This window comes from Ruditapes philippinarum, unplaced genomic scaffold (assembly GCF_026571515.1).
Source record: "Ruditapes philippinarum isolate M1 unplaced genomic scaffold, ASM2657151v2 ctg3741_1_1_1_1, whole genome shotgun sequence".
Taxonomy (NCBI): Eukaryota; Metazoa; Mollusca; class Bivalvia; order Venerida; family Veneridae; genus Ruditapes; species Ruditapes philippinarum.
In genome coordinates, this window is record NW_026853091.1 from 76,208 (window position 1) to 148,296 (window position 72,089).

The 72,089-nt window shown below is 32.2% G+C and overlaps 3 protein-coding genes and 1 long non-coding RNA gene across 4 annotated transcripts; all 4 read left to right on the forward strand.

Moving 5' to 3' along the window:
- The first annotated feature begins 6,292 nt into the window (after positions 1-6,292).
- LOC132733685 (uncharacterized) lies at positions 6,293-14,978 on the forward strand. The gene is made up of 11 exons (XM_060720349.1): positions 6,293-6,512; positions 6,872-7,105; positions 7,325-7,609; positions 8,203-8,439; positions 8,972-9,180; positions 9,439-9,612; positions 10,197-10,305; positions 11,872-12,102; positions 12,522-12,782; positions 13,388-13,598; positions 14,838-14,978. Exons 1-11 carry the CDS (start codon positions 6,343-6,345, stop codon positions 14,976-14,978), a joined length of 2,262 nt encoding a protein of 753 aa, XP_060576332.1. The 5' UTR covers positions 6,293-6,342.
- Positions 14,979-15,537: 559 nt separating this feature from the next.
- LOC132733626 (uncharacterized) lies at positions 15,538-16,594 on the forward strand. The gene is made up of 3 exons (XR_009626188.1): positions 15,538-15,579; positions 15,903-16,023; positions 16,361-16,594. It is a non-coding gene; the product is annotated as an uncharacterized LOC132733626 (long non-coding RNA).
- Positions 16,595-19,346: 2,752 nt separating this feature from the next.
- LOC132733695 (uncharacterized) lies at positions 19,347-31,515 on the forward strand. The gene is made up of 17 exons (XM_060720362.1): positions 19,347-19,549; positions 20,131-20,291; positions 20,991-21,182; positions 21,672-21,763; positions 22,256-22,400; positions 22,827-22,914; positions 23,381-23,599; positions 24,295-24,434; positions 25,015-25,143; positions 25,907-26,050; positions 26,599-26,727; positions 27,338-27,466; positions 28,423-28,557; positions 28,922-29,024; positions 29,180-29,428; positions 30,295-30,458; positions 31,268-31,515. Exons 1-17 carry the CDS (start codon positions 19,356-19,358, stop codon positions 31,513-31,515), a joined length of 2,661 nt encoding a protein of 886 aa, XP_060576345.1. The 5' UTR covers positions 19,347-19,355.
- Positions 31,516-31,877: 362 nt separating this feature from the next.
- Positions 31,878-58,993, forward strand: LOC132733703 (uncharacterized). Its single transcript, XM_060720374.1, has 36 exons — positions 31,878-31,964; positions 32,513-32,783; positions 33,230-33,335; positions 33,777-33,986; positions 35,732-36,013; positions 36,320-36,562; positions 36,854-37,869; positions 38,071-38,153; positions 38,794-38,926; positions 39,425-39,527; positions 39,770-40,006; positions 40,290-40,715; positions 41,725-41,871; positions 42,397-42,491; positions 43,097-43,223; positions 43,584-43,823; positions 44,192-44,358; positions 44,718-44,895; positions 45,455-45,715; positions 46,249-46,475; positions 47,108-47,257; positions 47,773-47,808; positions 48,236-48,353; positions 48,907-49,131; positions 50,038-50,219; positions 50,993-51,089; positions 51,377-51,619; positions 51,811-52,241; positions 52,561-52,729; positions 53,217-53,432; positions 54,480-54,618; positions 54,988-55,145; positions 56,232-56,519; positions 57,081-57,144; positions 58,210-58,418; positions 58,894-58,993. The coding sequence occupies exons 1-35, from the start codon at positions 31,917-31,919 to the stop codon at positions 58,357-58,359; spliced, it is 7,266 nt and encodes a 2,421-aa protein (XP_060576357.1). The 5' UTR covers positions 31,878-31,916; the 3' UTR covers positions 58,360-58,418; positions 58,894-58,993.
- Positions 58,994-72,089: the final 13,096 nt, after the last annotated feature.

Sequence of the window (72,089 nt, forward strand, 5' to 3'; positions counted from 1 at the left end):
TAGACAATAAAACTTTGCACTTTTCTTAAAGTCATGGTATTAATAGTTAGTTGCTTTATGTGACCGCAGGTCTTTTTTTCATCGTTCTATTTTACCCTTTTATGGTCCGTATGTCTAATGTTATTACAAATATCTAAACTGTAAACATTTTATTGGTAAGCACAGATAATAATCAAAGTTTTACGGCAATGTTTTGATAGTAGCGTAACCATGTATTTATTTTCATTGAGACTTGGTATTAAAATGTTACAAAAATCTAATCAACTTCTGACCTTATTTTGAAAAATCAACTAACGTTAATATTGCGTGTCTAAAATCAACGTTATTTTCTGCAATTAAGATGAATTCCTTACTGTACAAACATCTTGACCGTTTGGTTGCCTTTTTTATCAAAGACAATATTATTTTGAAGAATATGATATTTTGAAACTAAAAATAAAAAATGAATAAATAAAAAAAATAAAACTGTTTTTGTTAACTATTTACTATTTAATACGTTAGCTCTCAAGTAAGGTGCCGTGATATTTAAAGCAAAAAAAAATCAATACAAATGTGCATGCACTTTAATGTAAAGTATTTTTTGCTAACATTGTTGATATTATTTAAAGTTCAACGGTAAAATCTTATAACGCTCTGTCCGACAAAATGACCTCTAGATCAATTTTGGTAAAAAGGTAAATATTGAAATTTCTACCTTTTGTGAATTGTTTGATTTACAAGTGAACCGTAGATAAACTAATATATACTTTTAACAAACATAAATGGTCATATAAATGTTAGTCACAGTGAAACAGTTATATAAAGTAGTTAAACCACATTTTAACAACTTCCCTTTGAAAAGGTGAAAAATAAAAGTTCAAACTTGTTTTAGGCCGGCAGACTGTTGAACTTGCTGTCAAATCTTGACACGAATAATTAAATTTTGTTTAAACCTATAGGCACATTGTCATGCTTGACCGGTGATTTTGATTTTATAAACAGATTCTAGTCCTAAATCTGAAATTGTCTATTGCAAAATTTCATATATTTCAAGATCAAAATATTGAAACTTAATATTAGACAATAAAATGTATTATTATAAGGCACGCATGCGTGGTCATGTTTTTCTAAACCGGTGACTTGGATCCAAGCCACCCTTAGAATTATCCCTGTTTTCCGCAACCCATGCCAGTTTGGGTAGAGTAGAGTAGGGTATGTAAGTAGGTAAAAGCTATTCTATTGAAAGTAGTTTTTATCTATATAACTGAACTATATAATTTCAAAATATCTTGCTTATCATTTATGTAAAGTTTCTAAGTATTATTCAACATACACGATATATACCCCAGTTTGTATATTTAGATTACAAAAAAGAAGAAAAAAACATGTGACATGTGACAATGATATGATTTACATTGATAGACTTTGCTGCCATGTTAAGTAAAAAAGTCAACTTTTTTATTCAAATGACAATATTTTTATTTTTATTATTTTTGGGCGGGAGTGAGGGAATGGACCAGTACTTTTTTGAGGTCAGGTAGCGGGAGGGGAAACAATAATATTTTTTAGGCACCAGCAATATAAGTACTGTTTTGTTAACTTATGTTTTTTGTTGAATTAGAAACATGTTTCTTACTGGGCATACAACCCTACTGATAAAAAAAAAGTTTTAAAATTAACATATAAAACAACGAAACAGAAATATTTCTTAATATGTAAATTAAAAACCCCGTTAAAATCAATCTGTTATGAGTGAACGTGTAAATGTACATGCATAATCAAAATTGAATAAATACGCGTATGAGAAGAAAAAAAAACACTCAATGACTAACTTCACAAAATATATTCTCTATTACATCTAATTGGCCATTTCCTTTTCTAGGTAAAGGAGGTTTGTTTACTGAATAAACCTTTATTTTGTACTAATTGGATAAAAAAATAAAATGCTGAAATATTGCAAAGTACGCACTCAGATTAATGAGCTCATTTCTCTCTTAAATGTAACGTAAACATGTTTTCGACTCCATTTTAGGTGAAACGTGCCTTATTAAGACATGTGGTACAGAACGCCAGCATACGGTGGCATAAAAGTGACATTTGCAAATTTTATTGCTTTTTTTTCCATACATATTTTTTTCATACACATTTTTTGTAAATATTATATTACTTTTTCGTGCATACTTTATTTTCGTTTTTCGTAAATATTTTTAGCCAATCAAAACAGCCGTTACATCTCATAACAGCCCATAGATGAAAATAGGGGTTTAAAAAAATTACGCCATTTGTAAACATGACGCCATTTGCATAGCAGAGGTTTGGATAGTTATGCCATTTGTTAAACATAGTTTTAAAACACTTCGCCATTTGTAATGAAATAAAATATGTATGCAAAACTAAAATATAATATGTACGAAAAAAATAAAAAAAAATATGTATGCAAAACTAAAATAAAGTACATGTATGTATGCAAAACTAAAATAAAATATGTATGTAAAAACTAAAAATAAATATGTACGAAAAACAAAAACAAAACAAAAATATGTACGAAAAAAAAAAAAATACGTAAAAAAAAAAATAAGTATGAAAAACAAACAAAATTAAAAAAATTGCAAAAGTCACTTTTATGCCACCGTACCAGCAAGCATAATAATGAAAATAAACGACCGTTAAACAATTAAAAAAACAACAAGATATGTAATAGTTAGATGATATTGAGGGAAATGATTAAACAATTTAACCATCTCAAAGGATCGACGTAGAGGCGACACATAGCTGTTCTGTTCTTATAAGCGTCTCATTAATAGTTATTATTGTCGCCTCTGAGACGAGGCCACTTATAGTTGTTGACTTACTTTTAATAGGCGCGTGTAGTGTTTATGTAGACAAATGCGACATTTAAAGCAATAATGCTGATTAATATGAAAAAGAAATAAGTACATTAAAAACATTACAAAAATGAAATGTTAAATTTTACGTACACAATAATATGGTTTCTTCAAAAAATAAAGAGCCAATTGGAACAGGATTTATTTATCCAAGCACATTTAAAATTGGCGTACATTGTATCTCTTGCCTGTAGCTGGTTTCCGGTTGGAATCGTAATTCGCTAACTTGCATATAGACCCATACAAAGGTAAACCTCAATATTTCAGAAACAATTACAGATTGATTACAAGTATTAGCATTTTCAAAAATGCTAGGTATTGAAGTTCAGCCGGGTATTCGAAAATTTCTTTTGTCAAATAGATTCTATCTGAACGATCAAGCAAATGTTAAGAGAAATGCTCCGAATACTTTTTACCCCGCATGAGCCTTCACACTGGTTGTGAGCTTCGTACACTTCAATTCTACACACTGATAGAAAGACACAACTGTAACTGTATAGGTGTTGCCGGCGTGCCCCATAGTCGCCCCTTTTTTAAGGTATTTTTGGTCGTCCATTTTGTAATCATGTGGTATTAAAGTCGCCATTCTGATTGGCTTAGGGGGTAGAAATGGTCAAACATTGTAACTGTATAGGTGTTGCCGTTCCTGGACGGCGACAAAAAGACAGGATATACTGGTATAGGTACATGTACAATGAAATGGACTAATCCAGAAAAAGGGAGAACAGCTAAAGACGATATCAAATCTAACAAGTTAACTTCCTGTTTTCCGCATTGTTGTTACCGGAAATTACCGATTACATTGCATCCTTGTTCGCTACTTGGAACTGGTTTTAGACACGATAACGGAAATATTTGGGTTTTTTATTATTATTTTCTATTGACAACATATTCTATATAATTATGGTATTGATTGCAAATATTTAAACATATGCCTTATTTAAGATTCAACACGTACTAGAGGTTCAGTTGGTAAGTAAGGGTGTACATCTATAGACAACGCGTTCTTAGGCGAGGTACACGTTCCTTAATACATGTATTACGCTTCGAAACATTTTGTATGATTTATTTAGAGAAGTTTGGAGTTACTGCCCGGCGATATATAACTAAAATACCATTAAAAGGCGTATTTCAACCCAATAATAAGAAATATAAGAAGCAAAACACGAATTATCCATTTCTTTAGATCAACTCTGGTATTGTTTATACGTTGCAAAAAATAGAACGAGCTCCGTCTGAAACCGTTATTCTTTCAGTCATCCAAGTAAAATTTCATTTACTAATATTCTTTATATTTTACCTTGATTTTGATCAGCAATATCACTTTAGGTGAATGGTTAAATACACGCTTTTAAGGATAGTTTATGCGTAATAAAAATCTTTAGATATTCCTACTGGAAAATAAAGGCATATACTTAAATAAGTACATGTACTATCAATGTTGTTTTGTTACGTATTGAAAATCTTTTAATTTATTATTTTCAGAATCTGTATGCAATAAACATGAATGGCAACAGTGTCTTCAGAACTACGTGGATATCGCTTTCGAGGGTTCCGGTCCAAGTCATTGCAGGCAATAGGACTTTTTTTTTAGATAAATAACACAAGGAATCATTTTCAACACTAGACACACATTCACCATCGTCATTACCATAATACCGCAACCACGCCACCACCTTAACAACAACCCCAAAATTTGGCCAACACCACAATACACCACCAATTCGGCAATAAAATAATCTTTACCACCACCAACACCACCACACATCACAACTACAATAAAAAACTTAAGCTACCACCGTTACGTCATGACCTTCAGCATAAAATCATTACCAGCACCACCGTAACACCAACACCAACATCATAACACAATCACTATTAATGATCATACACGTAAAATGACATGGTTACGTATTTTTTTATTTATTTTAGTACTAAAATGACAGAAAATTGGAAATTAAAATATAACTTTGCTTTTCATTTTTGTCTTAACTATCGCAGAAAGAAACTGTTATTCTAGTATATAACTAACATTACATATATATTCATACATAAATGTATATTTTTTAATAAATATAAGATCAAAAACATTATGATATCCTGCTGCAAATTGTGTTTTAAGCTGACCAATCATGCAAATCTGTTATGTTCTTCTAGTTACAATAAGACTCGTTTGTTCATTAACGCTTGTACCTCAGAGTTTAAGCTAATTATGTATATACCAAAAGATACATGCCAAAACAGACGAAACTGCAAAATCAAAATTTGTTAGGTCCAGTTCTGGCGAGTAACACTTTTTTTTATAAATGATTTTTTTCCCTTTCTCTTTTAGCAATCTAACGTCGGAACATCCATGTATAACAGAACATGTGACCAGCTGCAAGGATCAGAGTGGATCTACCTTATCTTCTGTCATTAGTCCATACCTACCCCTTCTTGATAGAGTGCACGAGCTGTCTTGCAAGAACAGTAAGAATCAGTCGCCATTTGATGTTCTTAATTGTATGACGTTTAAAATATTACAAGTTGTTGTTTTGATATTTATATGATATTTTGAAATTCCTAAGTACATGTAGTTATGACAAAATAATGTCAATTTAAAACTCATTATGTCTTAGAAACAGACTCTGTTCAACAATACAATTTGCCGATATAACTTAAGATGAAAAAAGAGGTTCATGTATATAGCAAATGAGTTAGTTTTTGGAAACTGTAAAGATACCAAAATAAACAACTGTTTTTTGAAAATTAAATTAGAAATGCGTTTCTTAGGCATAATGGGCCTTTAATGTTATTGCTATATTTATTTTCTTTTATTATAGAAGGTGAACAACATACATGTGATATACACGAGGCTAAGTCATGTATCAAAGACTATATGACGGTGCTGACCACTGGCCATCTAGGAAGTATTTGTCGGTAAGGCTCATCAGCTTAATAGGCCGTAAAATAACCAAAAAAAACAAAACAAACTTTAATTAGCGCTTTGAACGGTATTAGAGTAATATTATATATCAAAGCCAACTGTAACTTGATTAGCGTAAGCAAAGACCGTGTTATATTGCAAAGCTTACACTTCTTGTGCATTTTAATATTAAAAGATAAGACATCTGAAAATTCATAAAACTACTGCAGCACGGTAGAAGTTAAGATAAATTACTTTGTAGGAAATTATTTGAGATTGAAATGACCCATTTTATGAAGAAGAAAAAAAAACCCGAACACATTTCTTGTCTTTTAATGCGAGTGAAAAAAACAACAAAAATATGTGTCAATTGGAAATACTTTCTCGTTTAATTATTATTTCATATGTTATTATTTTGAGGTCATGTCCAAGTGTTCGGGTTTTTTCGTCTCTTTTCTCCTTCGCAGAAACACTTAGAGCTCAAGTGGTCACGCGAACTTGTTTTTATTCCACTTCAGACAAACCTCTTTAGCACTTAGCTGTTTGTCTACAGTACTTAATCGTTGTACCGGGATGTCAAGATATTTGGTGGCCTTGATAGCAGACGAGATGCAATTGACCTCTGACCTTTGGTGTTCAGAAGTGTCATGTAGAATTAACCTCGCCAGTCAGTGTTTAGAGGACGGAATGCGTATCATTGATTATCCAGTTGCCATAGAAACGCAATCAAAATTAATTTGCAGGTATTTAGTTGTAATATTTATAATGATTCTTGGTTTTCATTGGAACTAGAGATAAAAAGTGCCAAAAAAATACATGTACCATTTTTATCTGAAAACCTTTTTCCAATAAACATGAATTTGTCTGTGAGCTAGGGTTCTAAATAATTAGTATTATACGTTTGAAATACTGTTAAGACAACAATTGAATCTAATGGTTGAATATTTGTTCTTACTGACCATATTTAGATAACCGAAACGTAATGAAGTTATTGTACAAATTAATTCATGTATGATTACTCACAGAACGGATATATGTTTTACTTCAAATTGTAAAACTTTGTCTCTACAAAATGTATTATCATTCTGAAATTACATTTTAGGGGTGTTAAGTCATCGTTAGCATGCATTACCAATAACACTGACCTTTGCGAGCTCGACACTATACCACAATATCTGTCAAATGGCTTTATGCAATTGTATCAGTTCTCGGCTGCTTTCTGTGCAAGCGAAACCGGAAATGGGGTGACTTCCGGTTTGCCACGTGACCTTATTGCGCCAGTATACCTGGCAGCTTTGACAGCTAGCGAATGGACATCAGTAAATGACATGTGCAGGTTTGGAAACAACTTAATATCAAATCAAATCTGTTATTTTTTTACATTTTTTCATATCTAATAAGGCTTCTTTATTTTTGTATTTATTGCTACTTAATAGTCACGAAATTTATTAAACGTTTGATGATAAGATATGTCTAAATCTAGTTTTTTTCTAATTTTCAAATAAATGAACATATAAAATATATTAATTAAAATGAAATGTTATACTTTTTAAAGTGTGTACAACGCGACATTAAGAATGGCTGCCACAGAGAGAATCTCCATGGCAACAAACATCGAGCATTTGTTGACATGGCAACAGGTAACAAGTATCAGTCTAGATAAATTGTCAGATATGTGTCTCAACAATCATTCTTACAACTGTCAGTGGGTCGAAGTATTAGCCAATCAGAATCCAGTATGTGATGTTGAAACAGCGAAACAATGTGTTGATATGGTCTTGCTGAGCAAATTAACAGTTGACGTCATTCTGATGAGGTCATCATGGCAGACAGTCTGCTCGTAAGGCAACTTTTTTAAAATTTAAAATATTGAATATCAATGTGTCACACCACGCAAATAAAACCACAGGCTTAACAACATAAAATTCCTTATTTATTATGAACAATTCTTCTTCTTTTTTGTCGTAAGGACTTTTTTAATGTCGTAATAATTAGCAACTCAACGCTAATATATTTGTCATGAAAATGATATGCTGAGAATAAAATTAATCATTTAAAAATATTAGATTTCCTTAAAATGTGTATTCTTAAAGTAAATGATTATGTGATATGGTAATAAGTTTTTTTGGCTTAGTTTATTTATTTATCATGGAATATTACATGCATGTGATTAAAACTACAAATAATATGTAAAAGATAAACCAAAACATGATAAAGGGCTCATAGCACAAGTTAAAAGCAATGGAAGTAAATTGACGTAAATTTATCGTATGTCGGTTTCACCCGTTATGTTTATTTCTGATTTACAATAATTCGCCTTAAAGAAAAGTTATTAAGTCAGAAAGTACTAGTAATACCCACAATAACCAATTTGTGTAATATACTTTATGTAAGACTTGCCAATGGGTACTGACATGCCCTGTTCACTTGCAGGGTTGCCTACGACATGCTGGCATGTGCACAGTATCATACTCGAGCTTGTGTCACATCTGACCTCTCAGAGATTCTTCAGGCAACACAAGAGGTCGAGAATCTTGTAGGTTATGAATGCAATCAGCTAGGAGCATCCGGGTCACAAGAGGTCTGTGATGTCGAGCACAAATTTTGTGACTCTGCCAATGCAGTACATGAGTGCATTATGGTGGCATATGGGTTAACAGATCGTTGCAAGTAAGTCCTGAAAATATAAATGTGAACAAGATACAATTCACAAAAAAGAGAGATATATTGTGTATTTACTAAAACAAGTAAATTAATATCCTGACTTTATGGTGTTGAATGAAAGCTTATTAATTTTTCTAGAATAAATATATGTTTCTTATTATGCTTTGATGGAGTGAATTTGTCGTGTATCTTAGTATGTCATGTATTTAGTGTCGGTACATAATTCAAAAAGCATTTCTATGTTTGGTTTATGCTGAAAGAGGAAAAGAACGATAAAAGAATGAATAAATAAGTGTCATACTATGCAACTGTTACACAGTAGACTTTAATGAATTCAAAACCGTCCATTGTATAATAATATTGTTATTTTAATACATATTTTATGGGACGTATCTGTACGTTTGCTTTTATTTCATTAATACGTAATAGCAATTGGACATTTGTAAAACATCTGAGCATAGTTTACTTAGTACTTTTGAAAATGTTGGCATACATCATTAAATAAAATTTTTAAATGACCTACTTTGAATGTTTTCAGAGAGCAAGAAAAAATATACAACTGTTTTAAGAATCATCTGCATGCCTGTAACTCTATTCAGAAAGTCCCAGCTCAGTTCACATTTGAGTGGTTGTTGAACAATTGCTCAACTAATCTGACATTGCTGGAGGAAGACATGTACGTTGGTGTCAGTCAGTGCAAATTACGTTATGGCTATAACATATTCAATGGTCTGCTGACCTATTCAGGTATGTATATAGTGTCGGTAAGTAATTAGTGAAGCATTTCTCTGTTGAGTTTCTGAAAATAAAATAGAAAAAGACCGATGCGCAAAATGTTAGCATGAACTTGATAAATATGCTTCTGCTACTAATCACGTTTGCGATTGTTTTCAAGGACGAATTTTGAAAGAACTTTGCAAGGAAGTCGATTTTAGGAGTATTTACTAAAGGATTCTTCCAAACATTAGTATATTCTTACTTTATATCTGTGTCGTCTGCTTCCAGATTTCAACTCTATGATTTGCGCTGTGACGTCATTGTACCGACAGTGTTTAGCCGACCAATCATTTCCAAGTTTGGCAACGCTCTACATGCAGGAAGTAGACGATTTCTTTTCATTCATGCAGCAGACGACATGTAATAACACACAATCCTCATCTGATATCTCTACAGTAGCAGGTACTGTGCTTGTGGTTCAACTGTTTAAAATAAAAAAATCAAGCAAGTTGTAAGAAAGGATCCGGATTTTGTATATATATTTCATTCAATTTGTTTGCTGTCCAAAGCCATTGCACCAAAATTTTTGCTAGAATTAGAGAAGCTGAATTTTCAGATATAAGATGTTATTTGGCTTGTCGGTTTTCCATTTATATACAGTACTTTATTAAGTTTACGATTAAAATCTTTTTATCAAAATTGTCCGTTTAAAATAAAGTACATAGAGCAAAAAAATGTTAATAGTTCTAGCAATTCCTGGAAATTTTTTTTATAGAGGAATGACAAAAAAGGTGAAAACTACACATACACTCTCATTATCATGAGATAAAAGAGATGAAATGGAATACATAAGATCACTTAAGCCCCTAGCACCGGCTGAAGCAGAAAATAGATAAAGAAACAACATAAATATGGCGTTTTAACTATCGCCTGGATGTAAAATGGTTTTGAATGAATTCAGGTGACGATCAATGTAATTTTGTCATTCTTGTATAAATTTATCTTTTTCCGAAATATTCTTTTTTTGTTGTTGATTATTTTTACAGAATCCAACGAGTGTAGTTTCGTTGAGACGGCCGGAACAGTCACTCTGAGTATAGAATTTTACAGTAACTTCCCTTTCATGAGTTTAAATGACCAGGAAGTTGTCTGCAGGTATCTTTTTGTTCTTTTTTTTTGCTAAACAATAAAAATATTTTATTTTGATACTCTGGTAATTTTGCTCAACAATGTTTTAGAGCAATGTTGAAGAAATTAAAGATGCATTTTTTGTATACATAAAAAGCATTTTTTAGTTCTATAGTACATTATATTAAATTACGCATTTTGTTTCGGAGTAAGAAGCTATGCATTGTCTAACTTGTCAAATGGTTTATTTCATTATGTATTGCGCGTAAAATAGTTTGCACATTATACTGAGATTTAAGCAGTACGCTATAATAATACACGTGCTTTGCGGGGATAAATACATTTCAAAATACGTTCGCAAAAAAAAAAGCGGACGTGCTCAATTTGATAAAAAGAAAAAAAAAATTTGTGTAAAACTGCGTCGCAGCTAGCGTTCAAGTGCTCTAGTGTATAAGCGCCCTCTACATTTAGTAATTGAGCACTTGAACTCTAAGCCTCATAACTGTGTCAGCTACATTTCTATTTTTTAAACACAATCTTTGCATGATTCAGTTATTGATATATTTTTTTAGTTTGTATATGAATGAGTGGTAGAGTGAGTGAGTGAGTGAGTTGGTGAGTAGGTGTGTGTGTGAGTGAGTGAGTGAGTGAATGAATGAGTGAGTTGGTGAGTATGTGAGTGAGTGAGTGAGTGAGTGAGTGAGTGAGTGAGTCAGTGAGTGAGTCAGTGAGTGAGTGAGTGGGTGAGTGAGTTGGTGAGTGAGTATGTGAGTGAGTATGTGAGTCAGTATGTGAGTGAGTATGTGAGTGAGTGAGTATGTGAGTGAGTATGTGAGTGAGTATGTGAGTGAGTATGTGAGTGAGTATGTGAGTGAGTGAGTATGTGAGTGAGTATGTGAGTGAGTATGTGAGTGAGTATGTGAGTGAGTATGTGAGTGAGTGAGTATGTGAGTGAGTATGTGAGTGAGTGAGTGAGTGAGTATGTGGTGGGGTGAGTGAGTGAGTGAGTATGTGAGTGAATAAGTGAGTGAGTGAGTATGTGAGTGAGTATGTGAGTGAGTATGTGAGTGAGTATGTGAGTGTGTGAGTGAGTGTGTGAGTGAGTATGTGAGTGAGTATGTGTGTGAGTGAGTATGTGAGTGAATGAATGAGTGAGTGAGTATGTGAGTGAGTATGTGAGTGAGTATGTGTGTGAGTGAGTATGTGAGTGAGTATGTGAGTGAGTATGTGAGTGAATGAATGAGTGAGTGAGTATGTGAGTGAGTATGTGAGTGAAGTGAGTGAGTGAGTATGTGAGTGAATGAGTGAGTGAGTGTGTGAGTGAGTGAGTATGTGAGTGAGTATGTGAATATGTGAGTGAATGAGTGAGTATGTGAGTTAGTGAGTATGTGAGTGAGTATGTGAGTGAGTGAGTGAGTATGTGAGTGAGTGAGTATGTGAGTGAGTATGTGAGTGAGTATGTGAGTGAGTATGTGAGTGAGTATGTGAGTGAGTATGTGAGTGAATGAGTGAGTATGTGAGTGAGTATGTGAGTGAGTGAATGAGTGAGTGTTTAGTTACCGACTATGTTATTTATATTTAAATTCATTTCAGAACATATCCATCTTTCAAAGACATCTGGGTTTCTAGGGCAACTTCTTGTACAGCCAGACGACAAAAACTCATATCAGACGCTATAGTCTATTTCAACACAATGCACGATTCGTTATGCTCTGTTTCACGTGCTGATGTTCCAAGATCTTGCGACGAAACAAGGGCCAACATTTGTTTAGAAGACTTTGGGTCTTTTACATACTTTGCAACAAAAAACTCTGATGTTTGCGGGTAAATATCAATATATCTTGTATTAAACGTATGAATTTAAAAATAAGATATATTTTGCATTTCTTTTTGTATTTAAAGATAACTTATTTTCTAAATAAGTTTAATGTAGTTGGATGTCGATTTTCAAAATTTTACAAATCTTTTGTATCTAATGGAATGGCGATTGAGAAAAATATAACACAAAAAAGTATATTCACGGTTTTAAGGCCAGTATTACAAAAGAATGAATTACAATCATAAGACACTGCAAAGGTAAATGATATTACATGTCCTATAAGTCAATTTCTTTTTGTGCTATAACAACAAATATGTTAATGTAATGCTAAAGGAACTCCAAAGGAAACGTACGCCAAAATGCCCTTCTATCTTTATCATTACTTGTTTAAATAAATTACACCTTAGCATACTTCTATTCACAGCAAGCTTGAAGATACGTATAACTGTCTAATGGAAAGCACAACCGGATGTGACGAGTCAACCCATAATGCATTACTGCAGGAAGTTAAGACAATGCATAGCATGTTGGGTAATGTGACGTGCCCAAAGATGCAATGGTGTACGACAGTAAACGCCACAGACTTATTTCCATGGCAACGAGAGATTTGTTCAGAATGGAACAAATGTCTAATATTTGATTGGATGTCATGCGTGGACCAATTCAACTTACAATTTAGTTGCCAGTATGCCTTTTAATCATTATTTAATTATTAAATGATGAAACAACATATGACTCTTTTAAGAACATTCAAATTGAAAAAAGTTTTAAACAAGAGTAAATATTTATATTATTGTATTAAAGGCCCATTAAGTCTCAGAAAATCTAATAATTATATTTTACAGAAGCTTTATATTTTGTCATGTAACAGTTTTCAAAAATGTGCTCAGTGACCAGAAAGCTGGCCTATTATTTGCTTCTTTTGCATTTCTGCAAATTTTAAGGTTTTAGTTATTATGCATTTTAAGTGTAGAGTCAAAATACTAATTTGTTTTAATTTTGTTTCATTCATCACGTTTTATTTCAAATATGATACTATTTTCTCCAGGTGATAAGCATCTTACATGTTCTAAATCCATTATTACAATAATCTTATGCTCACACATATTTGCTCTTTTCACCAGAAGGAAAAAAATCATTTCTGAGTCTCGATGTACCTTTAATTTTTATTTATAAATCGCAAAGGAAGCTATGCAATAGATATAAATACATTTAATACTTATCGATATTTCTTATAATTTAAAATATATAAATTATGCAATAAAAATAACTGTTTATTTACTTATTCAGATCTAGCACTGAAGGTATAGATTGTATAGAACAAAAGTTGTCATCTTGTGACCCGCTCCAGATCCTCTTAGCCAAGTCAGAGATATCTGCGTGGGTTCAACAGAATTCAGCGTGCAATGTTGTACCCAGTGACCCACCGGCTGTGACACAAGTGTACAGAAATATATATGAATGTTCATCATACATTTCCATGGCAACCGAAATATCAAAGGTATACAACTTGGCAAACATTAATTTGTTGTTGTTGTTGTTGTTATGTATATTCAACTTTGTACCATTTTTTAAATTCATAAGTTTTAAGCAAATTATACGATTTTGCTCTAGAAAATAGGACTGGTTGAATTCAAAGGTCATTGTTGCAAATTATGAAATATTAATTTTCACTTAATGACACTAAGTCTTGTACTTTTTAGAAAAATGGTCAGAAATTCGAATACACGTAACATTGTATTTAATAATAATAATAATTTCATTACAGAAGGTAACACATTAGAACATATAAAGATTTGTAACTCCTTTTAAACATCGTATCAATCAAGAAAATATATCATGTAAAAAAAATTGCAATCTCAATGTAAACATATATTTTAACACATATTCTGAACATTCATAAAATTTATTGTATCAGTAACTATCATTAAACATAATTACTGTCTTGAGTGCAACATTTCTATCTGAATTAATTAATTAGGTTTTTGCTGTTCAGGAGAGACAACTACTAATACAAATTGAATATAGTTCTTCACCATTTATTCATTATGTATGTAAATAATCTACTTGAAATATGCAGAAACTCTCAATATCAATTAATGTCATTCACGAACATTTTAGAAGGTATAAAGCTTAATCTTATGAAATATATCTTTATATATATATATATATATAATTATATAAACGGTACAAATTTGTTGTTCACATAGCCTAATGGTTGATTCTTGAAAGACTTGTTACATATAGTGTCCCTGTAATTCAAAGGTGACAGAAGGTGACACGTGGCAAAGTATCTAACAAGCTACACATAGAAAAAAACAGAATAAAATGTTCCGGAACAAAATATTCTTATTCTTTTCTAAATACGGTTAAAACCATACAAAAAATGGGTGTGTGCATATGCTATGCGCTGTCATTTTAAGCACATATACAAACATTCTTTCTTCATACAAGAATCTTGAAATTATTTCTTTTCAAATTCAAACAATAATTTTGTAAAGTAAAAGCATCAGATTTATAAGTTTTAAACACTATTTTAAAGCTGTCCTAAAGTTGTAGCAAATTATGTGTACTGTGATCAAAGAGTACATAAACGTATCTAGCTGTCCTAATGTTAAAGTAATTCCTGTGTACTTTGATCAAAGAATACATAAACATGTCTGGCTGTCCTAATGTTAAAGCAAGTCCTGTGTGTACTTTGATCAAAGAATACATCAACGTATATTTTTGCCTATTTTAGCAAGCGCTGTGTTTTATGATAAACCAATACATCAATTGCCTGGCCAGCTTGGATCAGTCCGAAGTACGACGTGTTTGGAAAAGGTTTCCCCTTGAGGGAAGGGCCAACTGTGGGGGAAAAGGGGCTGTAAAATGGACGTAAATTTCTAGGGGGTTTTTTCAAGTTATTTGTGAAAAAAACCCCGGGTTTGTAATAACCCATACATTTAAATGCAAATCCCGGTAAAAAATTCTTTTGGGATTTTAAAATTTTTAAATGTGAATCGCCTAAAGGGCGATTCGTTTTATAGTATGAAAATTAATGTTTTGACATTTTTTTTGAAAACTAAAATTTTGATACTTAATGAAATTTTTTTCATTTTAATTACTTTTTATAAAAATAACGTTAAACAGAGAATCATTTCACGTTTTAAAATGGTCAATAAAACCCGTGTTTTGTAAAAAAAGGGAAAATTTTTACAAAAAATTTTAATTTTGTTTTTTTCCCAAATAAGATAGCACTGTGTTAGCACATGATCACTTTTGTGTTTATTTATACACTGCATCTAAGACTTTAGAAATCGATCTGCGTACGTATTTGAGAAGAAACTGATGTTTAATTTAACGATTTTCACGAATTTTCATTGAGATAAAAGATAAATACTGATTCGTATTGTTTTGTGATAATAAGTGTATATATGAATTTCTTTTCTTTTTCTTAGGTTCTGACAACTTCATTGTCGGACAAGACTTTGACCTGGCCAGTAAGATCTCTTTTTGTTTTACTACATTTTATATAAAGATTTTAGCTTTGTGTCTTCAATACTTTCTTTTAGAACATGCATACGGAATATTTCAAACATAACATTGCCTTACTTCTTTTTGGTAATCCGTATGGTTCTTTTTCAGTAAGAATAAATTTAAACTATGTATTTAAATCTAGTTTGTTTCTGCCAAGATTTTCTTGCGTTTTAGATATTATCTTGTTTTCTTGTTACTTATATAAAATTATTGAGATACTTATATACATATTATATTATAAAAGCATAATTTAATTTATGTTAACATGACACAAAATATGTTACAGGCATAACGGGACAATTTTGTTTAGAAGAAAGTCAGTATTGCTTGCGCTCTTTCACAAGCTTAGCCTTGACCTACTTTCATATTGTGCCATTGAGTGAACGACAAGAAACAGTTTGTGAGAGGTATTGTTGATTTAGTTGTTGTTAGTTGTGTTTTATCACCGGTCTTAGAAATTGCCTAACCTGTATCTTTTGCAAGAACATTTTCTTAAGTTTTAATACAACATTAGTGTGCATAATGTAACATGCGTTTACACATGGTACAAAAAAGAGACGGAAGTGTCACAACTAAACTGTAAAATAAAACACATACAAAGTAAACATGAATTCGAGTTTAATACAACATTTGATGTAAATACTAGAGAGATATTATACCATATAAATCCATTGCATCCAGAAGCATTTTTTTTCCAAATAAATTTTTTTTTTACAAAACCATTATTCTATATTTTTAACCAAGAGCTAAGGCTCAATACGATTGTGTAATGGAACAAGCGGCAGGTTGCCTGGATCAAACGGACAGATATTTGATGACAAGTGCAGAATGGATACGGGAAGGACTGGATAATGTTGGGACTTGCTCTAGTAACAATAACGTTGCTAGAGAATGTAGTCCGGAGCTAGCAATGAAATGTATTGCCGACCTTGGCCAAATATTAATTGAAGATATGGAATCCACGTCGGTCGATGTAGTGTGTTCGTAAGTAAAATATAACATTTTCGCACTGCCTTTCCGTAATTATTATAATAGTTAATATTTATGTTAAAAATCAGAGGTGCATTAATTAGAGTTTTGGCTTGAACTGTGTCATCGAAAATAATTTGTAAATCCATTCAGGATACATGTATATGACTGCTTTTGATGAATCTAGAAATAAAAAGTTTTCTGCTGAAATTTATCGGATGTAAAATAGTGATTGAAACTTTCTTGAAACATTATAATTCACCTGGCATTTTATTTGATTGCGTTTGCAACTGATACGTTTCGATGTAATCTTGATATCTCAAGTTTGTATGTATATGCATGATAAGTTTATTTTTACCATATCTTGCCTTGTAGAAAATTGCACTTGACAACATTATGTGTTAACCAAAGAACAAGTAGCTGCGACTATTACATAAGAGCTGATGTGAGTAAAACTTTCAACCAGATATCCGCCATTATAAAGGATGTTTGTACCCCTTCACCGCCTACAGCGCCATCTACATCATGTCTTCCACAAGGGGAAATTATTCAGTGTGACTTGGAAGAAGCTCTGATATGCATGGTCCCTGTTCAAGCGATGTTGTTACATCCGAATTCGACATGGGAACAGGTTTGCAGGCAAGCTATTTATGTCATTAAAATTTTAAATATTTTGAAATATTGCTCAGGTTATCATAGATGCACAGACATTTACCTTTTCTCCTACTTCATTTGAAATTTGCAACTTAGACAAGAGGGCTTTATGAGAACTGCTTTTTATGCTCCCCGAAAAATTTCGGGGGAGCATATAGTCGGCGCCTTGTCCGTCTGTCCGTCCGTCCGTCTGTCCGTCCGTTTTCTTGTCCGGAGCATAACTTGAAAACCCTTGGAGATAATTTGTTTAAACTTCATACAGTGGTAGAGGGCATTGAGGGGGAGTGGCAGTGTTAAAGAAACCATAACTCTATTTTGCCCGGTTTTTGAATTATCTCCCCTTATAGAAAATCTTGTCCGGGCATAACTCTAAAACTATAAGAGATATCAACATGAAACTTTATAGGTGAATAGATCTCAATGGGTAGATGTGCAGTGCATAAGAGAAATAACTCTTTTGTTCCTAATTTTGGAGTTATTCCCCTTTGTTAATTTCAACACTTTGAACTTTGTCCGGAACATAACTCTAAAACCATAAGAGATATCAAGATGAAAACATTGTAGGTAGATAGATCTCATTGAGTAGAAGTGCAGTGCAAAAACCATAACTCAAGTTAAGCCTCATTTTTTGAATTATCTCCCTTATAGAAAAATCTTGTCCGGGGCATAACTCTAAAACTATAAGAGATATCAACATGAAACTTTGTAGGTGAATAGATCTCAATGGGTAGATGTGCAGTGCATAAGACAATAACTCTTTTTGTCCTAATTTTGGAGTTATTGCTCTTTGTTAATTTCAACACTTTGAACTTTGTCCGGAACATAACTCTTAAACTATAAGAGATATCAAGATGAAACATTGTAGGTAGATAGATCTCATTGAGTAGAAGTGCAGTGCAAAAACCATAACTCTGTTAAGCCTCATTTTTGAATTATCTCCCCTTATAGAAAAATCTTGTCCGGGGCATAACTCTAAAACTATAAGAGATATCAACATGAAACTCTGTAGGTGAATAGATCTCAATGTGTAGATGTGCAGTGCATAGAAACAATAACTCTTTTTGTCCTAATTTTGGAGTTATTGGCCTTTGTTAATTTCAACACTTTGAACTTTGTCCGGAACATAACTCTAAAACTATAAGAGATATCAAGATAAAACATTGTAGGTAGATAGATCTCATTGAGCAGAAGTGCAGTGCAAAAAAAACCCATAACTCTGTTAAGCCTCATTTTTGAATTATCTCCCCTTTTAGAAAAATCTTGTACTGGACATAGCTGTAAAACTATAAGAGATATCAACATGAAACTTTGTAGATAGATGTATCTCAATGGGTAGATGTGCAGTTTACAAGAATCATAACTCTGCCTTGCCTAATTCCTGAGTTATTGCCATTTGTTTATTTTTACTTTTTGAATTTGTCCGGAACATAACTCGAAAACCATAAGAGATATCAACAAGAAACTTTGTAAGTTGATAGATAACAGTGATTAGAAGTGCAGTGGAAAGAACAGTAACTCTGCCTTTCCTAATTTTGGAATTATTGCACTTTGAACTTTTTCCAGGGACATAACTCTGAAACTACAAGAGGTGTACTTTCCTGTGTCCAAAACCTATTCGGGGAGCATCACCCCGCTCAAACCGGGCTCTTGTTGTTCTTGTTCTCATCAATGCAACATACAAGGAAATGTGTGTACAGATAAAGATGTTGAGGAAGAATTTCATGTAATTAAGTTAATAAATCTAAGTGGCTGATTGTGCAATATCGCTTCATCATCAGACATACTAGTATTACTTTTCTGAAACACATGATCATTAATTTTGTTGTCCCAAATTATACAAAATATTTTTGACATTATTTGATACTTATGTATAGGCTAATACAAGTATTAGGATTTGGTCGATCGATGCAAATATAGAGATATCCAAACACTGTAAAAAGATATTTGCAGTCCTTTAAGGGTGACGACACGGTTGATCTTTTTATATTCAAAGTTGAGAAGGCAGCTGATACGACTAATGTTTGCAATTCAAGAAAATAAGTTTATGACTGTAAAATATTCGTATTTTTTAAGAACGGGGATGAATTTTGATTCTTTTCAAAGGGAAATACCAGAAATGAAAGCATGTGTACACAGAGCTACCAGTGGATGTGATCAGGTGACACTGGGCATAGTATCTAACAAGCTTCACAGATTGAGTCACAAACTGAATGACCAGTGTCCGCAGATATACTGTGAGGAATGTTTGGCCAGGTCATGTATTGTAAACCTTCAGAGGAGTCTTCAGTATGAAAATGCTAGTATATGTGGGTAGGTATTTATTATAAGAGCGTTCTGAGCTTTTCAAAAAAAAAAGGAAAAACAACAAAAATAAAGGCAATAATAAGGGCAAAAATAATGCAAACAAACTTTACAAGAAACCAACATACAAATACTTGCATTTTTTTCATTTTCAACTATTATTTTTTTCTAAAAAATATAATGTCAAATGTATTGGCATAGTCATCAAACACAATTGCCATTGGTCATTTACAAAAGCATGCATGTGAAGTTTGACCAAGACAAACTATACCATATAAGAATTCCAAATTATAATGATTTAGTAAATGATTTAATAAAATGATATGATTCATGAAACAACTACATTTTCACGAGAATGGTTGCGTATTTCTTTCTTTTTCTTTTATTTTGTATAATAACGGCAAATTTGATAGTTTACAGATTAATGAACATATAAGGGCATTAAAGCAATAAAAGAATATTGAGGGCCAAGAATTATGACGAATATACGAATGTGAGAACATTTAATACAGACAAGCAATAACATAATTTTTATAATAATACATAAGCAAGAGTATTTGCTTACATCATCATAAATATATTTCTTGCAGGTCCATAGCAGCAGCAAAGCAATGTATATATCAGCATGCAGGTTATTGCGACCCGTCCGTTGGTGAAAGTTTACTTCGGGAAATACCGCTGTTAATTGGGAATGACGCTTATCTTTGTGAAATAACCTTGCCTTCATGCCTACAAAACTTTATGATGACTGGTAAGAGCTTTAAATTAATATATATCCCAATCAATAACAGATCTACACAGTCATGGAGAGCACCGACATCGCGCTATGTTCTCTCACGTCCATAAAACGCGCAAAAAGAAATTGTCATAAATAAATTAAAGATAATTTTATCAATGAGATAATATTGATTCCTTTATTAATGATAATATTTGTGTCTTCCGTTGTGTTGGGGAAATGATTCGACTAATTGCTTCGGTTTTGATTTTATTTACTCATTATCAAGTAAATATGCTGAATGGCTTTTAAAGTTTCCATTAAATAACAAAAGCCATAAATCTAATTATGCTTATCAGACCGAATTTTCATAATGTATTTGCCTGTATCCAGCATGTTTATACTGGTTTTAGAAGTTTTTGTCAGTTATTTTTCCTTAAGATAAAAATATTTCAGTATTTCTTTAGATAATAAAGATTATTTTTTTCTTTAGATAAAAAATGATTATTTTTTTCTTTAGATAAAAAATGATTATAATTTCTTAATATAAAAATATTCATTTTTTTCTTTAGAATCAGTATGATTATTCTTTCTTGAGTTAAAAAACATGATTCATTTTATTCTTATTTACTCCCCGATTCAATACGTAATGTCTAAAATAAGGTTGAATATGCAATTTATTCCACACATACCTTTATTATTCTGTAACGAGTTCAACAATTTCTTATTTTTCAGCGTACCAAATCACTAACTATATGCCGATGACAAATATGTCAAATGATTATGTGTTAACACAAATGTGTAATGAGGCTACTGCAGCATTTTACTGTATCAATACACATATGACATCATTCGAAGGTCAAAGACTAGATGTCATGAATTCAACCCAACAGCAGATTGGCAAGATTGTGTACGGGAAATGCCAAGGTATTGTGAAATAATTTCGTTCACTGAAAAGAAGCCATGGCATAACTCATTAATTCACTATAATTAGTTTGATCTTTTAAACACCCTGAAATGTTGCTTATAGATTGTCTTCACATGTTTTTTTGTGGAAGATATTTATTTTAGAAGCCCCATTCCCCTAAATAATAACTTTAAAAATTTGCTGTCCGTTCAGTTCTTCATAAGTTTTTTTGTTCTTGTGTTTGTGTGTGTGTAAATATAAGATTTCAATACGTTTTTCTCATTTCTTAACACCGACTTGTTTTTTAGACCTGTCCTTTAGATTAAATTGATCTGAAACAGCATGGTTGATAATTTTTTGCAAATTTGTAAAAAATTGATGCTATACACCAACTTTCCAAAGCACGGTGAAAACAAATAGCAGCAATGTAATATAAATATTGCATACAACTACATGTATATTTTACAAAACTTTATTTTATAAAATTCATATATTTGCTATGCTTAAAGGTCCACAGTTACAGTGTTACAGTTGTGTTAATGCTACGTCAAACGAGGATTGTAATCAACAAAGAGTTCAAACTTGTTCCCCAGATATGCAGGTATAAAATTCAACTCGTTTGCTGTACTCAAAATATGATACATATGTTACTTACGAATGAAAGTGATTCATAAAAAAACAATTTTAAATTAAATGTTCGGTAAACATCGATTCTTTCCGACTAGAGTTCAGATCCACGGAGCGTTTATTAGACGAAGATCCATGGAGCGTTCATAAGGCGCTGATTTAAGTTTTGGATCGTTCTTATGTAATAATTATGATTTTTATTGTGAAATATATATTCATTCAACTACAGGAATATCAAAATAAATTCATCATTTCAATAAGGTGTCTTTATAGATTTTTTTGCAATTTTATTAAAACGTTCTCGCGTATCGTTTGTAAGGGGACACTTACCGATATGATATGATGTTACACGAAATTTTCAAATAAAAAAGTGAGCGCAACACCTAATTTTGTACGTTTCGCGTCTTTTCTTTTATTCTTTAATGATATGATAATTTATGTGTCTTTTTCTAAATTTTTTTCACAGATGTGCGGCACTGTTTTCACGGGAACTGTACTGAATAAAGGCTGTGTTAAACCGGACCTTTGTCAGAATGGATGCAATGGAGTATTGTGTTCCATGTGCTGTGGAACAAGTCTTTGCAATCAACCGTGGAATGACGTCATATTAGGTAATATATTTCATACGTTTAAATTGCCTTACTAAAATGTAGTTGGCAAGGAATTTTTAGAATGGGAATATTGCCAGAACAAGATTTTATGCTGTTTTAAAATTAATCATTTTTTTAATTAACACATCGCCTTATTGATACACCAAAGAAAATCACTTGTGTATGATAATTGTCATGGGAACCGCATTTTTTTCCAAACGAAGCAACGTTTTTTCCGAGAATTTATAAAAAAAAAACGCAGCAAAAGGAAAACAAATGTAATTTTTCTCATAAATTTAAACTAATGTAAGGTTTAGGATCTAAGTAATGACACCTGATATATGTAATATGTTATGATGAACAATGAAATATATGATTTATATCTTTACTTCCCTTAAAGATGAGACATTGTTATATTTTTATAATCATTATATTCTTTGTTTGCAGAGTCCCCTACTTGTCAACCGGAAGCAGCGATGTATTGTGGTTTTCAGATGATCTCTTCTTTAGTGCAAAATGAAACAATTAATTGTTTGTGAGTGTGACGCAGATTTTGACTTCGTTTTCATTTCATGTAGAAGAAACTTTGAACTAAACATCATGTCGAAGCCTGATTTACCGATTTATTGTGATACAAGCGTTTAGTGTAGTTGTCTTTCAAATGCTGATTAAAATGACTTCTTTGTTTTTTTTTTGTTCTTTTAAACCTGCATGGAGTTTTTGTTCATTGCTTTTTGTTAAAAAAAGTTTTAAACAAAACCAAATAAAAAACAAGCAAAAAACAAAAAAACACCACACCAACAGAAATTTTAATTTTGTATTGGTCTAGTCATTTTAAAGAAATAAAATAGATTGAAAGGAATCTCCGAATATGTGGGATATGGCGTAAATAAGTCGCCAGAGTTATTACATTTTAATTATATCTGCACTCAATTATTATATCATTGTTATTAACTCCTGCCTACTTTTATTTAATCATGATTACATACAAACAATTGCAGGCACCTTCAGGAGCATATTTCTTGTATGATACAGTCAACACAAGATTGCACGTCCTCTCAAAACATGGCTCTTGGTATTCATGCGCGTGACCTTCTTGCAAGAGATGTCATGTCCACGTGTCTGGAAAGTAGCCCAGTATGCGGATGTGGACAATGCAGTTCTATGCTCCTCCTGTCCGTGGTTGCAAGTCCTTTTGGAAATGTCGATGGATTTTGCAAGTACGAAGCGAAGTATTTTCTAGTGATGAACTTAACCGCTAAAATTAACTTGTATCTGTTTATGTAAATTGAAGCAAACATGTTATAGAATAGTCATCAAGTAATATTAACATCATTATGTCGAACACCTGATACATTATATATTTTAAATATTTTAAAAGACCAACACAAAGTGAAGAATTGATGAACTGATAGGTACATGTTATTTCATTCACCTTTCGGCATTTTTTATGAAAGAACACAAAATATCTTTTAAGGTTTCATGAATGTTGCTTTATTTACATATTTTTTGTTACCTTATCGTACAGTATTATGACTGAACACTTTGCCGTGAGTTTGTCATTAAAATAAATGGTTCATTTCTGCGGGATAGAAGGGTTTTGTTGACCAACATAAACCTGTAACGTTCACCCCTTTTCAAATTATGTTTTATTATTCAATCTTTTTATGTTTAATAGAAATATAATGCAGCATAAATGTTAAAATTGTATTGAGGACCGGCCCTTAAAATAAAGACAACTCTGTAAATAAAAGAAGCCTCTTTTCGACAACCCTTTATTGATTAAACAGATCAGAACAGAATGGCTTCAAAATAAAGAATTACAGTCTATAAAGGCCGTACACTGTCTCTCCTTTGTATACAGGTTTGACTGTATTGCTATATACTTAAAAATGCTATCAATAAAATTATTCAGGACAGTGTTAGAAATGTATGAGAGGACGCTGAAGGAGATGGACCTTACAAATTGTAGTACAGGCCATATACAGTCTACTGCTTATAACGTACAGATGGCAGCTTATATGATACAGGGAATTTGTTATTTAGATAACATCGGTATGGATGGTACCTTATTTTATTTATTGTACAGAAACGAGTGCAAAAAAAAAAACTGGTAAAAACCTGACGTTATGAAAGATGACACCATGCACTGGTTAAATCATTCGTTTAACAGTTATATAGTGAACTAGTTTAGAAAGCATATTGTCGAAGACGCTTTTGATCTTAAATTAAATAAAGATCTAGTGAAATTAATTGATACTTGACTCAACACAATGACTGTTATTATACATAAGCCTAATGTAAGCAGTTACCCTCGAGCTAGATCTATATTCCGATCTGTAGCGCAGCCGGTGTAAGATTCCTTAAGTCTAGGGTGAACATTTCGTTCTATCACAGTCGATGGGATATGATACTTATGAATACATTATAGGTCTATACGTGATAGGACTATATTCAGTACATATATTTACTACTAGTGCGTAATATTTTGAGTATTTTTTTAACCTTGTTAATGCCTGTTGTCACTTATTTTTATAGATGTCTATATAAATGTCCGTGTATGCCACACAATTATCCATGATATAACTGCTATTACAGTATACTCTAATATTTCGAATTTTATTATAAATTTCAGATAATAGAACTTGTAACCATGGTTATATGGTATATAGCCATGGAGAAACATTCATGGCGGATGATGGTTGTAATTATTGCACTTGTGACAGAGGAAATATTGGGTGCACACTTATGTACTGCCCACCAGGTATCCCACTTTATATGTACATAGTCCGTGCTCATTTATTACAACCTACTTGGCACTTTTTTCAAATAATGTGCTGTCAAATTTGTATTACTATAGACTTGAAATATGTACTCGTACATGTATACTTTTGAAATACTGTTATTGTAAAAAAAGGTGCATTTAAACAATGCGATGTTAAATATTACAATAAACATAGTAGGCAAAATCATTTCTTTATCGAAGAACACCAATATGGCTAAGAAAAATATATGTATACATGAACATGAACATTGTGAATGAAGTTTGCTACAACACTGCAATTGTTTACGTAAGCAAAACATGGTAAATCCATAACTATTTCTGAGTAAATTTTATAGACTTTTCATGTCATAAGAAAATCGTTCTCATGGTTATTTCATTGAGGTATCTGATCAAGAAATTTAGTGGTGTCTTTTGTTTTAAAATACATTGAAATTACACGTTTGTTATATAAATTGTCTTTAAGCAGTTAGTATTTACAATCTTTGCTTATATTTTGATATATCTTATGCATGGTAAATTTATATTTAGAAATTTGAGAAAATGACCTAAAAAAAAAAACAACAACACAACATCAACAAAAAAACAACACCAAATTGATTGATTTCATGTAAATCTTATAAACTAAAAAAGTCATTAGATCGTGACTTCAGCTAACAGTAAAGAAGTTACAACAAATATATTTTCAAAAGAATACCTTAGCTGAGCTATATTTACTCAATTTGATTTTTTAAATTCGCTTCAGACCATAATCAGCAATGCCCGGATATTGACCCAGATCAAGCCGGTGTTTGTATAGAAATGTGCCGTGCAGATAATGACTGCTACAACGGACAGATATGTTGTAGTAATGGGTGTGGTCATGTTTGTTCCGACCCAAAACCTCAAGGTAATGTAGCAGGGGTGAGACAATAAAAGGTCGAATAATACAACTTTTTTAAGTTCTAAAAAAAAGATATTATTTATACATGTTAAACTAATATGTTAAGTAGTCTGTAAATTATCATATATCCCTCGAATTAAATTAAAACAAAAAAACAAAAAAATAGTTGACAATTTCTGTCTGACTTATTACTGAGTCTGCGCAAGACAAATAATGGAAAGTGTAACATTTTTCAAGCCCCTAGCATTGGCGTAACGTAGTTTCAAAGATCCCAAAGGACAAGAAAATACAACAGCTCTGAAGTTGTTTTTTTTTTTGTTTTTGTTTTTTTTTTTTCAAAAAAAACAAAAAAACTATCATTGTTATTTCTAGTATAATTGTTTCTCAGAAAATATTCAAAACAGTATGCATGAATTCATAGCCATGAAAAAAACAATTACAATATCCCAAGATCTTATTGTTATAAATTCAAAGTTTACACAAACATTCTCGCGCGAATTCAAATAACCATACGTCCTTTCTCCCGGAAACATTTTGAACTTTTCTTATTTCAGGAACAGACAGTTGTAAGCATGGTAATAGTTCCTTCTCAACAGGCGACAGTTTTCCTGCATCAGATGGTTGTAATTTCTGTTATTGCTATAATGGAATGATCAGTTGCACGGAAATGTATTGTCCTTCAGGTACAAAACTATCACTTTAGAAACTAATTCTTGGTCTCAGTCCTTGTTTTTTGTTGTTTTTTTTTTGAGGGGGGGGGGATATATGCGCTGCTTCGAATATTTGAATTGTGATTACAATATCAAATTAAAATTCAAAATTAAAATCGAGTAGATACCAGACTGATACTTGATTACGGATGAGTAAAACCAAATATATGAACAACTATTTTATGACCATAGTTCAATGATATATAGGCATATTCTTTCTCGGGCAAATGTTTGGACAAAAAACCACCACAAAATGTGACCTGACAAATGAAATTCGAGACTTATCTGATCTCATATAAAAAGTTTTACATCCTTGTGGTTTACCTATCCGTTGAAAATATGTACATTATTGCTGATTGTTTTATTTGGGTTAAATGTTATTTGTTGACCTACTAAGCTCCATGCGGTGGTTGTATGTTGCTGGTCGCGCGGGAGTTGCGTTTATTGAACGCCGCCCTTTCTTGTTGATCTTGTTTTTCAAATTTCCCTCGTGATTTAGTGATTTATTTCAGACATCCTTTTATTTGTTATTTTTACATACGTAATTTTGTTATAATTTGCCATCACTTGTTTTCTTTTACAGTAAATGAAAGTTGCTGGTATAATGGCAGACGATATAACAATGGCGATTCCTTCCAAGCAGACGATGGCTGTAACTCATGTTTTTGTAGTAAAGGAAACGTTGCCTGTACATTGATGTTATGTCCCCCAGGTATGCTTCAAATTTCATGCATTTCACCGAAAATTTTTATTTATGAACATATGATAATTGTAAAGTATGTATCACTTATAAACTTAAGTGGAATTTCTGTGATATCATAGACAGCACAATCAGTTTAAGTAAGCTAGTTATTAATTGTATAATGATTGGTAGATACTTTATAATTATTTAGTCTGCAATAGTCTGTGACAATTTGCACTTGATTGGTGAGTATTCTAACATCCTGTTACTCAATTTTTTATGTTTTATATCATAAATATATGCTCAAATGAAGATTTATCAATATTGTAAGTTCCAAAAAAGCATCGTTTGTTAAGATATTACCGAATTTACATTTTCATGTTAATAAATTTATTTTCTATAAAGTCTAAGTAAATTTTTTTTCAATAAGAAATGAATGCATATGTTTTAATGATTACCTATAATGTGGACAAATATTTGCCGTACATAGTTTACATATCCTTCAATGTTTGAAAATTGTTTTATAAGCATAATTATATACATATAAAAAATTTCACTTAAGTGTGGTAACAACCTTAATTACAACATACAGGATCACTACATTTGCAATAAAAATGAACACATCAATACACATATTTAACCTCATTTTACATTTTTATTTTTCAAATTTTGTAATGTATAAATAAATAAAATTGTGTTGAAGGATTACAAAAACTAAGATTTTGTATAACGAGACAAATGTTTGATGTAGAATACATAAAGGTACATTAGAAAAATAGTTTTTCATATTATATCAATTGTCCACAAAATGTTTCTATACCAAACGACCCACAGGTGTTTAATTCTTTATTAATATACAAACATAAATTGGTATATTTTTCATCTTTTTGTTAATCGATAATTGTTATCTTAACCTTTGTCATTTGATGAAAATGGATACACACACTGGACATCGAGATATTAAAAGCACAAGGCTGTTTTTTTAGTTGCAGACGATAAGGACTGTTTGTATAACGGAGCCAAGTATTTTTCTGGAGACAATTTCCTTGCCGCAGACGGTTGCAACCATTGCTTTTGCAATAATGGGACGGTTAGCTGCACATTAATGTACTGTCCTAAAGGTATATTCGAAAGACAACCTTCTCTTTAGAATATTTAAGGTCTTGATTGCAAAAATTTCAAATAATTCCAAAAAAAAACTGCACGCTTGTAACGTCTTTTTTCAATGGATAATCGTGACGTTTATATAATCTATATACACGGGTGCAGTCGATTTATATATATAATTCTTTTTTTCTGCAATAAAGGACCTATAACTTGCAAAAAATCTTAATAACTAATAATATACAGTGTATTTCTTTTACACATTTATAAGAATTATATTATCGCGTAGGAACTATTCTAATGATTTTTTCATTCTTTTCTTTTCTGAATTCTGTATGTCATGTGCAAATTCTATTTTTAGTTTCATATTTCTCATTGCAGAAGATGTTTGCGATGTTTTGGGGGTACAGCAATGTATTAATGATGCGTCTCTTCCGTATCTTGTATCCATGGCAACGGGATCAAAGTCAAGACACGTATGTTTGTAAGTACACAAAGTTCTGCACATATAAGTTCATATTGCACTTTCTACATATTTGTAGTTTTTTTTATAATGAAAATTATTATAAAAGTAATTGTGTCAAATTTTATATATTAATTATGCAACAAAATATTTGCTAAAACAACTTCACTGTTTAGGTCGGCAGTAAATCTTCTAAAATGTGCGGATTCAAAAGTGAAAGGCTGCCCGACAACTGTGCTGGAAATCGCTCACAACGCTGTATGGTGGAATATACAATCTGTTCAATATATCTGTGACGTCAATGACCTTATATGGTCATTCCATAATGGCGGATGGCAAACGAATACGACAGAGCTCGACACAACCGGAAAATGTTCCATTCAAAACGCTGTGAAATGTTTTGTTAACATTGACGAAACCTGCGAGTAAGTTTTTCGAAAGAAGTCTGTCTGTTATCAGTTTGACTTCCTGTAAAATGAACAGGGAAGGATTGAATATGAGAAAAAAATTTAATGGTCATTTTAAAATTGAAAACTGAAGTCGGTGAATCTCATTGGTCATACTAGAATAAAATGTAAAGGACAGTTCCAACCATTCTAAAATAAAATGTAAAGGATAGTTCTTACCATTCTAAAAATAATAAATGATAGCTATAATATAAAATGTAAAGAATAGTTTTGCCACTATTAAATGAATTGAAAGGATAGTTATAAAATAAAATGTATAGGGATGAGTATAATTCTTTAACTTTTAGGTTAATTTGTAAATGATTACAAAATATATAAAGTCAAACGTGAAACCAGGGACATTTTAAATAGAAGTTGTCCTATTTTGAAAAATCATCAATATCAATATGCTTTATAATTTAATTTCAAAGTTTACAAAATTGGTATTTCCCTACAAAAAAATGATTATTACATCATTACTATGCAAGCATTGCTAACATTTCTTTTTTGTATTGAAAACTTAGAAATTACATAATTTTGCACGTTAACCAGTTTTACCTCGGCCGAGTATCTTCTTTAAAGGTACTTCTCGTTTTCATTCCATACAAGTGATAGTTTCTAACTTGTCCAAATGTTTGTATGTTTATCAAATAGTAAGTTGTTTGTAGATATGGTCATAGATAAGTACGATAGGCCCAAAAATGATTTTCAAACACTGATTTGGAGTTTGATGCCGTAAAGTCTATTTCAGGTTTTTTTCAAGTATGAAAAATAAACTGGCATGTATATTCTATTAAAGTTTATTTAATATTATACGATTTTATTTTCGTTTTATTTTCTTCTAGCTCTTATCAGACGATGGTAGACTGTGTCTATGATTTCTCGACTGGTTGTTTGTCGGTAGACATGGTACCAGTCTTGTTCGAACTTGAGCGCCATCTAGAAGAAAATATTGCAGACTGCGATCTTGTAATACCAGAACAAAATGTTGACCCTTTCCATCCCATTGGTAATGATGTACTCTTATTAAATGAAATATGTATGCAAAAAAAATTGAGCTATTTTGTTTTATTGTTGTGCAAATGTTCTTTGGTTTAAACAATATCTATAATTATAATATGTATAACACGATATTACAATACATATAAATTATAAATCAGGATTGGGAAGAGAGCTTCAATGCTATATAAATTATCTCCTGAAATTGTGTTTTAAAGGAACTCGACTGTGGTCAAAAATCCTAAAAACTAAAAAAATTAACCTAAACTAACATAGGTCATCTTTGGCACCTAAAACAGAAAGATATGCAACAGATAATTAAAAGATAAACTCATAAGTATATTGAAAATCTATGTGATATTCTTTTACCCGCCCGATTTGAATGAAAAGCGTTGCAACGCTTTTCAATTTTAGGTAATTTTTCACAATTTGAATAAATATTCTGAAACAAAATCGGAGTGAGCGAATGGTCTAAAATTTTGTACTCATTATAGTTTATTGGTGTTAACCTGCAACAAATGGAAATATTATCTAAAATAAGTCCCGCCATGCCAAAAAAAACAACAACAACAAAAAAAAAAACAAACAAACTTAAGAGACCCGTAAAGCATTAAAGTTTATGAAAAATATAAATCTATGAAGTGTCTTTATACCAATGCCTCAGAATATTTTAATGACATTTTTCGTTCAAACCATTTAGTGAATACAATCATATTAATCTGAGATATTTCAAATAAATAAAACATGAAAACTTGCGATAAAAATGTGATTAATAGCTCACTGATGGTTAATTTTCAAATATAATATCATATATTTCAGCTCAATGTTTGGCAGATTTTGGCAGCACTTTGAACAGCGAGCTGACCGTTGCATATTTACAAAGTGGGAAACTCGGACGTGTTTGCGATAGCATTGCTACACTAATTTACTGTGTTCACAACATAACATATACCCAACCTGACGGGAAACTCTTGACTCAAAACCTTATTGGAATGCTATCTAATATATTTAAGCAATGTAATGAATTGGAAGACCATATCATGGAAGGTATAGTTTCAAACTTGTAATTCTTAAAATCACTTTTAGTTATCTTGTGGTTCTTGATGTATTTCCCTTTAGGCAGGTACATGTCTGTTACTGGGTCTTCAGTGTTTTATTATAATAATTTATAATGTATTTTGTTGTAATATAGAATTTTTATACTGGCGTAATTAGTCTGATTTGTTTAACGGGGGTTTTGTCTGTGCATTTGAGTTAAATTACTTGTAGGTAAACATATATCGACCAAAAAAGTTTGGAAACAATATAAATTTAACTGTTGATACATTTTATAAAAAAAAAATACTTCTTCAGATATACCATTAGCTTTTATACCCTTTAAAACATAATTGCTTGCGTTTAAATTACAATAATAATTGTATTTATAAAAGATACAGTAAAGTGCCATCAATGCCACGGGTTAACTGACATGGACATGTGTGATTCAATGCCACTACAAGACTGCCATCACAATCAGGTTTCTATTTCTTTCATTCTTTAAATTTTCATTACAACATTTGTAAATAACTCGTTGTGGTAAATACAAGTTGCAACCTATATGTAATACATTTTCGAATTTATCTAATTAATGTAAGCAAAAAAGGAATACACTATTCATAATTTATATAAATGTTTGAGATGTATGTGACTTTAAACCACCTGCCGCTTACCGCTGTATATATAGGTTCGAGCTGCGCAAGCGTCTTTGGATTCTTTCAGGAGGGATAGCTATCCAGCTAGTTTACGGAACGTCGGTGGTTCTACTCAGGTGCCCGTTTGTGTCTGAAACAGAGGGTTCCAGATGTTTTCCTCCACCAGTAAAGTTGGAAAATCGCAATATGACTCATATTGTGTTGGTGCTTCATAAAACCCAGTCCAGAAAAAGATATTTAATATGTAATGTTTAAACAAAATTAAGCTTGTTAAGAATGAAGTATACGGTAAAATTGTTGTGCTTCAAGGAGTAAGATACTTATCCAAATTCTTGATATATTAAAATATGTAAAATATAAAATCTGATTAAAGGTATGTGCAACTTCATTACAACAAGACCCGTACACAGGCTTGACCATGGTAACTAAAGGTTGTGCTGATCAAGCATGGTGTCACGTGACCCATGGGTGTAACATACATTTTATGTCGTGTGTATCGTGTTGCCATGGCGATCTATGTAATACTGCTAACAACATGACGGCCAACGTGACAGAAGCCCCGAGGTCAAATAGTCCAACAACGCAGCAGCCGACACAACCTTGGAGGACTTCCGGTTCGACTCGTTCAACTACTACCAATAGCTGTAACTATGTATTTGAAATATCTGATACATAGGTTTTTATATCTTTTGTTTTCAAGTGATATTTTGAAGAAACCTTCAACATGTTTTTGAACAGTGTAGTTTTGAAATAGATGTATATACAAAGAATTAAAAAAAAACACACAAATTATTTACACAAATGCATTATACGATTTCACACCAGAAAAACGTGCACAAATGCAAACATATCAATTTTGTTAAAATGTACTTATTGAGGGACGTCTATGTATTCCTGTATATATTGCTTATTAAAACTAATTTGTTGAGACATCTTAAATTTTATTTTCAAGTCTTGTCAAATATAGATTTAAATACAAATAAACATAGTTGAAAATTAAACAGTTAATTGAATTTCGCTTCATATTCGTTTATCTAACTATTATTTTGTAAAATAAAAAAATGATCAAATAAAATTATTCATCATGCAGACGAGACGTGCCAGTTAGACTACATTTCTACTCCGCTGACATCCCACGTGCTAAGATTAATGACCTTCAACTTTTTACCAATCAATGATAGACGTTATATGTGCGAGTGAGTAACCACAATTAACATTCAAACTTTTATGATTATATAGGCAATACATTGCAGGTCTTTAATCGTTGTAATTTAAATGTATCATCCGTGATTATATCATAGAAGACGTATTTCTGAATGTTTGAAATCAATTATTCCAATATCTTTTATGCCGAAGTTTGAATTAGGCGATGGAAGATAAAACTTTGAACATACCCTTTTCGTTCATGAAATGTGCAATCTTGTTTATCAGCAGTTTGTCGGTTTCATGCCCACGAAATTGAAAACTCGTCTTTTAAAATCATTTGTCTTTTTGGTTGAATTTACTGCTATTTTTTAGTTAGCCTGTTTTCCTATTTTTTAATCTACATAAAGACTTTATGTATCCAGTTATGCAAAGATGTGTTATTCTCTATAGATAAAAAGACTCATGTGATCAATTTTATTTTATATAAAAAGGGGTTTTGAGGATGTATTTGCAATGGTATCTAGCCATTTGAATCCTAATTGTCCGGAAGTTGTCACTGAGCATGTGCGGAAGTTGTTAGAGTGGTTATCGCCACTGACTACAGAAGTTTGCAATGTAGAAAAGAATGATGAGAAGTGTTCAGAGGCTATAGTCTGTATCAGTGACATGGAGCATTTTACAGACAAAAATACAACTTGCAGGTAAAAAGAAAACAATTTACATATTAAAAAAATCAGTAGTCAGAAATGTTATTTCACTATACAAATCGTATATTACTCATTTTCCGTTATTAAAACCATTATTCATTTGCCGTTATTAAAACCATTAATCATATGAAATTGTTAAAACCATTATAATTGTAAATTGATGTAGCGTGAATAGATAATACTATATCACATATTTCATATTTGACTTTTATCTGTTGCCATGCAACTTAGTAAATACAAACGGTATCCCCAATCTCAATAATAATTTTTACTTTTAATGCTAAATTTAGAAAGATAATCAATTCTTACATTTTATTCCAATATTTAACGTCATTTTGCTTCAAAGTCATGTCGAAAATGAGCTATATTATAACTTGCATTGTTTAAAGTCATGTTATGCATTTAAAACTTTATTTTGACTACACCGTGACAGCCTCCTCATCCCAATCAGCATTGGTGTTATATTATTTATACCCCCGCACAACAAAGTTGTAAGGGGGGTATACTGGAATCAGCTTGTCCGTCCGGCTGATTAGTAGATGACCCCTATTGATTTTGAGGTCACCAGGTCAAAGGTCAAGGTCACAGGGGCCTTGACTTCAAAAAGCTTGTCCGCCCAATAACTTAAGATTCCTTTGACCTACAGTCGTCATATTTGACATGGACGTTAGTCATGATTAGTAGATGACCCCTATTGATTTTGAGGTCACCAGGTCAAAGGTCAAGGTCACAGGGGCCTTGACTTCAAAAAGCTTGTCCCCCCAATAACTTAAGATTCCTATGACCCATAGTCTTCATATTTGGCATGGACGTTAGTCATGATTAGTAGATGACCCCAATTGATTTTGAGGTCACTAGGTCAAAGGTCAAGGTCACAGGGGCCTTGACTTCAAAAAGCTTGTCCGCCCAATAACTTAAGATTCCTTTGACCCATAGTCTTCATATTTAGCATGGAGGTTAGTCATGATTTGTTGATGACTCCTATTGATTTTGAGGTCATCAGGTCAAAGGTCAAGGTCGCAGGGGCCTTGACTTCAAAAAGTTTGTCCGCCCAATAACTTAAGATTCCTTTGACCCATAGTCTTCATATTTGGCATGGAGGTTAGACATGATTAGTAGATGACCCCTATTGACTTTGAGGTCACCAGGTCAAAGGTCAAGGTCACAGGGGCCTTGACTTCAAAAAGCTTGTCCACCCTTTAACTTAAGATTCCTTTGACCCACAGTCTTCATGTTTGGCATGGAGGTAAGTCATGATTAGTAGATGACCCCTATTGATTTTTAGGTCACCAGGTCAAAGGTCAAGGTCACAGGGACTTTGACTTCAAAAAGTTTGTCCACCCATTTACTTAAGATTCCTTTGACCCACAGTCTTCATATTTGGCATGGATGTTGATCATGACTATAAGGTGACCCCTATTGACTTTGAGGTCACTGGGTCGAAGGTCAAGGTCAAAGGGACCTTGACAAAAAAAAGCTTTTCTTCTCAATTGCTAAAGAATGTCCTGTCCGCAATGTATTGATTTTGACATTTTCACATTTGAAGCTTGTAGAATACATAACTTAGCAATGCACTGGCTTAGTAACCTCAGATTTGGCAGGGAGGTTGTCCTTGAGCTCTAAATGGCCACTGTTGATTCTGACAAAGTGGTATGCGGGGGTATTCACGCCAAGATAGTGGCAGTTCTAGTTAATTAATTAATTAATTACTGATAGTAAAATATCTGTGTTTGTTACAGGTCTATATCTAAAGCAATGAGCTGTTTGCAGACACACTATCAATATTGCAATGCTCAAGGCCAGATGTCTATAAATAGAACAAGACATATACTTTCTGATATGCACTTTGTCGTCTGTGAACCAAATATACTAATACAAGGACAAGCGGAAGTAGAATGCGTTTCTTTGGCAACAAAGGATTTGAGATCTGGCAATTGTGATGTGAATGCAACTATGCAATGTGCTGCTCATACGCGGAAAGCATTTCATAACCCATTTTTGTTACAAGATGATATGTGCAGGTTCGTTGAAATTATATATTGACATTGTATATTGTTATTTCCAAAATACTCTTCTTAGTACTATCTCATAAAAACACAGTTTCCTTTTTATCCACGGTATAATATCATATATTTTCGAACGCAACGAGTTATTCCAGCATTTTTTTTTTCAATCATTTAAACGCCAGTTTCAACTTTTTATTCATATTAAAAGTAAAGAGGGAAAATATAGTATTATTGAGGAAAGGAAAGCCATTTAAGAAAATAGCATTAATACCCTAACGAACAACTAGTCTATCGATCCTCAATATTCCTTTTTGTTTTCAGGATTGCTAAACAAGGCCTAAATTGTATCCAAAACAATTCCATGAACTGCTCCATGGACGCTCTTGGTAGTATGTCGTCTGCTGTATTGAACTTAGTGCAAGGTGTCAGTAGCGCATGTCCAAACGTCTGGTGCCCTGTTAATTCAAACTGTACCCTAGAACCAGCCAAGAAATGTATGGCGAGCCTTGAATCTGAAGTTCAAAAACAGTTCATGGCAGGAAACTTTAACAAAAGCATTTGCAAGTTCGTATTTTTAAACATTGCTGATACTTTATAATAACAAATTTTCAAAAAAAGAAATTTTTCTCAATACAATGCAAATATTTGAATAAAACGAATCGAATTCTAAGTACATATGAAAATATTACGAAATTCAAAATGACCTTTTGAAGCAAATTAACTATACATCATAAATATTTAGGACAGTATACTTGTGTAAAGAACAATAGTGACATACAGTACCAAGGTTATTATTTTGTCATTTTATTCTTATTCAGCTCAAATATTTCATAATCTTAAATCTTATAATTGCAGATCAATCACAAGAACTCACCATTGTATCATGAATGCGTCTCAAAACTGCAATTTACCAGGGGCACATGATTTGCTTCAACAGTTCAACGCAATAGTTATACTAACCTCCACATGGTGCACTGAAGAACCCATTTATCATAACGAATGCCTAAACGGTCTGCATCATGCCATCGATAATCTTGTAAAATTTGATACTGACTTTGTCAATTATATCTTGAGAACAAACCTTCAGATGACTCTAGTACGCTTTGTCTTGTCTAAAGATTTTGACGACAACACTATTAAGAATGGTTTGTCAATTCTCGGTTTAAAGCCTTCCCTTCTGCCTCTTCTAAGGAAAGACAGCGATATCATTATTCCAAGTGTGATTGGATATCTTTTCAAGAACAATAACATTGAAGGTGTAGACTTGCAAGCGCTCGCACACTTTATAGGAGAAGTTGCAACAGTAAATCGTGTAACAGGAGGGTTTGGAGAGGGACTTAATTTACCTGGAGGTGGTTTTGGAAGTAACGATAATGGAACTAACTCGGGATTTGGCGGTATCAACCTGCCAGGAGAGGGGTATGGAACTGACAGAAATGAGACAGGTCCTGAAGCCGGTGGTATCAATCTACCAGGGGTCAGTTCTGGTACCGGCGGTGACTTTGGTTATGGTTTGGCTTTAGCCGGTGGATATGGCAATTCTGATGACATTGCGTTAATTGATATTGACAAAAATATTCACAAAATAGCAAGTCTTTTATTCCGTTCAAATACGTTTGGAACCGATCTAACTCTACGGTTTTTAAATATCATGAATAAGACAGTTGAAGATGTTGTGTCTTTAATTGATGAAAAGAGTTTGATAATGTACAACCAACGACAGCATTATCTTTGTGACACAATTCATGAGTTATTGCATTGCGCATATGGAAATATGTACAGCTCGTTAATGAGTTCATCAAAAAGACAAGAATTTATTGCAGAGACAACTTTAGGGTTGTTAGAAGGTCTTGCTAGTGGAATGTGTCAAGGTAAGTTTTAACAATTCCAAGTAAACGTGATGCTTATATAGTTGTTAAAACACCTTAAAATAGATGGTTTTGCAGTTTTTAGAATTTCATAAAAATGTTATATCAATTTGTTTTAGTAAGTGATACAATTCTTTCAATATATTTGTATTTTTTCTTTTGAAAAGTTTGATATCTATAAAACATTTGGTTTTTCTTATACAGAGGTCCAGTGTCACAGCTGTTATGGTCTTCATAACAATGAGGATTGCAATATGCAGCCGGTTATGTTCTGTGAATCATTACAAGTAAGAACTTATTCCATCTTTATAATATATTGTCAAAAATGTTAATCAATGTTCCCATCGATATAAATATTGCTCTGAAATTATATTTCGAATGGAAGTATTAAATTAAATTACATTAACATGTTGAAATTAAACTATACACTATACCACAGTTCAAAACATACAAACTATTTTACACTTTGAATGTAAAATATTGAAGGTGAGATTTACAGAAAAGTCCAACTCGTCTTTCAGTAGTGTAACATGTACGTTCAGTTCGATCCAAAAGAAGAAAAACTGCTTTATTTCTTTGTAAGTAGTGTATACAAGTATACATTGTATGGTATTTGTTAATTTTTTCTTAAAAGTGAAAACAAATTTGCTGCATCTTTTCAACAGCTAGTGGTAATGATTATTCATTCGAAGTGGGACAATAACAAATAATGAAATAGATATGCTGCAACTGCATCAATGCTATTATATTCTCTTGGTCCTTCGGGATCATTGAGCTGGTACACGGGGAGGGGGCGTGAGAAATGTTGCACTTTAAAAGAATCTGTCATAAACAGTTTCTGTCAACCGGGTTTGTAATGTTTATGCGGTGCGGTTGTTTTGAGGGCTTCTGTGATTTAAATCATCGATAATAAAACAAATACTTCAGGTGTGTCAAACAAAGGTTTCTGACGATCACTACTATAAGGGATGTGCGTCGGCATTGACATGTGAAGAGGAATGCAAAAGAACAAGAGGTCCTTGCTATTGCTGTCGAGGACAGCGGTGTAACAAATATGAAGGTACGTGAGAGTAAATAAAAGTTATCAGTTGGAATGTCAGAAGTATCATATTTAAAGGACCATGAGCGTTTTTGCTAGGGCGCGGACGATAGCTTGTAACTACCGTCCAAGCTCTATAAAGCCAGCCCTGCAGTATTTTCAATACTGCCGTTTTGGGCGTCCTTTTAAGGTTCGTTTTTCTGTTTTTTTAAGATACCAAATGAAAACAAAAACAGCATAGTCATTAACTCTATGGTACACATTTTACATGTATAACAAGGAAAACTTGTAAATGTGCATAATGAAAGGACTTAATGTTTTGTATATTCTTACAGAAAACATTGATACGGTGTATATTATCTTAACTTTGATACCTGACGTTGTTTTATAATATTTGTGCTGTTCCGTAAAATGCAATGCCAACAAGCAACTGTGAATCTGCAGGATGGAAAAACTGATTGTAACAATATAATGAAACTGAATAAACGACAAAAATAATGCTAATAAATCTGTTTACAGTACAACTTCACGGTGTGGCTAAATGTGACACTCAAAAGGCAGTTGATGCAGCATACGATCTTCTAAATTTTTCAATGAACGCAGGGACAAATCATAATCAAAGGTATATGTCATAGAAGTTACTTTTCTAAACGCAGATGAAAGTCATACCAAAAACATAACATAACTTATCGATAACGCATAACTCAGTATTGACTATATGTGTTGTAAATGTTTACCTAGAAATACCATGACATTTTTGATCTTTGTCTGATAATTTGTAAACTTTATACGAGTATTTTATTCATCAAGATAATGGATTAGGTAATTGTCATTTTTTAACCTTACTATCTTGTTTTTGTCCAGTGAAACATCATTAGTGTATGCAAAAGCAAATCAAATGATTATGGCAACAGACGGATGCTACACCTTCTATCAACGAAATTTTGGAACCGAAGGCGAAAGGATAATAAAACTTCTAGAAGCTGAAAACTGCACGAACCATCGAATGTCAAAGGATTGTAATGACCATGAGCTCAAAACTTTGCATACCTTGATACATACACCATATTTTACTACAAAATCCGTAGATACAGTTTGTAGGTAAGAATGTGCCTGATTTGCCTTAATTGTATACCAGTTTTCGATTTATGTCTCAATATTAATTAATTACCGAACAGCAAAACTGCATAATAATTTATGCTATTTCTTCGTATTATCAAAACTTTACGTTCGTAGCTATTTATAATCTAAAACAGTTTTTTCTTTGTTACTATTTGTACTGAATTGAATTATCTATTGAGTCCTTGTCATATTGGACTCATGTCTTAATTTAAGAACTAACTTTTAGCAAAATCTTTAAAGCTTTATCTATTTTTGTTTTCAGTTTATTTAATGTGGTATCCAAGAAAGTTGTTGATAACATTTCTCGGGGAAAGTGTTGTGACAGTACTGTAACTGATACATTGATAACAATGTATACATTCATAAATCCACAATGCGACAACATTAGAATCAACCAACTGTGTGATGTTAAACTACACTCTTCATGCCAGAATCATTCCCGTCAAACTTCTGATGGAAAAAGACAAGGAAGTTCTGAAGGAAACAAACAAGGAAATTTAACTGATGCAACTGAAGAAATACTTCAACAAGAACAGAAAGATTTTATAAATAATATATGCAGCCAAATAAGTAAGGATCAAAAACAAGGTTCAAACAACCTGACTGGTTCTGATGTAACGGTGAAAAATGAAGGTTGTAACGTTGTGGAAGCTATTGGAATATGCTTTGGGTTAGGAATGGATTGCAGGTACAACTAAATGAAATACGAATTTAATTTTAAATTACAATATCAAGACAGGTTTTCCTTCTCTTTCTTCTTCTGTAATCAGAAATGACTAGAAATAATTAAGCGAAAATAATGGTCATTCATGGGAAAAGAAAAAGGTCTAGTACGATAGGTCTAGATGGTTGCATTTATGGAAAATCCTATGTCTAAAAAGTGTCTTAAGACCAAAACTGAGACAATTTTCAATAAAATAAGGTCCTAACTTATTACTCTTATGTTAAGACTACAATTTCTGAATATATCGGTGCAGATAAAAAACACATTGCAGATTGAAGCGCGTGCCATTGTATTTTGAAACTTTTCTTAGGAGACTGACTTAAATAGAGTATAGAACTTTTACTATCAAAGATTAAAATACTTATTGAAATGTTCTAACGTTATTCCTATAGTTTGTCATAAGTCCTAAGACTTAGGATACACTTAGGACTTTCAATGCTAAGAAAACCTAACAAAGTGTTTAAAAGGGTGCAAAACATAACACCTTAAAAAGCCTAACTATTCTACAATATGTTATGAGTATTTGTGCGAATAAAAGATGGTCAGTAGTTAAAAAAACATACTGAAAAGACTTGTGCAGTAGTTATAGTACATGCAACCATTTTGTGTGTGATGTTTCGATATAAAATTTCGAATATTTGCTATCATTTATTCTCAGATTTTGTACTTAAAATTAAATTTCATGAAAAAAATATGAATTATGTTCTTATTGGTGACTACATTTCTGGAGGGGCCATTTGTCGCTAGCAGTTGAAACAAACCCTATGGTATTTAGCGCAATATGACAAATACATCAAAAATTAGAATACAACCAAATGCCACAACCACGACGCTTTATAATTGCAGAAGTAAATAATATTCCTACACATGTTTCACACAATTACTAGTATAGTAAAACTAGGGTCTAGTTGGAATATGGGATTAAGGAGTATTTAAAAAGTGTGTTCAACAATTGTATTATCATCTTTTTCAGTGATATTGCTATTGAAAGGCTTTCCGAATGCATGTCCAACCGCACATCTTTTTGTTCTCCAACACAACTTGTAATGGCGGCAACGACAATGGACAGGGTTGCCTTCTCATGTGGCAGAGACATAAGCATTTCACAAGATCTTATCAGGTAAAATATAACGAAATTCAGTAGAACACGGATGATTCCATCGAGAATATTATTCTGAAGTAAACAAAACAGGACTTTGTATTAATATGCTTATGTTTTAGTTTTATTTTTAATCTTTTGAAAACGTTGATAATAATATAAGCAATAAACCATTATGAAATATTTTAATCGTAAATGAGAGTTTAGCATTCGTACATTAAAAAATTGACATATAATTTTAGAATTTGATTGTTTGATTACATATAGATTAAATTTTGACGTATGCTATTATCAAGACATGTGTGCTCATAATATTAATTTGCTATATATTTATCTTAAAATCGGGCTTTTGTTATTAAAACCTTTAAGTGATGTTATGTAAATATTTAGATAGTTGATGATGTCTGATATGCTCCAACGTATACTGGTTTTACATACGAACTAATTGAAATTAAACAATGTTATATTTAGTGTGAAAGCAGCTCTGATACGAGTTTGATGACAATAGCATAGCAATACTGTAAGTCGGTTTGCTTGGCAATCAAGGTTAAAGTATATCTCGTCTGCGCCAAACTACAACACGTATCTTAGAAATGTTAAAGGCAAAGTGGATCACACGAAAACTTTTGCTTGCAACTACGGTAAAGTTTTTTCTCTATATTCTATTCATATCTTTACATGTATAATATTTGTTTTCAGAAGCTTATGGCAGATTAAATAAAAATACTTTCACACTCCTATCACATAAAACACTAGTAATACTTTGATTGCACAACTTTCATATTTTGGCTTACAAAAAAAAAACAAAAAAAACAAAAAAAAAACAACAAAAAACAGAAAAAACTCCAAAAAGCAAATGCACCAAATTTAACTGTCTTTTGAAACTGCGTGCATTCAGGTGAGCCAAAATATTTGAAGAAATTTCAACATTACACAAAATTTAAAGAGAAGTCTTAATTATACTTTCGTTATGTCAATAAAGAGTAAAATGTATATAATAATTCTATAAATACAGGATTTATTTCATCTTGTGTTGGGAAAGTAAATATTTCATGAGGGGCGATGAAAATAAATCCTGTATTAATAAAAAAAAACAACTTGAATATGCTCTATAAAATACAATGACGGTCAAAGTGAATTGATATTGTAAACTCTTTAATGAATATCTATTTTTTAATGTTTCTGTTTTTTTATTCTTAATTCTGTAATAACCATTATAATAGATATGATAATATATATATCTTAGATATGAGTGTGGAAGCACAAGGTGATACTAATGAGACGTGTGATGTTACTATGACGGCCGAGATAGCAATACAATATCTGAACTTTATGCTCACCGGTCCTGTAGTACTCGGCAGTGATGATTGCTTGTAATATATTTATATTGCTCTTTTTATTGTTATTTTTTGTTGATTTACTTCATTCAATTATGATAAAATCCTACTGTTAATATACTATATACTATTATTAATGAAGTATCAAAATATATCATCAGAAAGTAAACAAGTTTGATAAAATCTTTAAGATCTCTAATAAGATATTTTAACATGACTTTATTTTACGCATGCTTGTTTTAGGTTGTTGACTTCGAACACTTGTCCCTCGCTGTGGGTTCGAATCCTGCTAGGAACTTTTGATTCTTTGAGGGAGAATTTACATTTAATTTATACTTTGGTGTCAAGTGTTTTTGAAATATACGGAACGCTGACTTTTACCGTTTGCTTTTACAGTTTTGGAATGGAATTGGAAGAACTGAAGCATAGCCTAGAGAATTGTCCGGGTAATGATGCACGTCAACTGGATGATCTTTTGTCATGGATGGAACTTGATGTCAAGGTTTCTTGTGACGCTAATTTGGCTGCTATATCTTGTCAGCGATCGACATGTGACATTTCCATGGCAACAAATCTTCTACAACAGATTGGCTACTATCTTATGGCGAGAAACCTTGATGAAAGAGTGGTTTGCAAGTAAGAAAAAAACTTCTAAAAAAGGCACGAAATTCAAGATAGATGTATGAGCGTTCTTCAACTTATTCTAATATTTGAATTAACACAATTTTAAAACATTTTGAAAATACTCTTTTTAAAGCGTTGAGCGAAGTGTTTGCAAATTTTTAAGTTTGAAATATTCGTCTGGATTATCTAAACTATAGCATTAATGTGAATGAAAATTGAAAATGAATATAAATTTTTTCATTTCCAATGCATTATTCAATTAATTTGAACTTTTTTAAAACCTGTTTTCTTGACATGGACAGGAAAACTGATTGCTGGATATGAATATTTAAATACAAATACGATGTATGGTTGTATGTAAGTTTTCGTTATCTACCTAGGAAAGTAACAAATGTTCTTGATGGAGTACATTGCGTAGTAGGGAATTGTACAGAAGAAGATGTTACTTTTATAAACGAAGAAGTATTGTATATACGTTCTCTTATTGGTACGCGTTGCAATACGTTGACAGATCATCTATATTGCAACAATAATGAGATAATTCAAGGTATATTTAAATTATTTCCATATTCATTTTTCCACTTTCTCTTTTAGTGCAAAACGGTTTTTACTCGTACAAAAAAGATAGTAAATATACTGTGACCTGCCTGAAGCCCCTATTTTCTTTCTCAAATAAAATAAAAATTACAAAGTGGATTCATGTCTTGAAAGAAGGATTGAAAGTCTGCAAATCTGATAAATGATAAAAGAAAAATATAAAACTATTATATAGTTTCTTTACAGTTGAATATGTTTAATTGAGTCATAACTGATGTTCATAACTGATGAAATATATCTATATCTATGATAAAAAGTGAAGTTAAGACGATTATGAAATAGACATATTAAATATATTTTATGTTAAAGGAAATGAGAGCAGTGGAAGAAATTCTACAAACATGCGTAATCCCCATAGAGGAACATTGAACGAGACGCAGTCATTTGAAAATGGGACCCGTGATGGTAGAGCATGCAATGTGATGCAAGCCAAACTGTGCACGAGCAATGTTCGGCTACCATCAGCAGAAGATGGTCTTTACTGCAGGTAGCTGTGATACAGTTGCAATTTATTCATCATATTATGATAAAGTTTATATTTCATTTAACATCTACGTCAGGTATGTGTCCGGAGTTGAGTGATATAACCATAGATTAAATACAGTCATGTAGTTTGAAATTTGTGAAGGTTAATACTATAAAATCTGATTCAAAGTTAACAAAAAGTGGTTTTAAGAATGAATTTTATAGTTTGTCAGTCTCCTCTGTGATGGCTTTAATACGAGTTTCATGCTTCAAAAGATTCCTCTTCAAGAACTTTTTAAAGCACGTACGGACATCTGAGTTGAATCAGCGGTAGACAATAAGATATGATGTATACTGAATCTTTTATCCGGTACCCGGTCATAGCTTGTTTTATTTCATATTTCAAGTTTATATCTATATTATGTGGACAAATATGACATTTTTATATCTTTTAACTTTAGATAGATGAATGAGGTTTTCTAACCACAATTTCGCTTTTGCTTATAATTGTCTTTACTCTTGTATATCAAACGTTGTTCGAATGCTTTAGTGTAAAATGGCATGACCCTTCTAAATTTCAGCAAAATGCGTTTAGCTACTGAAACATTGTCAGTATGTGTAGTGGAAAATCTTGCTGGTTGCAAAATGGACGATATTACGCCAGCATTAGTGTTTTACCAAGACCTTTTCTCACATCAGAAGCAATATTGCTATACAAAGTTCTTAACAGTCGTGTTTGCAGATCTTTTACCAACGGAGCAGTGCTATATACCAGAATGTTCTCATATCACTGCAATGGATTGTCTGAAACATTTCAATGCATCGGGAAAAGACAAGTGCGGGTATGTGTAAACATTGTGTTATCATTTTTCGTATATATTCTTTAATATTCTTTAATTACGGGTTCATACACCTCGTTTTTATGACTTGCATGATGTTATACATCAAAGCGGGTCTGCAGCATTTTGCAGCAAGTTTTGCTGTATTGACCGGCCTTTCAGGTTTAAATTTCAGGATGTATGTGGGGGGAGGAAGAATCTGATACATCAATTTAATGCATAAAAAGCTTTATTCTTTAAAAAGTCTAGTTAACAAAATGTAATTAAAGTCACCAGAATTCAGATATGTTTTTTATGTTTTTGTTTTATATAATTGCAAATATAAAGGCAACATATTTAATTTGAAACTCGCTAATCAATAGACTTTGCTGTAGATAGTAGATCAACTGATTAAGTAAGGACGTGCATTATAAAAATATACTAACATTACAGTCCTGTACTTGCTTAAACATTATGTAATGATTAAACCGTACGCTAGTTCGTCAAATGAAATTGAAGTTCCTTAGTTAAATCAAGACGGGTAAATTTCATTTCAGAAATGTAAATGATGTAGAGCAATGTATCATCTATGCCACCGAAGGATGTAATGCTATTCAGCAGTCTGCATTGATGCTTTCATTGCAAGCATTATCAGATAAGGAAGACATTCCTAATGAGTGTATTAAACATAGGAGAGTAGTTGATAGTGAAGCTGAACATTTGGTTAAATGTGTAACAAATTTTACTGAACAGATAGAAGAGGCATTGTTTGGAAATATGACTGGTATATAAACTTTAGTCAATTATCAAATACATGTATATTAATGAATAAAAAGCATGCAGCATTCGTTTACATGATTAACATATCTATAATAATTAATATCTATAAAAAACAAACATAAACATGATTTTTAGATATCTATAGATATCATTATCGGAAATGTGTATAAGATATTCATTCACATCATAATTTCAATAAATTTAAATCATTATCGATTATATGTACATATAGGTATCCGGAACACACGTTTCATGCGTCAGTTTAATTACATTTTAAAAGTTTATACATATTTATAATTGATTCTCAAGTGTAAAACAAATTCAAGTTATAATGAGTCCAATTTCTTGACTTATTCAGGACTGAAGTCATATGTGGAAATATAGGGAGGATTTACGTAATAATCTTACTCATGATTCACATTTTGCGACAACTCTGTTATCACACAAACCACTTTTCCCATTAAGTTTTGAATTAATAGATTTCCGTGTTTTTAAAAGAACAATTCAAAAGTAATATACAACACAGATATTATAACTAAGTAATCTTTTAATAATTTAAAGTTAAATAAACACAACTCTAAGAAAGATATCGTTAAATCGTATAATTTTAAAATACAATGCCTTTATTCTTTTCAGGATCTCCTACTTGTCATTTGATGACATCATACTTGGGGTGTCTGGAGAATATGTTTGCAGTCGACGAGTTCCCGGTAGTAATTAAAGAGACGGCAAATCATCTACTTAAAGTCGCTAGACCATCTGTTGATATCGCTTGCAAAGAAACAGGTTAGAACTTAAGTTTGACTTAAAACAACTTGGTGCACAAAACTTGTGCTTATGCTTATGTTTTGACTGTAATAAAGTTCGCAATGTTAATATGTTTAAAACTTCTTCTTGGTAAAACTCAATATTCTTTAATTATTTTGATATAGTTTATTATAATACCTACAAGAAAAGGAACGAATGAGAAGGATAGCATGTAACCAAACAGGCAAACATGGACCTTGGTAATATTGTCTGTCCCCATGATGTATAAATATGCAGTGACAATAAATTTGATTTGCCATAGAAAATGTAATATTATCACTTGACTGCTCAAAACCTAGTAGTTTTCCAGAATGAAACAAACTTCCTGTTAATATGCACCATTTTTTTCATCTTTAATAAATTGGTGAAATATTGAGAAAAATAAATAACCAGAGCAGCAGCGAGACTATAATTTGAAACATGTAGACACTGTTTATATTTTTTCTATTTTTAGTTTAAATTTATAAATGCTTATCAAAATTTGTATTTTGCAGATGACAAAACTTCTGAAGAGAAAATGATGCGTCAAGGTAACTTATATGATGTCTTACCTTAAGGCCGTTTGTTACAACAGTCGTGCGGACTGAGCATTGTTTGAAATGATCACTGTTTAGCGAGCAAATATTTTTAAATCTTTATTTCAAAAAAGAGTGAATAATTATTGTTGTTGTTCAGACATATTGAGCGATGACCAAATCTGGGATATTTACCATGGTACAGGCTAAACTTTTAAAGGATTGTTGGCGAGTTCTTGTAAAATGTTTTTGGTATCGTTTTATTCAAGATTTATATACATTTTAGCCGGACACCTAGAAAGATATGAATCATTTACTGTTTGTGTAAAAATTTACGATATAGAACAAATATTTGCATTGCATTTGTTATGAACAGCTGGTTTTGGTAAAGTTATGTGTTTTTTTTTTCATCATGAGCAGACAATTTAAAAAAATATTTCAGGGCATAGCAATGAAACATGTGACACTAGAGAGGCAGTCTACTGTTTGAGGAAATTCTCAACAAATGCTTTATTGTTGCCACTTTTGTCTCCTGACGGGAAAGAAATGATATGTTCGCAGTAAGACACTTTTTTAAAATCATTTTATTTAATAGTTCACCTTAATTCCACAAAATTCTTTGTTGTATATATTCTAAAAACTATGATTATGGTAGTGTGTTTTTTATAACTATAATCAAATTGTTATAATTAGATGACAAATTCTCTGCTCATATTTGTACAAATTATACTTATAATTTAATTATAAAGTAAACATTATGCTGTAACATAAACAAGTTCATATATAATTGCCGTCTTTTTTCATTCTTTTGTTTGTTTCATTTTACGCCTTTTCTCAACAGTATTTCAGTCACATAGGCGGGTAGTTTCCTAACTTTCGTTCCTGGAGAGTTACACCAGTACTAGACTACCTTCCTTCGCGCTAATTTTTTTTTCATTCATTAATATAAGTTTGCTAGATCTGTTTCCGTCATTTGTGATAATATACAATGTAATTAGAATCTCGAGACACTGTGCAACATATGTGTACAGAATTGAAACAACGGAACAATTGTACATTTAATTGTATGTTCACATATGCTACATGATTTATATGACATTGTAACATTTTCAGTCTGTCAGAGGGGAGAAATTGTTTGACAGAAGCGTTATTAGGATGTCCGCTCCATGATATGACCAGCAAGTTTTTCACGCTCTACAACACAATAGAAATTATGGCACAACTATCTGGTGTCTGTTCTCCCCATCCAATGGTTTGCAGTCCTGAAATAGCAATGGAATGTATATCAAATTTAGGCTTAACTTTAGGCAGTATGTCACCACATTATGAAGTTTGCGGGTAAGTTTATTTTTTTCCACTTAACCATCGACCTGCTGAGCTTGTTTATCTGAATTTGAATCAGTCAATCTGATTTTATTATGGAAATAAAAACATCACTGTACAGACAGCACACTCGTCTGCACGCTCTATATTGGTAGCAAATGGTAATCACCTCCAGTATTCTTTCATTTATTTAATTATCTTGAGTATTGCTTATTCTAATATTTATTTCGAAATCGTTTTGTTAGTTTGATTTGGCTTTTTTGTCACACCGACACAGTATAGGTCATTTGGCGACGTTCCAGCTTTATTGGCGGAGGAAGACATCTGGTGCCCTTCTGTGCATTTTTTTCAGGCACGAACGGGCACCTGAGTAGAACCACCGACGTTCCGTAAGCTATCTGGATAGTTTCCTCACATGAAAGAATCTAAAGTCCCTGTCGGGATTCGAACCCACAGCGTTGAGGGGCAAGTGGTTTGAAGTCAACGACCTTAACCACTCGGCCACGGACGCCCTAAATCGTTTTGTTATCATAATACCGTAAAGGGAATTTGATAGTTTTTGTCCTCACCTTACTACTGGTCCTTTAAGAGTCATACTATCACAATTTAGATATCTGTAAATCCATTGTCTTTCTGTAGGAGCGCCAGCAAAAATGTCTCTATTTTTTAACAAATAAAAGTTATGTAAGTAACAGAATAAATGTTTCCTGAGAATAGCATCTAGTAGTTTATAGGACTAGAGGACTAGAGATGATTGCTTTAGCGGACAATTTCGGTAACCTACATATATCTTTCAAATTAGATTCTTTGATATTGCTAGACTCATTTAAAGGAAAAGAAGTATTCTGCTGACTTCAGTACTCTATATAACTTTCGAACACTTTTCATCTGGTTTCCAGTGATAATATTGCTATTTTGCAGGAATCTGTTCGATACAGAGATATGTATGCAACAGACAACAAGTGGATGTGATGATATCACCAAGACTTCGATTCGTCGTGCATACGAGCCAATAAGTTGCAAGGCCTATTCCCTGTGTCCAAATGCCATAATGATCAGTGATGAGTCAAAAGGAAAACACAAAACTTGTATAGATCCTGCAGGTAAAGAGCTTTTGTATTATTTAATACTTACCACGCTAAAATAATCTTACATTACTGTGTTCATCGTTCAATTTGGACAAAGACATCCGAAAATATTATTGCGAGCTGAAAACCAAACGCAGATGTGCCGACTGCTCTTGGTCTGCACTTTTCACGTGGATAGGAACACATGTCGCCAGAAGGTAAATGGTTAATCTTACGCATGCACATGCTCGTCTTTGCCTGAAATGTTTGGAAAGATGGAAAACTGAAATATTTCTTCTTTCAAATACGTAAAGTCGCCATTTGACATTAACACTGTCGGCTTTTTTTCAAACCAAGCAAAATATTTACCGGCTTGATGAAAATTTGATCTAGAAAGTCCATGCTTAGAGCGCCTCAATAATTGACTATTCAAATTATCATAAGCAGATTTAGATTCGGATACTAAGACCTACTTCTTATTTAGAATTTGACATTAAAATTCCACTTACCAATGACTACCCTCATTATGATAAACAACAAGGAACCTAACGTATGAACAATGACTAAATTCACTATATTGCGATTTTTTCCGTACATATATGCTTAATATCTTAAAATTTGTAGACACTATTGCTGCAACAGTATCATTGAAACAAAATTACAAAATGATAAGTACATTGAGAGTAATATCTATGCAGCAGTAGTTGAAAATGCTTAAGTACTTAAAACAAACAATGTATATGAAAGTCTGATTGTGTTAGGAACTTCTACAATTTCTTATAAAACAACTGTATACTAATATTTTGTAGATGTGGTTGCACATGGTGGATCATGCAAACCGTCAGTGGCCTTAAAATGTCTTCAAGATATATCCTTCGTTTCTGGTGATAGATATTCAACATGCAGGTATATACAGTATCTTAGTAACATGAAAATAAAAGAGATTGACCTAAATATACTAATATTACAATGTGTTGTTTTACCGATAATTACTATTGTAATGAAGGAATAAATGGAAGTGAGTTTTTAGCAACTGTTTCATATGGCGGACGGTATAAGGCAAACTTACTGTTCTTAAAGAAAAAACCTAATTTAGCAGTATGGAGACAAAGAGATATTGATTCATAGTTTTATGAGATTGTTCGTGAGAAAAGTGTTTTTATTTTCTGCAAGCGGTTTTTTTGTCTTTTCAGGCAATATGAATCATCCCTCAATTGCTTTTTCAACAATATCAACGGTTGCAAGGATGACGCTATCGTACAGATCACGATGTATTACCTACTTTACATTTCCGCTGAAATGGATACAAAATGTGGCATAACAATCAAGCATGGCTGTGATACTGAAGACTCGAATTGCGACCTAAATATTTTAGATGACTGTATTGCAAAGTTTTATGATACTGAAAAATCAGAAAATGAGAAAGCTAGATGTTTGTAAGTTCTTATTCATTCAATTAATTGATATAATGATCAACCATGTATTCTTTAACTGCAAATCTATATCAATGATAACGAAAAATGACATTTTTACAAAAAATATTGAAACAACGGATACATACAATGTTTCGATTGATGCACTTGTGTCTTATGTTAAAGAAATTGTATGCAAACTATTTTCGTTTCAGGGGAAGGAAAGAAGTCAAACAATGCTTTGAAGTAAGCACAAAGTCATGTCCTAGAATAACTAGAATTTATGCGAAGACAAAGTTATTGAAACACTCGCATACTAACGCTGATTCCAATGAATACAACTGTGACAATGTGAACCAGTGTGTTTATAATTACATGCACTACTTCAATCTTACCCTATCAAATTACTACGCCCGTTCTAATGATGATGGTGTTGATAGACATGATGGTCAAACGGAAAAGGAACGTTTGGTTGAAGCACGTTCTGACAAAGAGCTAGATCAAATGAAGTTATACCAGTGTCATTCAAGATTGGAGGAAATTTCTTGCATTGAGTCACATTTGAAAATGTTACCAGATGATGTTGCGATAGTTACTGGTGACTTACTTACTCATATAGACCATAGATTTGCTGACTTGTGTTCAAGTAAGTGATTTTTTTTCTCATCCTATTAATATACAGTAACTTATTTAACACTCGTGTTCCTCAACGATACATTCTATATATTTTGATCATAATTTACATCGTTTTCAAATATCAATTTTATTTGACATTTAATAAAAAAAAGTCGGAGGATATATTTGACAGTCTTAAATCATATATTGCTTGAATGCATTTAAGTTTGGGAGTTTTTAGGATTTTATTTTTCTCCTTTATATAAAGGACATAATTATATGACTTCAATACAGTAGTTTATGTATTTTATTATATGTTCTTTATGTACACGTTTACTTTTTCTATGTAGTTCAAATGGGGTTACTGCCAGACCTACAAGGATGTAACAAAACATGCATCGAGTGTCTTCAAAACCGAAACAAACATCACAATGAACTTACAATGTTGCTGACATTTATAAGTGATTCCATGAATGCATCATCTAACACTGTCATGTTTTCTTCTTCAAAGTTTTGTAGGTATGTAGATCGAATGCTTAATGTTAAAGAGTAGTGTACAATCTGTACAGACATTTGTTTGTAATGTACCCGACAAGTAAATAAATAAATGAATCCTTTATTAGATAAAAAAGAAAGGTCGTTCGTGCCCGAGTGGTTAATGTCGTTGACTACAAACCACTTACCCTTCACCGCTTTGGGTTCAAATCCGGACAGAGACTTTGGATTCTTTCATGTGAGGAAGCTATCGACCTTGCTTATCGAATGTCCGTGGTTTTACTGTGGTGCCGGTGCGTTCTTGAAATAATGCATGGAAGGGCCGATTGTGTTGGTGCGACGTGAAACCTAACAAAATAATTAAATGAATTAGATGGTGACACACTACACGCTTCATTAATGATTAACATGTTGAACGCAAGGTTATTAAAATAACCTTGACAATATTTGAAACATGTTCACAAATTAGCTGGTAATTTACACATTGTCACAAAATATTTGTTTGTTTAAGGTTATTTGACGAAATGAGAGCAGCAAGCATGGAGAGTATGAACATGAGTTGTATAGATGACCATGTGGAGGCGGTATGGCAGAGTAAACACGTGGGGGATATGATCAGTCTGTATGACACTTACTGTGATACACCATGTAACACAACACAAGCTGATTATTGCATAAATCAACTGGAAATAGATTTATCGAACTTGAATAAAGAAGAATCGTGTTTGTGAGTATTATTTTTTTAACTTACTCTTTCTAATTTGATAGTCACGTGATTCTTACGAGCGTTCTCAAAAGGTCAAGAAGATAGATACAGTGCAAACTCAACGCGTTCGTTTTGTGTCGTTGATGATAAACTTTGATTGTATTTAACTATTTAGTAAGGTATTAAAATAATATGTATTTTTTATGCATTTGAGTATGTTATGTTATGTATACGTTATAGTCCTAACTTGTGAACGCAAATCCTTTCCGGCTGCAATTTTCTTAAGACTTACAGGAACGAAAAAATGTTTGGTGAGAAAGTGTGAATCGTTCGTGGCGCAATTTAACAGATATGGCCGCTGTTTGTTTTGATACTTTTTCTACATATCAATTAGAAGAATTTCTTGTGAACGCCAAATTCTTAAGACATTTTGCGAAACTTATCAAGGAATAACTATGTTTTACTTATGTTGATGTAGTAAGGAGGCAATTTCCATGCATCCAAGATTTTTAAATACAACAATGAATAATTTGTTTTTTTTTGCAATTATATATGTAGAATTTTGTGAAGCAATCTCTTAAGATCAGAATTTTTGCTTGAATTCCCAATGTCAATTTTCTGTTATGTTGTTAAGAAAGGTTGTTACTCAGAGGAGGAATATTTCGCTTGCGAGCAAAATGAACTAAAATTATGACTATTATTTTATTTTATTTCATACAGATATCTACACAACTTAATTTTTGTGAAGGAAATGCAGAAACCAAGTTACATCACGAGATGGCAGTTATGCTGCTATTAACATTCCAATGGATAAAATTTAGTTTGTAGGACAGTATACTTGAAGAATTTTTGCTAGGTAAACAAATTGTAAACATTGAATTGCCCTTACTTGATTTTGTTTAACTTGTGCAATGTATTAAAAAATATGATAACAGACACATAATGCATGTGTGGCAACCTTTCTATGAAATGTATAGTAGTTAGTAAATTTTAGTTTTTTAGTTTAATTTAACAATTAAATTTTAAACATAATTCTTATTGCTAAATTTTCTCACATTTTTCTTCAAGAGCTTACAACGAAACGATCAAATGTTTGGGAGAAAGTGTGACGTCATGTGAGGCTACTACTACTAATCAGTATATGAGCCAAGCTGAATTAATGTTTAGAAACACTGGTATCGTCTGCTACAAATTGCCGGAATTTGAAGTAAGTTTCTTATCTTGAGGTAAAAGCCAATTTATTGTTAATGCATTTGCAAATACTTTATCAAGGAATATAGCTTTTTTATGAGTTTTACGCATTGATGTCAGCAAGGACAATGTGACTTTTAAATACCAACCAATGAAATTAAATGTTAAGGTTATGTCTGTGCCAATTTTATCAGAATTGATTTGGGTTGAATATATGAAGATCACTGAACATTTCCACTTTGTTGAATATCAATGTCCTAATGTTTCTGTTGCTGTTTTATAGAAAGATTTGTTTACTCATAATCATAACCAAGGTTCATTGCGCAGTGCATTAGGAAGGAACTGATAAAAATTAGATACTATTTATTTTATTTTATTTATACAGATATCGTACGTGTCTTCAGATTTTGCTCTGGTAGAAGGAGAAATGTTTCAGACACCAAGTATATCAGTGACGATGATGACGCCAGTTATGAACAGTTGCTATGGTAACAGTTGCAAAATGGAAATATTTGTTAGTATGCAGGAACACGTTATCTCTGAGTAAGTTTTGTCTTAGTTTAAAGCAATAATTCGACTAATATAATATCTAGTGCCCTTACTCTATTTTGGCTTATATCAACTCGTTTAGATATTTCGGTTCCCAAATTTGATATTGCAAAATATCGATAACAACAGGAACACATAATTTCATGTGTGAGGACCACATTTTCTTTATATGTAACAGAAAATACAGCTTCCCTTGAATAATTTGTTCATTTCCTTATTTAGATTAGACGTATTCAGTTAAAATTTCTTAAATCTTAAAATTTTTGCAATTAAATTAATTAACTCAACGGTGAGTATAGTATATTTTCAAGAAGGTATTTGTTTAAAAATTAAGATATAAAAATACAATTTTAAGACTTCTGTACCAAATATACCGATCATTACTTTGGAAAGTTTTGTAAAAAGGAAACAGACTGTCCTATATAATTGACACATGCTTCATCGTGATACTTATGTCCCGTGATGTTTTCTAATCAATCATAGCGCTTATTTATTGTTCACGATCATTTACTCACTAAACCGTGAGTAAATCAATTATTTTCCATTCTCAAATACTTCTAAACAACAACAACAAGAAACATTATAGGTTGAGGTCGTTGTATTTGACAGAATTATTACATTTCAAGAACAATAATTTCTCTAGTCTATTGTAAAAACATCTGCTGGAATGAGGGCTGCCTCGAATTTCGGCGTAGTCATGATGAAATCAACTGAAATCATCTGAAACTAAGAAAAGACTGTAAAAATAAAACGGAACATAAATAGGGTGGGTGGGGCGGGAATATGTATGCTTTCTTCTGTCATTTTTCAAAATGTATTCTATCAAATACAGACCTCGAGTGACGCTTTTACACATGTACTCCCTTATATACAGTACACGCACGTGAAAATCGTTCAAAAATTATAAAGGAATGTGCAACAGAGTAAATCGAATTAACGTAAAATCATAAATATTAGCGATAAATATAACAGATACCATAAACTGCGTATTGTTCGAAACGAAAATAATTTCATTTATTTACACCTTGTTCATTAGCTGGAGAAAAACTATTGCACAAAATTTTGTCATAACAACTTCAGGTGTTCATCAGGGGAGGAAATACCACAAATTTTGATGGAGGACTGTATGGTCACTTATGACGTAAACAATACAGCTTCGACGCATGATTTTATTTTTTATCCGCGTGTTGATCATAAAGTAGAAAAGGCTCGCAATGTAACGATTAATGTAATTGGTCAACTTTGGCAAGATGGCGTCCTAGCAACGAACAAAATGTTAACAACTGTTACCTTGATGATGGAAGATCGGGAAACTGCTGGTGCTTGTTATTTGATAAGCGAACCAACAATCAAAACATTTGATAGTTTGTAAGTACTTACAGTCACGTTAGTTCGTTGATATGTATATACCTATACACTGTTTTATATTACGATATATCCTTAGAAACGGAAAAGGCATTTTGCACATGCGCATTCTACGTAGGACAATAAAGCGATACTAAAATCACTTTAATAGTATTAAACAATTCGATAAACACTTTGATCTAGTTTAAAGGATAAACTAACAATTAATGGTCTTACAGGTATATAAAATAATATTAGGGACTTTATTTCAATCAATATAAGAAAGATTCAATGGCACTTATAGATATGTCCTGTTTTGTAAATAGTAATTTTGTACAAATTCATGTATTCTATAAAATAAAGAGAAATTTCCAATTTGTAGATATAGATTACAAACTTTGATGCACTTTACAAAATATAATTACTTTTAAGTTTAACCCAGGCGATTTGATTAACGATCAAATAATATCAAGTATATTAAATTTAATCTTCATAACTTTATGTTGAAATAACAGACCCATGCATAGTCGCTCGATGATTAACGTAACACATGCAATTAAAGGTATTTCAAACACATTTTTTCAGGTCATATTACTCTTTCTACCAAGGTGAATTTGTTCTCTATCAACATGACGTTTTCCCAGAAAAGGTAAACTACATTTTTCAATAGATTTTATATTTGAAAGTTCGAATTTACCCATTCAAAAAGACAAATTGAAAATAGATTTTGTCAGAAAAGCATTTGATTAAATAGTAACAAATGAACAAAGGGAAAGGTGACCAAAAATACGCTTCAAAAGATAATCAAAATTGGCTGCAATATGGTTGCACACTCTTAAATATATATATTATATCTTTTAATTTCTAAAGTGGTGTTAAGGGTAGGGGATCACGTGACATTTGGCCGCGCCAATGACTAAAAAGTTTTTTTTCTTAATTTTTCGTTAGATCTTTTAATATTTGAGTAATAATTGAGTCATGTACCATGTTCCCGGCAAATATTTGCCAGTGCGTATTCCAATTTTGATTTTGAACTCTTCCCGATATGCTTGCAGAAATTTGTGACACAATGTTACCGCATATTGTCATCAAAATCTTGCAGCATAGAAAAATTTCTCGACAAATATTTGCCTACACTATAGTATGTTATTTATTTAAGTATTAAAAGATATCGCTGAAGGTCAGCAAAACAACTGGCGCGGCCATTAGAGGTGACCCAGAGTTACCGTTAACAAATTCACGTGAGCAACCACCCTGTGATGTTTGTTATTGTTTTTTTTAGAGAAAACTAAGGTTTATTCTCTATCTCTGGGTCTGTCAGTCCAAAATCTCGAGCCCACAATCACTTAATGCCCTGATGAAATCTCTAATGTACATAAAGTGAGACATGGAAATTTTGCACTCTCCATTGTACCTTCTGGTCATAATTGCTGTAAAATTGGGAATTTTTATGAATTGGATTTTTAGTTTTGTAGAAATCACGCAGCGGTGTTGTTATCGAGGGATCAAAAGAAAATTTCGTGACCAATAGTTGACAAAATTCTGCGAGCAATGCTATTGACTTGTCAATATATATGGATATCGTACTTTAATGAGTGTTCAAAAAGTTATAGAAGTGGCTTAACTCAATCATAATTTGTATACGAAATGCCCACCATTTTAAGACTCTGTTTACGAATTTTATTTTAATCTTATTCAATTTCGTCGGTTTCAGGTACATGTCGGATTCCAGCCATGTCGACCAAGGTCATCTTTAACATGTCCGTGTGTGGCGATGATACGTCTGGTGACGACACATTCATCATTGACGTGTGTCGGCGGTTCGGAGAGCGTTACCACGCCCTCGAGTTCATCGTGTATATGAACAATGATATGACTGCACAGACAAAGGTTTATACACTTCCTAGCAGGAATTTCTTCCAGGTAAATACCAGAAAACTAAGCTTTAAGTCCAGATAAAAACAGAATAATTTCAGATTGACAAGTTTTATTTTTAGATTTAGAAGCTACGAATTTGTGTATACGAGTGTGTGTACTTTCCTTCAATTCTACCTTTTAACAACAGTCCTTTTAGCTAAGCTTAGGTAGCTTGGAATCAAAGCTGCACCCTGTTTTGTTTGATCAAGGCTTTAATTATTATTTTCGCTTGTTTTTTTGTCTACTTATCACATTAGATCAGAGTTAAATGAGTAAGTTTATGATGAATATTAATAATAATGAAGTAATAATCGGAGTCATATTGATTTATCATTTTATCTAAAACAGATTCTATTCTTATGAGACATTTCTTCGTAAAGTTCTATCAAGTCTTTAATTTCAATTATTGTCAAATTGTTTGAAACAATGGTTTTGAATTGGAAAATATATAAAAACGTTTTCTGAACGTTTTTTTTTACAGTTTGTCTTACCATCTGGGGCGATCATCAATATACGTTCTGTACTATTCTTGTTAGATATTTGGGTGAAACCGTCAGCTTTAGATTTCGGTCATACCTCAGGTAGGTTTCTTTTATCAGTCAAATTTTTCTATGTTTGAAGTTCCGATTTTATACACATATTTCAGTCGCGGAGACGACTCTGTTTAAATGGAAAATTACTTTTTACTAAGAAATATTTACTCTTAGAAGGTGTATGTTACGTCAATTTACATGTATATACATGTAAAAATGTTGGAAACTTGGATCAAATTTTATCAATATAAAAAGTAGATTTGTTACAATTATGTCAACACAATCAGATAGTGCAAACATGTGCATTAATGCTGACATGTTACATGTATTTCTTCCAATGTCGCTTTATATTTGTGAAAAATGATAATTATTGGCGTTTATTAGGACTGTGCGGAACATACGACGGTGACGTAAGCAATGACTTCACACTGCCAGACGATAGTGTAGAAGCTTTAGACGATATTCCAAGATGGCGACGAAATCTGTTACCAAGGACATTTTTAAGCGCATGGAGGTAATGAGATATGTTTTATCTATTGAATATGATATATTTTATCTGTGGAATAAGATAGGTTCTATCTATTAAATAAGATATGTGTTATCCATTGAATAAGATATGTTTTATCCATAGTTGCTAGTTTTTTGTCAGTGCATTTTTAATGATCCAGATCTTAAATGGCACTTTAATGGCACTAAGGAAAAAAACTTTTTAATGGAAATTCTAATGAGGAATTATGCATATTTGGTTAGGGTTTTGTCCATTTTAATGTAACCAAAATGTTAACATGTAGACTGGAAAATATCCAGTTTTTCAGATGTTGGTTATTTAACTTCCTAGAACTATGCTGGAATTTCTACAGTATTTAAATAGGCTTGCTCCTTGTTTACTATGTCATGTTTTCTATCAAAGCTGTGAAATTTTGTATTTCATATTTGATAATATAATTTACTTTTTTACAGACCAGAAGAAACTTTGTTCGGTGGCGTGCTTGAAAATGATTACACATTACCAACGGAGATTGGGACCAAATGTGCATGCATGAATTCTACATGTACACCGACTGATATTGTTGAAACATGTGACTTCATATATGGAGAGGATATCACTTCAGACCTAGAAAAGTACACACAGATAATTGAAATTCAGAATAGGCGCAAGAGGCAGGCCACTGACAGTGTATGGGATAATATTGACTATGATCCAAACAACCCATCCGATCAGGTAATAATGCCGTCTGCGTTAACATAAAAAAACTAATAGCGCGCTCGACGAGCTGGCCCGAAGGGAGTGTTCGCAAAGCGAGCTTTACGGTAACGCGAGTACCTGCTAAGTGATGGTTTTGAAAACTTTCGTCCGAAGTACCGAATTGGACACATAGCAACTTTTCGAATTACAAGATAACGATAAAAGCTGATGTACTCTGATTGAAAACGGAAACGTAGACTGGTGTCCTGCGCACTTATATAGGAACCATAATAGAAAGGAGGAACCAGAATAAACGGAAGCAGTATATAAAATACCGAATGACAATTTTAAAACGGAAAATGTAAAATAAAAATGAACGATTGTTTTAAACTATCTTACGAGCTCGCTTTGAGGCTTTGCCTTTTTCATATTATTTTATTAGTTCTTTACATGTTTATTAAAGTATGAAACTTTGTGTCCATTCATGAAATAAAAATAGAACTTGCGAATGATATCTTTTACAATACATAGTTACCTATAAAGCAATAAAATTGTAATGTATAAGCACACTAATAGCATACCTGTATCTTAATACATGTAAAGCATTTTGTATTTCAGGATGAAAATTAACAATCTGTATTTTCTTTTCTTAAGTTTCCAACATGGCCGACCGGAAGTGGACTTACGGAGGCAGGTGCTACTCTAAGTTGTGAAGAGGCATTACAAAATCATGCGTCTTGGGATATTTGCAGTGTTGCAATTGATACTAATTCAATAGTAACATCATGCGTTACAAACATTCTGGTGAATTGTCTTTTCTAATATTACCATTTTGTCTTTAAAATTTCTTTAAAAAAAAACTTTTAAATTTCTTTAAAAAAAAGAAGTTTAATTTAAGATTAAGTAAAACCTTTTTAGTGCATAAAATCCCTAAAATGACCTTTCTGTAAAATAATGTGATAAAAAATTAAATGAGCTCCACTGTGGAAAAAGCGTGAAAACGTCAAATTCTTACTAAGTAAGAAAATGACAATAAAGAAATATACTCAAAATCAAATCGATTTTACAGAAAGGTCATTTTGGGGATTTTATGCATAGTCTTTTAAAGAAATTGTCGCTGTTTTGTATGAAAACCTAATGTGGCTTAAAATGACTTCTGTAATATATTCGACATATTCACATATATTAAACTATATATATCATTACTGATGAACGTGTTCCATGTAATGGATTTTGGTCTGTGATATGGCAATTATATTTTAGTTGAGCGACAGCGAAGAATTTATTGACGGATATGTTGAAGATATGAAAGTGCAGTGTAAATTAGCGGTATTATCTGATCCAACTATAGCTGAAAGTCTTGGACAAACACAAGAAGAGCTCGTGACCTTCCTGTTGACCTTGACATGTATAAATGATTGCAGTAACCATGGCAATTGCGTGAATGGTGAGATTCTTAGTTTCTCGTTAGTTGTTAAATTTCTTTATAATATTTCAAAGATTTTGTAAATAAGGACTATCACGTGTTATTAAAGGCTATTATTTGTTTAATGTAAAATTAAGCTTTCGAAATGTGTAAAGTATATTTATATTTGATTTAATAATTTACATAATGGTGAAATGATTATAAATATATTAATTGGTATTGGAGAAGAAAGTTTCATATTATCTTCTTAGTGAAAAAACGGATTTAATAATGCAATTTGTGGAATGGGGTATGGATCTGTTTTATATAATTTTATTTCTTCAGTACCCAAGACGAATTGAAAGTTGTTGTAGATTCTTCAGTTTCTTTGAACATTTCGCTTTTTAATAAAACTTGATCACTTATTGTATGCTAATAAAAAGGTGTTACTTAAATTTTACATTTGTATGTTACATAAGTACACTCCTTTTGTATCACAGTTTTACCAATCTTTTCTTCAGATATATGTCAATGTGAAAGAGGTTTCCAAGGAGACGACTGCTCGATTACTATGGATACGGAGCCGGAAATAATATCTCTCTCGGAAAACATTTTCTCCGGTGAAGCAGAATCCGGCCTGTCCGTAATATCACAAGTGGTGGTGTACGGTAGAGGTTTTGAAAACTCGGATAATCTGGTTTGTCATACGGAACAAGTTGAGGTAAAGAATCTTTAATGTAATATAAGAAATTTCTTGCATTTTTAAAAAAAAATAATTTATTAACTTTATTATAATTTTCTGTTTCATAACATTTGTTCTGAAGCTTCCATTATTCTAAGTTGACACTTTTCTTATTAGTAAATATGGTGTCGGCTTCCAAGCTCTGGGATAGTTGATTTTAGTCTTAATGGAGTATAGACAAGGTTTCTTCATATGACATACTGGATATAAGCTCCAAAAAACGAGCTCAAAGGTGGATTTAAAAGTTCTAAGCTTTCATCGCATATTTTTTACTTTTATAGATGATAGATTTATAGTCTCATGGAAAATTATTATTATTCAAATTATAATTCTCATATATATCTAAGAATACGACAGTGCAGGTGATGTAAATTCTTCAAATTTGGTTATAGAAATAGAGGAAAACTATAAGCTGTCATTTCTATTAAAGTATCTTATTTGTAAAAACAAATGTAGTTCGTTTAGGCTGCTGCTAGCTGCATGAACGGTAGCTTACCAGTACCATCTATGAACAGTCTCAATCAAACCTGGCCAGAATCATTTTCAATTTTGCATTTTTAACGTGCTAAAGTTTTGCAACTGTTATTATATTATGCAAAGTACAAGTCATCGCTGCAGCAAAAAATTTCATTCCGTTTTTTGTTAATCATCTCATATTCAAAATTCCTAGAGAAATTTTAAATGGTGCTCGATGGTTGGTAAAAGTAGTTCACAATTTGAAAATAAAAGGTTTTCTAACACTTGACGGTGTGATACATTCTATTCTTACTGTAAATCGAATATAAGCTTTCGATGTCAAAAGTACCACCTAATGTCATGCTGATAACATCTATTTTCATGATCAGTAGACTGTATTATGTTTTCATGACCAGTAAACTGTATTATGGAAATATGAATACAGTAGCAAACCCCGAAAAAACAGGCCAGAATCAAGTTTGTTTGAGCAAAAATTGTAACACATACACCTTTATGAATTATTTCAGGTTTCCGATAATGGTTATCGTAGCACGGGTCTCAACAGTAGCTCTAAAGGAATATTCCTCACTTCCGGAAGCGTTCTATGCGAGTTGTCGGGTTCTCTACCATTGACTAGCCTGCTACTATCTGTCAGTAATAATGGTGCAAACAAGTCTAATAACGTAATGTACATATTCCAAGATCCAGTCTGCTACGACTGCGACCCTGACCTACAGATTTGTGACATTCAGGTACATGTATATTTATTAAAAGACATAGTCTTCGTTCAATGTTTTTAAGTTTTCTCTTCACAGGCAATTGTACTCTTATTTCTGATATTCGAGTTTGCATCTAGTTCATGCGCGTTACTTTCAGCGTTGTTCGTAAAAATGGTTTGCTGGTACTGGTAAATTATATTAACTTTCATGTCTTTTAAGAATCCAATTTTAAGCTCGTAAATACTAGGGAAATATTATCAATCTTCGCACAACTTTCCAAATGTTAGTACAATTCGGAAGCAGTCATCTTATCTTCAATGCCATAAGTGTGCAAATTTGATTCATATAATGTAAATTCAATAGTTTGAAAGCTTTCTAACAAATTGTTTGCATTATTCAGCCTACAAGCTGTGTGATTGAAGGACAGTGCTATGCAGCTGGAAAGTACAACCCAACAGATGAGTGTTTCCTGTGTGACCCAGTTTCAAATTTCTGGATATTTAAACCATGTAAGTAAACTTCAGAAGTTTTTTTTGCAGAATATTATACTGTAGTGATACATGTAATTATATTAGAATTATGCACACAAATGAGAAAAAAAATATTCATGATAATTATCTTCTTTCAATTAATAAATATTTACTTCATGTAGTTGTATTTCTAAACCGTTGCATAAGTTATTCAGAAATGAACTAAGTTGTGCTATTATTATAAATTGAAATTGATAATTGTTTCAGTCTACTGCAAAATGTCTAAAACGTTTAGTTTAAAAGGTAGCTAAACCATACGAATTTTGTTCTGTGAAAATATTTAGTTGAAAATCATTCAAATTTCAGCAACAACATGCACTACAACAACTTCGACAACTTCTTCTACAACGTCTTCTTCTACAACGACCACATCTACATCTTCAACAACAAGTTCTACCAAGTCCACTACCGCTTCGACGTTAAAACCACCCAGTACAACAAGTTCAACGTCTTCTCCAACAAGTTCTTCCACATCATCGACAACAACCTCCACGAGCGCGTCTACCAAATCTCCATCATCGTCCACGTCAGTATCAACACCAGCCCCAACATCGCCTGGAGAAGAAGGAGATAAAGAAACACAAGGTGGAGATGATGATCAGGAAAGTCTCACTATTGTTATAGGTTCAGGAGCCGGTTTGATTGCACTTATTATCATTGTGACTGTAATTTTCGCTTGCAGATTGCGAAGGTTTGTATTTTTCTTTTCTCTTTTCTTTTCTTTAAATGATACAATCTATTTTTACGAGTGTCGCATAGCAAATCAGTGAAGTTTTCTGAATTTTGTCTTTTGTTTATGTTTATTTAGTAGATTTTATTTTGGCTTCATTTCATCAATTTTCAAAAGATGTCAACATGATGTTTTCAGACCAATTCAAAATGATACAGCTCTCTAAAATTGTGTATGTTTGTAAAGTGTAGTTATTTTGTTCAATTGCATTGTTCAATTATCTTATCAATCGTCATTATTCCTTTCAGAAAAGATAAAAAAGCGTCCGAGGCAGGAAGCACCATAAGTTCTTCAGATCAACCAAGAAAACAAGGTCGCAGCAACCCTGGTTATAGTAGAGGGGAGCCCGCCAGACCTATTGCAGGTGACCCAGTTATTCATCCAGAAAGAATAACGCCACTGTATAGCGCTGCCTTTAATACTGAAGGTTTGGAAGGGCGACAAGGTGGTGCTCCAGTTATATATGAAGATGACCCTGGTCTGCATACCGCCAATATAGAAATATTTGATGAGGGGAGAGACCGCGGTAGAGAGATGCAAAGTGGTCAAAGACCCGTTGAGCCTGAAGCACAATATGACAATGCGGGATTAGAAAGACGTTATACTATACCACGACCGTATGTTGCTTCAACACCCGCTGGTATATACTCGGAGTCAGGGCGAGACGGTGAGCACGCAGATTATGATAATGCTACAGGTGTCAACGATAGAGGAGGAGAAGGTCCAATGCCAATGCCTGATTATTATGAGGCTGACGACTCAGATACAGTAACAAGAATGTAGATTTATAAATTTGAAGTTTATATTACGGAAGTATGTGTGCAAAACATTGTTGAATGATCAATATATTTTCAAAGCTATTTTAGACTGCGTAAATGTTTTCAAAGGATGAACAATACCTTTCATTTCGTCTGCGTATTTCAGTACTATATTCAAGGCTACTAATGTGTTTGTTAATTGATATCTAAAACGTTATTGAGAAAACCCTATTTTTTTAGATCTAGGTCCTTCATATATTAACTTATTTCCAAAATAAATCATACTAGATTTTGAATAAGTAATGATCTATGACATTGAAGAAGAAAATAAAAAATATATATAATATATAAGTTCTTAACATGTTTGTATATTTTCTGTTATAAGATATTTCATTTTATGAAATGATAGTCTTCCTTCAAACCATAATTACTTTATTTGTTGTTGAAAGTGTATGTTAAATGGTTAATTATAATGTTATTTTCATAAATGCAGAAATTAACCCTACTCGTAAAAGATTTATACACGGTATATGTGAAATACACAAAAACAACAACATCCAGTGAGCTCTGTGTTAAAGTATGAAGAAGCACTGTATGCAGAAAATTCATGTTTTAAAATGTTGATATCTTTTTTACGAACACGATTTTTGAACAAAATTGTTTTGAAAAAACTTCAGACCAATAACGTTGATGAACATATAAGTAATTCGATTTAAAATATTTGAATGCTTCTCGATTGTGATCAGGTTTGCCGATGGTTAAAAAAATCAATTTGAAGAAAGTTTAGCTATTTAGAAATATCTTGCGGCTAAAATTTTGACAAGTTATTTAGCATGATATACCTTACAGTCTTTTTACAAATTAAAGCAATTTTTATCTGTATTTAATAAACAATGTATCATCGGGCAGTTTGATACGCAAAACATTGTTTTGTATATCACGTTTCCATATATACACAAGACTTATAAATCAAATAAAATGCATGTTCTTTAATTATAAAAAATACTTTACAATGTATTAGATCAACCCCTCCCTTGTCAAATTGGCAAACATTTATTTATTTACTTTTAACATGAAGTATGTTTAATAGTTTTTAACTTAAGTATTTCGGACCGATACTTAGGAGTAGACTTAAAAAAGATCGTGTTGCACTTATCACCCCTTTGTATACTAGTTGCAGTTATCATCTCTGTGGATACTAGTATCAGTTTTCACTCTATTGGCTACTAGTTTTAGTTCTCATCCATTTAGCTAAAAGTTGCAGTTATCAACCCTTGGCTTAAAGTTGCAATTATCACCCATATGGATACCACTTGCAGTTATCATCCCTTTGGCTACCAGTCACCCATTTGGCTGTAAAAAGCATTGACCATCTTTTCAATAGGAAGACTGACATGCACATCAGTGTAGTCTGACTACTTCTATGCATTCGGCTGATGAATGTTTGTATTTCATTTCGATTTTTTGGCTGTTATTATTTCAAATTTTAGATATAGCAAATCCATTTTATAAATTCAACGTCGTAATGGTATTTGTGTTTGCATTATATTTGCTTTCTTTCCTTATTGTGAATATTTTGTAATGAAATTGAAAATTTAAGCAGACGGCAATAAAAGCAGACGACAATTTTTCTAACATATACTAGATGACCTGCCCGTTTATTGATTGCATAAATATCTTATTATACAGTAGCTAGCATTCCTATTTACCACTTACCGTGCTAAATATCTTTAATTATTAATAAAAGGACTTGTCCAACATTTAACGTAGACAAAATCATCCATTGCTTTAAGGAATATTTCATATGAGTACTGACTGAAAAGCAAGTATGAATTTGACTGTTTTTATTACGTAATGTTTTTTCATGTAAATTTCATACATATTGAATTCTGTTTATTAATAATACTCAAAAAATTGTTACACAGAGTAAAATAAATATATATATATAATGGTTTATAAACAAACACGTGTTTCTTTTATTTGTTTTTCCAATCAAATCCTTTGATACAGTTTTGTGTTCTTCAAAACATATTCAATCAGAGATGTGAAACGCTTCTTTCTACTGGTATATCTATAGTTATATGTTCATTTAATTAGAAAAAGGCCACTCAAGTGAACCTATCTTTTGTTAACTTGAACTTTACTTGCTTTATGTAAGAAACGTTTTTTTAACATAATTTACATGTATGTGTAAAACTTAAGAAATTGTCTGTCTTACATATAATTGCAAACTATTACAGTGTTTTATATTGATAAATGTTGTTTAAAATTTGTATTTTTTTTCTAGATAAGCTTTCCGCTCTTATATGTTGAAATCCCACTAGCGACTTAGTATTCCTCAATATAACCGTATAAATGAGGTATTTAGATGGCTCACTGAAACTTGGGGGTTCTACTCAGGTGCCAGCTCTCGTCTTCAATGTTTTTTTTAATATTCATGGCTCGAAATTAAAAGGAGCGTCCACCTCTTTATTTTCTTTGTATAAGTTAGTTATACAAATTGTTGAGGGTTGCCTATGTATAAAATTGAAATACTATCTTCCTGTACGAAGTATGATAAGTGTGTAGACTCCTTCAGGTAAACACTATATGGATAATTTCTCTTAAAGAAAAGACATTGGCTCTGACGTTCAGTAAGGTGTCTATTTGAAGAGAGAGAAAATCGAATACTCTGCTTAATGGCAATAACAAGCATTTTTTAAATTCTCGTACCTGCTAAAGCTTATAAGCGTTTCTTTGTTCGTTGCCGTACTTTTTGTATGCGCGATAATTATTTTCTATTAGATTATGAAACTTGTGTGAAGAAGGGACCTTTCTTGCTTTAAAGATCAAATCACAAAACACCAATCCGATTTAACTGGACACTTGTTGACAATAGTTTTGTATGTTTAATTGGCATCTTTTGAGAAATAAGAAATTGTTAAGAATTAATCGACACTGACTGCTAAAATATGATAAACAAGATCAACAAGGAAAGGCGGCGTTCAATGAACCTTACCCCCATACGACCCAGCAACAAGAACTAGCGGCAAGGAGCCCAGGCGGACTCAAAACAAAAACAGGACAAGGCATAAGGCAGAGCACGGACAGGTTAATCACCAAAATTATAAATAATTCGTAACTGATACGCAATTCAAAGAAAACAAATAAATGATTGAATAAAAGGCCCATAAAGTCAAAGGGCACAGGGATAGGGGACAGGGAACCCGGGAAGGGGTAAAATTAAAGAAATAAAAAATAGGGGCAAAGGGAAGATACTTTCCGTAGACGAGAAAACAAAAAGGGACACAAGCAAAAGTGTCACAAAACAGTATGAAACAACATAGAGATACATCTGAGGAACACAGATGGGCGCCGCCTTGGAACAGTCAGCAGCACAAGTACTGCTGGGGAGTTTGAACCGGTAAATGGTGCATCAAACCACACTCTTAGCCCCACCATGTTCCTATAAACGAGACAGTGTAAATAAAATGAATCCCCGCCAAGTGAAATTTTAACATTTGTTATGGTTACGGAAGGTTTAACACTAAAATGATCATGTAGAAACATATAAAAGTAAACCCAATGACCGTAACAAAAGAACTCAATGTCCTTAAGGAAGACAGAGCAACAAGAAAATCACCTACAAGGGCCCGACGAATCAAGGCAGAAGACGAACATTAAGACAATTCAGTCCCAAAGGGCTTTACGAATTGTCCATCATAGAGTCTCCCACTTGGTCTGACAGATGTAATCAAAAGAGGAAAGCGTGTCCAACTGTAAAAGGGTTGAGCACTTAGCATGCAGTATGTCTTAAAATAGTGGGTTCAAAACCTCTTTTGATAAAACGTTCAATGATTTTAGTAAAAACAGCAGAAAAATTACCATGACCCAAATTCTTACGAAGTTTGTAAATCACATCGCCATAAAAACCAGGCTGGCTAATCACAGCCCACCCACATTCATAAATCTAACAAACAGTACAATTATGAAATAGATTATTTACATAACCCAATACAATGTACTTATAATTACAATACAAAAGCAAAGTAAAGCATACAGCTTAAGGATTACAGACTCTAATGAACATTTATTCAGGACGACATCTTATATCTAAATATTATCAAATAATCACGTCACGGTGAAAAGAGCCCTCTTACATGACATAAATTATACTAAAATTAGTAAAATAGTGATTCCGAACGAAAACGAGCATGGTTTCGTGTTATCACGATACTTTCGCCATTAGCCGATACTTAACGATTCTTTCGAGTTTGTTGTTCTAAATATGATACCTGAACCATAAACAAAATTGAAATGCAATGGTATATACAGATCATGACATGCTTATGTGTAATAATATGTCTTAACAAGATTCAAAATCTTTAAATGTTATAACAAGTACATTTTCAATGCTGCAGCATTTATGTTTTTCATTTTACATTTTACAAGCTGAAAAAAAATCATCGTCCTCTCTGTTATATATTAATAAATATTAATAGCTATTTTATAAATACATATTTAGAGGTAGAATTCTATGGTGGCAAATTTTTGCCACCAGATAACCATATAACTAACTATTTAATTAAGAGGTTAACTAGTTACGTAACTAGTTAACCTCTTAATTAACTAGTTAGGTATCAGGTTAACTAGTTACGTAACTAGTTAACATCTTAATTAACTAGTTAGGTATCAGGTTAACTAGTTACGTAACAAGTTAACCTCTTAATTAACTAGTTAGTTATCAGGTTATCTGGTGGCAGAAATATGCCACCATAGAATTAATTTTGTTTTTAAAGTTTGTTTATATTTGGCCGTGTATAATAATAAAATAAATTCTTTCCAATAACTTGTATATTTTATTTCAAATTTTATTGATTGTTTCTGAGAATCAACCATTTTATTACTGAAGGTGAAGGTGTAGTAACTAAAGATAAACCTGATTATAATCACATTTACAATGTGGATTAACATTTATATTACATGAATGAAATCCGAGGGGAGTGGGGTGTTGAAAACGAGACAGAACCTTTTGCAAAGATGTTAAAGGTCTTTACAATCACTAGGGTGAGCAAACTTTCTAGTTGATATTGGAAAATTATATACGTCAGAAATGTGAACTCGAGAAAATTGTTCTTAGATTTTAAAAAAGTAAAATATTCAAAATTTAGATAATACTTTACTTGTTATGTTTGGCAATATTTTTCACCAAATTTCTACTGCGAGACTAATGAAGTAATGTGTGCTGTTGTATATATTGACCTCTTTATGTTATCAATCACAGTGATTATAAAAGAGCATGGAAAAATTAATTTACTTTCAATTTTCACTAAACAACATTTAACTTGTAATTTTTTGAACGTTATTTCATGTTGCTTTAATGCTATTTTGAATTGCAACAACCGGCTTGTTATTCGTTCTTATAAAGATTTTACTAACCATTGGCTATTTTTTCGCATATATAATTAAACTCTCTTTCACAATCATATGGTATCCAATTACCATCTGCAGGGTAGAGAAAAACACAATCCAAGAGCTATAAAACATTGATTTCAAAAGTGTATATCTGGATATGCATCTGCTACCACTTGTTAACATCAACACTAGATGTTATAAGACAACACCACAGCATCATTTACAATTCATTCTGACATCACAATAATCATTTAACCGATACAAAAACTCATGACGTTGCTAAAGAGGAACATGACGTCATAACGTCACAATGACGTCACTTAATGAGGTTTCTAAAAGAGGAGTATCATAACTTAACCAAGAGATATAGAACATGATATAAACATGCTATCCAAGGTCAATGACTGTTTTGAAACCACTGGCTGCTATGAACACTTAACTTCAGCCCTTGTAGATTTAGATAGTTTTTAGGCTATAAATATGAGGAAATACCCGGTGTGACGCAATCTGAACCCAATTGCTATAATTGATATATTTTTGTGGTGGTCCACCGGACTTTGTTTGGTACCAATTATCTAAGCTTAAGCCTCGATAGTACAATAAAAGAAATTTTTATATACACAAATCAGGAAAATTAATAAACCCCAGGAACAGGGACAATTTTGACAGTAGAGTTATAATTTGAACAATATTTGTAGAGGTCCATCATAAAATGTTTCATATAAAATATCTAAGCTGCAGCTTCTTTAGTATGATAGAGAAAGAGTTCAAAGGGATCAATTCAATTTGATTTAGATTTTCATAATTATGCTATATATATTGTTGTAACTGGAAATCTTATTAAAATTGAACTCATTCACCGCAAGAGACTCCTGTCAATTTCTCATAATGAAACCCTACAAAATTCGTCTTTGATAGTCATCACGGGATGCCACTAGATGATATACAATATTGTCGGTTATCCTTTAGTTCGGAAAAGTAAATATGAAATATACACAGGGTATCTAAAATAACATGAAGCTTCTTTAAATGAAGACAAAAATAATTATCACAAGTTTTATACACTTGCGGTATCGTTTGGACTGATAGAAAAAAGCACAGAAAGTTAAAATTTTCAGTTTATTTGAAATCATGAATTTGAAGATTGATTTATTTATTTCTTCATTTTTCTATAATTTACTGATTATTTAAGGAATCGATAAGAAAGAGGTTTCAATTGTTATT

Coding starts and splice junctions, on each gene's coding strand:
- LOC132733685 (XM_060720349.1), top strand. CDS start 6,343: ATGTCAAGATATTTGGTGGCCTTGATAGCAGACGAGATGCAATTGACC. Junction 9,181..9,438: donor TGGTCTGCTGACCTATTCAG/GTATGTATATAG, acceptor GTCTGCTTCCAG/ATTTCAACTCTATGATTTGC. Junction 13,599..14,837: donor TGGCAACCGAAATATCAAAG/GTATACAACTTG, acceptor TGCCTATTTTAG/CAAGCGCTGTGTTTTATGAT.
- LOC132733695 (XM_060720362.1), top strand. CDS start 19,356: ATGAAAGCATGTGTACACAGAGCTACCAGTGGATGTGATCAGGTGACA. Junction 21,764..22,255: donor CTTGTTCCCCAGATATGCAG/GTATAAAATTCA, acceptor TTTTTTTCACAG/ATGTGCGGCACTGTTTTCAC. Junction 24,435..25,014: donor TTGTTATTTAGATAACATCG/GTATGGATGGTA, acceptor TATAAATTTCAG/ATAATAGAACTTGTAACCAT.
- LOC132733703 (XM_060720374.1), top strand. CDS start 31,917: ATGGACATGTGTGATTCAATGCCACTACAAGACTGCCATCACAATCAG. Junction 39,528..39,769: donor GGGACAAATCATAATCAAAG/GTATATGTCATA, acceptor GTTTTTGTCCAG/TGAAACATCATTAGTGTATG. Junction 53,433..54,479: donor AATAAAGAAGAATCGTGTTT/GTGAGTATTATT, acceptor TTTTTCTTCAAG/AGCTTACAACGAAACGATCA.